Here is a 72089-nt window from a genome sequence, read left to right as displayed (position 1 = left end):
GCCTTATCTACCTCCTTGAGTCTGAAGTGAATGTTGCAAGGAAAATTTCCTGAGCTCTGATGTTAAAACTTACAATAAAACAAAATATTGTTCACTCAAATCTTTGTACCCTGTCTTTCATTTGAAGATGGAGGTTTGTGGTCGTTTTTCGCGGTCAGTTAGTATTACTGTATTTAGATTTACAGTAATATTTTCCCAGAATGCATTGAAAATCTACAGTAACATACTGTACACAGCTTAAACAGTAAGAAACTGTTGAGAATACAGTAATAATACTGTGAAAACAACAAAATCTACAGTAACATACTGTACACCGCTTATACAGTAAGAAACTGTTGAGAATACAGTAATAATACTGTGAAAACAACAAAAATCATTTACAGTGTAAGGTAGCGAGGTACCGAGCTATCAATAGTAGCTCTAGCTTGCTCTAAAAAGTAATGTGTCTTATAAAGGCTGGTTATTTACCAAAATTAGCACCCAAGAAAAGGAGTGAGAACATATTTTCATCGAAAATAATAATCACAATATTTTTATGTATGTTAAAGATCGTCACTACAAACGTCTTTAATAAAAAGTCAAATAATAAAATATGAATTAAAAAAGATTTATTGAAAACATACATTGTTTACTGGTTGCTATGCCAACCATCACTTCCGGTTGAAAACGACAGATTCTGATGGTCCGCTGCCAACATAAAGTTAGAATTTTTTCAAAGTATCCGTCACTCCATTGTGAACGGATCCATAAGGGGGCTTTGCGTTTCTACTCTGTTACGGAGGTCCGCCATTGACTTGAATGATTTCTGGCGGAGCCAGAAATCAGAACTAGCATACATCAATTGTGTACGAGGTGTTACGTATGCTGTGTAGTTTAGGTGTTAGAATGGAGCCTACTGTCACTCAATATAGTGTATGCTTAAGTGTTAGCATAAAGCACCGAGGCCAAAGATCTACTGGGTCCCAATGGATGATTACGTATTATGTTCTCATCACTTAATGAATAAGTTAACCAACAGGACATTCTACCAAAAATTCAGTGTATTCCTTGAGGAGTAGAACTAGGCTATGGCTTCATAACTTAACAAAAGAGATGTGTGTGTGTAGCTTCATATTGTATGTGTGTGTTGATGAATGACTATGCAAACAATAGATCTTGATGCTTGCATGCATACGTGCTGTTGCAGAGCCAGGGTGGGGGCGGGGGTGTGAACACCCCAGGGCCCTGGCCCACTAGAGGCCCCCCTGATCCCCTGATCTTGTCTGATCAACAGACTTGGGAACATGCGAGGAGGTGCAGAGAAGCATAAGCCCCTTTCACACATGAAACCCGTAAAATTGTCATTTACATTTTTCTGGTAAAGGTAGCAGTTTCTGGTGTTCACACAAGAAATGCCTTTATGCTTTTTTAACGTAATGCTACCATTCACACAATACTGGCAATACCGTTAAATTCCTCTGTTTTAATTTCCCGGAAATTACGTTTAACCAAGTCAGTGCAGTTTGAAAACACAGCAGGCTAATCTCTCTGTCCGCCCGGACTCCAAGGATCTCTATTTCCACGTCTGTCCAATTTGACATTTTGACAAAAAAATAAAAAAGGTACAGCCCGTTGTATAGTGGTTTGTATTCCTCCTACAGTTAGACAACAGAGCGTCCAAACGTTGTGCTGCTCATCCTGTTAATGTTACGCCATCGTTGACACATACGGTCGATACTGAACTTTACTAGTAACATCACAATGTCTTGAGTAGTGAAATTGGCAGAATTGATTTACTGGCAGTTCGACACTGGCTCCGGTTCACACATGACGGCATGCCATTACATTTACGGCTCACAGGTGTGAGACTAGCAAGACCGGGGGGAAAGCGTGAAGCGCAAATCTTGTGCAGGCTCGAGCCTGACAGCTGCTCCCGACTTGTTCTTGACATAACGTGAGTGACAGTTTATCTTTCGTTTTCATGTTTGGACCTTCGGGCCAATCACAAACCAAATCAACAACGGAACACTCCACCCAACTGGGAAGCCAGGCCCCATTAAACAAACGCACAATCAAATGACAGGAACAAACAGTTTAATCAGAGCATCAGAGCTGACAGGTTGTTTTGTGAAAATGTTGGGAAAGAAGAAACTAGGCAGTCTGGCTTGTTTTCAACCCAATGTGAGAAATTACTATAGTGTAAAGTTTACAGGGTCAGAAAAATATATTAATTTTAACCAAATTTCCGGCATTTCTACACCACCAAACCTCTTGGATTAAGTCAAGAAACAGCAACTCTGTATAATGTTAACCAAAAATGTAAAATTGTTAGATTTCAGCATTGAGGTGCTTACATTCATGATTTTGCATACTAACCTAAAAACCTATTCGCGAGAAAGTTTCAGAGCGACGGAGTGTCCCCGTAACCATAGTAACTCACTCTCACTCCTGCCTACGTGCGCACGGCGCGAGAGGAGAGGGAGAGACGCAAAAGAGCCGCTGACTGAGATTACTCTGACCACCATGCATGGGAATAAATTACAATATAATAGATTTGTGTATATTTCTTGCTATTCAGATGGTCTGAATAACTCTCTGCTGCACGGTGCTGCTCTGTCTCATCTGTCCGTGGCGCTGTCAGTGTCTCTTTTCGCACCGCGACGTTATCAGTTATGAATTTGTTTTTCACTGCGTGAGAAAATGGACTTGTGGCGTGAGAGCGTGTGAAAAATGTCAATTCCGTGAGTCTCACAGTCAGTGTGTGAGAGTTGGCAGCCCTGTGAACTCGCTTGACATTATAATGTATGAAACTGCCAATCAGATTTATTTACTTATTAATCGAAGGTGCCGGAACGCCGTTCCGGATCGTTCCGGCCCACTTTAACCCCTGGTTACGTTAGCTATATATGTTGCAGTGGTGTATCATATATTATCTTTGAGTTAATCTGAACAAGTAAATGCACTACTCTGTTCTAGTGCTGGTCCAAAAAGAACGAACGAATCATTTGAACCAAACCATTCTCGGGCTCGAAACATACCGAGTCTGTAGTGGTATGTACTAGTTCCTCCCACTTCGAGTTTCCATCAAAGCTTATTAAACGATTGAATGATTGCCATGTATCTTAAATTAAGACATCGCAATTTCAAACCCACTCTTTGTGGAAGTAGTATATTGTTGAGCGAGCCGTTCATTCAGGCTTTCTTTCATTTTCAAATCACTATCCAAGCTGTCCGAGACAAGCAGCATCGATGCTACTTCCATGTTGAGTCATTCGAGTATTCAGTATACGGGTTACGTACGTACTGAAACTCGAGAACCCGAATGAACGGCTCGCTCAACAATGTACTACTACTTCCTCATTGAGCGAGCCGATTTTCAGTACGTACGTAACCCGCATACTGAATGGCTGGAACTCGACACGGCAGTGGCACTGCACTGCTCATCGCCGACAGCCTGCAATTCACACTGTGCCTATGTGGAAGTTGTAGGTCTACTGCTTTGAACCTGCATTTATATGCTTAGTGTAATATTGCCTATATGTGCACTCACTTGACAATCGAAGTTACTGTATGTTGTAGGCTCTTTTAAATAGTTGCTATTTCATGACTATTCATGTTAAATATCATGTTTAATATCATATCATAATCGCTTTTGACATTATTATCCCTATTGTAAAATATAAAATATATTTTGTGGGGCCCCTTGAGTATTTTTCGCCCGCCCGAGACGAAACAATTGCTCCGCCACTGCATACGTGTTTATGCATACGTGTGTGCGTTTGTCTGTCACAGAGTATAACTAATCTTAGATACACTCTCTCTGTCACGTACAAAAGCAACAGCAACTGAGAGCTGGGTTAACATTGCTTTTACTCACCTTCCTCCTGGCTTAAGTCTGATAATCCTTCTGTGCTGTTACATTGATCAGATACTGGTTGATTTCAGATCAGCTGCTATTGACCAGTCGTTTCATTGACCCAGTGCTGACAGGTCTGAGATCAACGGTGAGCAGATTGCTGCTGCACAAGCCACAAATCCCTGTTTAGCCATGGTATGGATGTGTTGTAATCAAGACAACAATAACAATAAACACCTTGTGCACACACACAAAGGCTTGATGAAAGAGAATGTTTTTAAGATGGTGAGTGTGGATTCATGTCAAATTATAAATATTTGAAAGTTATCATGTAACCAAAGCAACCACCCAGTGCTGCAAAACAAACCTGTCAAAAACAGAAGTAACATTGTCCTCTGCATTCATACAGTTGGTTAATTGAGAGAGAGAAAAAAGGAGGGTGGAAAAGAGAGAAGAAAAGAATAACACAAGAAGGGCAAACAATCAATGGGAAAATTTAACAGGTTACCACAAGTAAAGTGGAGATGCTAAGAAGCTACAGGATACAAATTCAAAATGATCAAAATTCCTATTTCAAAACTTCCTTTGTATTGATTATTGTACAGTGTACAGTTTGAGTACCAACATCTCTAGTACCAACCACTTTAGAGTGAGAGTGTGAAGATTTGCATTTTCTGTTTAATATGCTTTGACAAAATGCTTATGGGTGTGAGTGTTAGTGACAAGTACCAGCAGAAATTTCAATTGAAGATAAGTGAGGTGAACAAATGACATTCCTGTTCCTCCAAGTCTGACTTCACGTTACCATGGGTGCCTGTACAGTTCAATGGTATAAGCAGTTCAATTCTGACCTAGAAAGAGTAGAGAGGGACTGCCACACTGTGGTCAGTAGGAATAACTACATCCAAAAAAGCTCACCCTTGTATTCCACATTCTGTCTTACAATAATAATACAGTGTCAAATATAATTGATATGTGCTACTTAACAAACTTCTAAATGAAAGTAATAGATCCCACAAAACTTGAACACAACAAAACTACTGAATATGAAATGTATATACAGGGTCCAAAAAGTAATCAGGATGGCTGAGTGGTCTGAGGCTCCAGGGTTTCTGGTCTCCAAACGAAGGTGTGTGTTCAAGTCGCACTTCTGACAAGCAGTTTTGATACTGGTTTAATTTAGATGATGGTTTCCCTATGATCCCAGTGTTTTCAGAGAACCTGTATTACGCTTTTACTCTCTTCTGCTTGTTTAACCTCACAGGAATGCAACAGAAATGCTGATGACTGAAATGCATTTATATATTTGTGTAAATCAATCTGAAAAATTATGATGTTATTGAGACTTAATGATTGGTAATGTGATAGAATAAGTATTGTGGAACTGGTACAAGTTAAGCAGCAGTTACTTTTCAACTCAGTGTTGAATGATCCTTATGTTAACCATAGGCACTAGGTTTCCCTTGTGTGCAGCAGACAGACATAGAGCATGTCAATAGGCTGACTCTCATCAGGTTGCCAGACTAATCGATTGGAATCAGGTCAGAGTACACCACTGGGGATTGGTTCAGCATTGTGTCAATCAGTAATCTCAGAAATGAGGAGGAAGTTGGCCTATTACCAATTATAATTCAGGCATTTAGCTGACACTCTTATCCAGAGCAACTTACAATAAATAGGCAAGTAGGGACCCCATTTACACCTGGTATTAAAATATGATCTGTATCTCGATACCTTATCTGGTGGAAATGCAATTGTACAGTGTGATCGCATTAGTGAGAAAGTATCCGCCCACGGGATAGAAATGTTGTCACTACAGGCAGAAATATCACCATGGGTAGAAACAATCGCAGCAGATAGAAATGTCATCAGAAAGATCATCACTGCCTGTAGGTAGAAACGTCATCACCACAGATCGAAACATCATCACTGCGGGTAGAAACGTCATAACCACAGATCAAAACATCATCACTGCAGGTAGGAACGTCATCACTATGGGTAAAAACATCATCACTGGGTAGAAACATTATCACCGTGGGTAGAAATGCCATTGCTGCCGGTAGTAATGTTATTGCCATGGGTAGAAATGTCTTCACCACAGGTAGAAACATTGTCACCATAATAAACATCATCACAGCGGGTAAAAACGGCATTGCAGCAGGTAACAACATCATCACTGCAAGTAGAACCATCACCACCATGGAAAATGTCATCACCATGGTTACAATCACCATCATGACAGGTAAGAACATAATCACCGCAGCTAAAAATTGACACCACAGGTGGAAACATCATCACCATGGGTCGAAAGATCATCACTGTGGGTAGGAGCGTCATCACCACAGCTAGAAACGTCATCACTGCTGGTAGAAATGTTATTGTGTACAAAACCCCATTGCTGCAGGTAGAAGCGTCATCGCCATGGGTAGAATAGTCATTGTAATGGGTAGAAACACCATCGTTCTGGGTACAGACATCGTTGCTGGGGGTAGAAAGGTCATCATCACAAGTAGAAACGTCATCACCGTGGGTAGAAACGTCATTACTGCAGGTAGAAATGTCATCACTGTGGGTAGAAATGGCATCCTGGCAGGTAGAAAGGTCATCATAGAAACATTGTCATCGCAGGTAGAAGCGTCATCACTACCTGTTGTACCTACAAGTAGAAATGTTGTTGTAGGTAGAAATGCCATCACTATGGGTAAAAACGTCATCACCGCAGGTACAGATGTTATCACAGTGGGTAGAAACTTCATTGCCATAGGTAGAAAGGTCAACACTGTGGGTAGAAGTGTCATTGACACGGGGAGAAACGTCATCACTGTGGGTAAAAACATCATCACACAGGTAAAAATGTAATCACCGTGTGTAGAAACAACATCACCACGCCTCCTACTAGAGAGTGGTAAAAGACAAAGGAAAAGTATGTCCATGGTGCCATGTTAGTTTTGTTGCCTCCTTCCCATCTGCTCGTCTGATGAAATTCGATCACAATGTGGACAGAATGCAGACAACCAGAACACATAAATACCAGGTGTAAATGCAAGGCCGTGATTGCATTGTTCATTTTCTGGAGAACATGTTCAGATGCACATCACATTTTATTACCTCCGCCAAGGAGGTTATGTTTTCGGTGCCGTTTGTTTGTTTGTCTGCTTGTTTGTCTGTTAGCAGGATTACGGAAAAACTACTGGCCCGATTTTCATGAAACTTCATGAAAGGGTGTAGCAAGGCCAAGGAAGAACCCATTAAATTTTGGAGTGGATCCGGATCCAACTCACAAACAAGCAATAATAGCACAAACCTTGGCGGAGGTCTGCACTCTCCGAGTGCCCTTCTAGTTACTAGATGTAAATGAGGTTTACGAGTCTTGCTCCAGGGCACTTCAACAGGACACATGGCTGTTGATGGATTCAACATTGTCTGCTGTGCAGACTGAACCAGTTACAGGAACTCTCTATCCATGAGACCACCCTTTCAACCAGTACCACAGATAGCAGGTCTGTTTTACATTTTCATTCATTTCCAAAGCAACAACTTTGGCCAATGTCATTAGGCATTTCTGATACAGGACTGGACAAGTTAAAGACTCGGAGTCCAACATGCCACATCGACCATTTGAAAAAACCTAATGAATGAAAAAAATATGACAAAAAGTTGCTGGCATGAAAAAACAGAAACTCAGTACAGTAACAAGTGTTCTTTTTGGTGTAGACTTTTTCATGCTTTGGGATAGGCTACCTTTGTACCATGCTGCTTTCAATTCCAGTATACCATGATACTGCACTTTGAGGGGCTTTGTTGAATACTTTGATGTACTCTGTGCTACTCTCTGGTGCTAAGGAATACTTTATGATTCTTGTAATATGCTTTGTGGCACATCATCATCATCTGTGGTACATCATGTGGTATTTTGTGGTACATATGAGATGCATTCCGATTGTATCGCATGAATAGTGTTTTGTTTTGTTTTTTTGGGCAATGCTTTAGTGTGAGTAGAAATAACTTACTTGATTAACTGGTATTCATATGATGTAATAAATGGTCAATAAAGTAATAACTTATTACATTAAAGGCAAAAATGCATTACGTTACAGGTTGAAGATTTTATTATGTTATTTGTATTAGGATTTGTATTACGTTATGGGATTTATTACATTTGATTTTATTACATTATTAGGCCTTTACATGCATACATGGAAAACTGTTCGATGAGAGGAAAGCCATTTAAAGGGGGAGACGTGCTGCTCTTTCTCTCCCATTAGATAAAAAGATTCAGTTTCAAGCAAATGATTAAATGACAGGTCATATCCTGAGAACTCGCTTTTGGGATGATGCTCAAATTAATTATGAAGGCAAAATCTGATTATAATTTTGTGGTTTAGAGTGACTTATACCTTAACATGTTCCTCATCCTTCGAACCTTACACTTACACTCACAAATCATAATCATAATGCTAATGCTAAATCTATAAACCTATAAACCTTTCTATGACCTTGGACATGAACTATCCTACTGCTACATTAAATTAAAAAGTCAAGTCAAGCTAAACCCTGTTGTAGTGGAAATTATATTATACCATTCTGTTTCTCTATGCATGAAGCACTGTCTTATTTCTATGTTGTCTGCTCTCAGTACATTTCCACTGGCTTGAGACAATGGCTACTGTGTGAAGATGACCCTGGGAACTCTAGCCCGTTTATCTTTGTTTTGCACAGATGCACCCTAATCGTTTATCTTTGTTTTGCACAGATGCACCCTAATCGTAGAATGTTTCAAGTATAAGAATGTGCCGGACTTCTCATGACTCAGCTGTTTCTACTACATGATTATAAGAAGGGTGGACAAAGCTCATTGCTTCGCTCTTTGTCTCACACACTCGTTGGGTGAGCATTGCGCCTTGCTTGCAAGCAATAAAGATAACAGAAGGACAACTTCTCATCTCCAAGTGTCTTTATTACAGAAAACTCCCGCCACAATTTGGCGTCACGAACAGGATTCCAACAGGAGTTGGTGAGTAGTTTCTCCGCTCTGACGGGATCCACAAACCTGTATTGGGAATTTAAGGATTTCTTGAAGTTTTAAATTGTAATTGCTTAGCTGATCTGTGTATTGTTCTGAGGGAACATTTGACAAGTCCTATAAGGGCTGTGGGGCCTGCCTACGCGGCGGGGTAAGACCACCGGAAAGAATCTATGCTCCTTCTAAGAATCCTTCATGATCGATCTCCATGTGAGGCAGCGGCGGCTCAGCGTTAAGGGTCAGGAGTCTGTGGCCACAGCCGGAGAGTAAAATCTCTGCGGATCCCATACCTCCCCACCAAGGGTGGAGAAGGGGAACCTCCCGATGCGCTGAGCCCGGTGCCGGTTCACTGCGAGAGTCCGAAAAGAACCAGGCTGACTGGAACATGAGACTTGTCTTTCTGGTGTGTAAAACTGTACAGTATCTGTAATTTCTAGAGTTGCAAATAATTGTCATAATTGTTGTGTGAATTCTGAGAAGATTGACAGATAAACAGGGATCCTTTAAGTACCGACGGGTCGCTAGGGCAGAGTGTTAACCGCTAGTGGGATCGCCTAAATAGTACTATAATGTAAAACTACGTAGTATCTGTCATTTCTGGAGTCGCGGGTAATTGTCATAATTGTTGAACAATTGTGACAATTATTTGTGAATTCTGAGAAGATTGACAGATAAATAGGGATCCTTGGGATCGCCTAAATAGGCCTAATGGTAAATGTTTGCCCCTCGTTGTAATACCGTATGGTTGGGGTCAACTAAGGTTTCGTTGCAACACAGGTGTCAAAAGGATCCTGATTGGAGAAAAGAACATGAAATTTTAAATGTAAAATATCCACAAGATATTCATCGTAAAACTGAATTTAAAGAAGAAGTAGCTACAACTAAATAAACCATTTAGTATATATGATATAGAATATATATATATTTAGAATATATGAGGAAGATTGGTTAAGAATAATTACCTATATTGTTCAAACAAGGAAACCACAAGTTCCCAGAGACGGGAACGGTAGAGAATTAAGTAATAAAGTCACTTATAGAATAGATGAAAAATTTAAAGTGACCAGACGATTTGATGTTATTTGTGTCGGAGGTCTAGAAGTAGGCAGAGGAAAATCTTATACTACTGATGTAGTGCAGGTTTCTCATCAGCCAACAAATAAATAAAACAAACAAAATGTTATACGTCTAGTTGGGTTACTTGGAAAGATAAATATAAAATTGACAACCATAAATTGCTGGGTTGAATTAACTAAATTGAGTTGAATTGAATTAAGTTTAAAAATTAAAGTGGAAACAGTATTAACTAAAACTAGATTTTTAATAGTGCATAAAAGGTTATACCATACTCCTCTAACAGTCACAAAAAAAAAAAAAAAAAAGGGGTGAAACCACCGACATAGTCTGTGTAGGAGGGTTAGAGGTATAGAGGTTCACAGCCTTATGTTATTTCCTCAGAATTGATTTCACCAAGATAAATAAAAAAAAAATAATAATAATAAAAAAAAAAAAAAAAAAAATATATATATATATATATATATATATATATATATATATAAAACAACTTGGGTTCAGGACAAAGTAAATCAAAGAAACAAAGTGGCCCCGGGAAACCAGATCCTCCAGATAAGAACTCGCCAAATGTGTTGTTTATGAAAACAAACTACGGAGAAGACAGTTGTGGCCAGTTTGATAAATTGGTGACAGAATGTGGTCTTCCTCCAAAGGGAAGTTTCAGCTTGAAACAAATACAGGCATTGAAAGTCAGACTAGAAGAGAAAGAGAGAGAATGTGAGAAAAAAGGGAGAAAGAAATTTAAGGCAGACTGGAAAGCATACAGTGAATGGCTAGATGAAGCCCGAGCGAGGGAAAGACAGACTAGGCAGGGAGTGTCCTCTATCACAAATGTGCAGTGTGTGAAATCTAGGTACGACCCAGACCTGGATCCGGCTCCCCCGCGCCGCCCTCAGCAACCAGAAGAAGATGTATGAGCCCAAATGGCAGGGCAGGAACAACGACAAGAAAGACCACCACCACCGTACCCCCAAGACAGACATGGGCCGGCCGGTGGGACCAGAGCAGCGGTAAAGGCAGCAGCAGTGGCTCAGACAGCGGGTGCGAGTGGAGGAGGCGCTAGCTATGCGGAACTGTTATAACAGGCAGTCGATGGCCTCGAGAGGCTTGGAGCGTCAGCATCCACCCCTACAACTCCACCTACACCCCTGCATGCATCAACACCTCAGAAGGGCTGGGGAGGACCACACGCAGACGCTATGACCAGTTACTATGGTGTGCAGGCCACAGTGGCTGGCCGGGAAATTTGATTTCTTTCGAAGGGGCCGGTTTCCAAGCCCCAATGGTAGAGGTCGCAGCCGGCGGCGGAGATATGCAGCTCGTGTACAGGCCATGGACTCTGACAGAAATAAAAGAAGCATGCGCTGAACTCCCCAAATGTTGATGACGTAGGGGGTGAAGAATACGCCAGATTGCTGCAAAAGTTAATTCATCAGTACAAACCAACTACTGGTGAAATAAGACGCTTACTGATGTGGCACATGAAGACAAGATGGCAGAGAGTGGAAGGGCAGTTTCCTCTGGCAGACAACCGCTACGTCTGGGACGATAGTGCCAGAGCAGGCGAATATGAAACTCCGGTAACACAGCTGGTGCAGAGAATTCGAGAGACTTTTCAACCAAGAATGGATTTAAAGAAAATCACCAACTGCACCCAAAACAAAGATGAGACTGTGACAGATTACCTGGTCCGCCTGACCAGGATATTTGACCTCAATTGCGGCATTGTCAAGCCACAAGGGGGGTAGATGCCCGAGACATGTCCCCATGGGAAAACCACCTGAGTGCTGCTCCCAGAAATACAAGACCATGTCAGAAAGAACTGTATTGACTGCAATTCAGGAAGACTGAATGCGGTTGAAAGATTTGCCATCCACTCAGAAAAGCAGATGCGTAAAAAGCAAAAGAAACAAGATGACCAGAGACGGTGAACGACTGATAAACTGCAGCTCGCTCAGCTGACCATGTTCCAAGGCCAGCAGTACAACCAAGGCAACAGAGGCCGTGGTCGGGGTCGCGGCAGAGGAGGAAGAGGCCGAGGCGCAGGCAGAGGTGGACGACGCCCCGGTCGCGACGAGTGTTTCAACTGCGGCAAAACAGGCCATTGGGCCAAAGACTGTCCAGAACCACCATCTGGGGGAAAAAGAGTGAATTCGGACTGACGGTGCGGGGAGCTGGTGACAGGCTGGGACCAAGATGTACAGAGTAACAGTAAGAACACCCAAACTCAAACACACAAAGTCTCAGACATAATTAGCTCAGAATTACAGATGGTTAGACATGCCATAGATCATTTAGAAAATCAGGAAAAGGCTCAAGAGCAACAAGTTACACCATGTTTCAGCATCCAGCCTATAAGGAAATGCCAACACACACATTGCAAATCTCAGGCCAACAGGTAACATTTTTAGTTGATTTAGGTGTGGGAGAATCTGTGATTAAGACTACAGACCTGACACCTAATCCTAAACTAAGTGGCAGATATTTGAGAACAATTGGTGCAACTGGAAATTCAATTAAAGAAAACTACACCGTGCCACTCAAAGTGTGCGATGAAGTTATAGGTAATTTCAATCATTCATTTTTGTTCTCAAGCTGCTGTCCAGTAAACCTGTTGGGAAGAGATCTTATGTGTGCGTTGGGCATAACCTTGGTGTGTACAGTGGAGGGAATACAGATTGTGAGGCAGGAAAAGACAGAAAAAGAAAAAAAAACAGAACAGTCAACCTCACAAATGGTGAAATTTGATCCACACACACACCGTTGAATGGCAGCAGAATCACACAGACCCAGAGCTAGAGGAGGGAATGAGAAACACTCAGACTGCTGACCAAAGACAGCTACTGAAATTATAGTTCATTCCGGACAGGAACACACACACACACACACACACACGCACAGCACATGTAAACTTAGGACCAGACATGGAATTTGAAAAGAAATGGTATCAGGTCATGAAAGTGATATGTTGAGAACAGATTGGTTGTATTGGAGTGAAGATAAATGCGCTGCAGGTGTGCAGCTGGACTTAAAGGTAAAGAAAAGAGTGTATTGGAACAGATGTATTGAACCACATATCTCACTAGAAAAAACACAAAAATGGAAATGGCGGAATCTGGGGACCTGGGTCACTGGTTGTGTTGAAAGTCTATGTTGGGAAGAAACACAAACACCCATGGTATTTTATAGTAAACAGATGAAATCCTACAAAACACCACTAGTGTATTACAACAAAGTACTAAAGGCCTATAAAAAACAATGTGCACTAACCTTCTATGCAAAAAGAAGTGTTGAATTGGTACCAGAGAAAAATTCACCCATGCATGGTTAAACTATGATACAAATAGGGTTAACGGCAGAATCTCCCAAGCTGTCACACAAGTCCCACCTACCTTGTGGGCGAGCAGCAAATATGACGTAGGGCTAATGAAGGGAGTGGCCCCAGTGGAGATAACATGATTTGTTCAAGACCTGCAGGCAGTAAATAAAGTAGCGTTTGCTCGAGCTCCTTAAATATGTCTAACCCCCATACTATTTTGTCACAAGTGCCGCCAGAGAGTAAATGGTTTTCAGTGGTCGACCTTGCAAATGCATTTTTAAAAAAATTTTTTTTTCAGTATTCCTGTGCACAAAGACTCCCAGTACTGGTTTGCATTTTCTTTTAAAGGTAAAACATACACTTGGACCCGATTGGCTCAGGGTTACACAGAATCGCCAGCCATATTTGCAGCAGCATTAAAGGATAACTTGGAAGGCCTCACTCTACCGGGTGGAAGCGCCCTGCTGCAATATGTAGATGATTTAATGATTTGCTCTCCATCAAAGGAAGCATGTGAGTTGGACACAAAGAAACTGTTGCAACATTTGGCTAACAACGGTCACAAAGCTAGTTTAAACAAATTGCAATGGGTGAAACGAGAAGTGACTTTCCTGGGACGTGATCACTGCAGAGGGCAAATCCCTCTCTCCCAAACGAGTAATAGCCATCCAAAATATTCCAAAACCATTAACAAAGAAACAGGTAATGTCCTTTTTAGGAATGACGTCATATTGCAGACAGTGGATTCCAAACTATGCAGAAATAGAAGCCCCACTGTCAGCAATAGTGTATGGTAAAGGACTGACTGCTTATCAAAAGGTGACTTGGACTGACGACGCTGAAGAGGCATTTGTGGAGTTGAAAAAGGCATTACAATCCACACCTACATTAGGCTTGCCAAACATGAACAGACCATTCACTCAAACTGTGGATGAGAAAAATGGCTATATGACATCTGTATTGTTGCAGGAACATGGTGGAAAAATGAGGCCTGTAGCATTCTTCTCTACTAAGCTAGACTCAGTGGCAGCAGGTTTGCCCAGGTGTTTGAGAGCAGTAGCTGCAGCAGAAAAGGCAGTCTTAGCCTCTAGGGACCTAGTAGGCTATCAGGATTTAACACTGTTGGTGCCACATGCAGTCTCAGTCATATTGTTGGAACAAAAGACAGCTCACCTGTCAGCAGCAAGGTGGTTGAGATATCACACTGTGTTATTAGACATGCCAAATATCACTGTAAAGCGTTGCTCTGTTCTTAACCCTGCGACTCTTCTCCCCACACCAGATGAGGGAGAACCACATGACTGCATAGCTGCTATAACGGAAGTTTGCTCCCCTAGGCCTGACCTGAAGGAAGTTCCACTAACCAACTCGGAGCAAGAACTTTTTGTGGATGGTTCCGCTTTCCAAAACCAGCTGACACACAAAAATCAAGCAGGTTTCGCTGTGGTTTCCCAACACGACACTATCATAGCAGAACCACTTCCAGCCCATTTCTCAGCACAAGCTGCAGAATTAAAGGCACTCACAGAAGCATGCAAATATGCACAGGACAAAACAGTCAATATCTACACAGATAGTACATGATTTTGGCGCAATCTGGAGACATAGGAAATTTCTAACATCTGCAGGGACAGGTATCAAACACCACACCCTGGTAGCTGATTTACTGGAAGCGGTGCTACTCCCAAAAGAAATTGCTGTTGTCAAATGTGAAGCTCATAGTAAAAGAACTGACCCCATTTCACAGGGAAATGCCAGAGCTGATGCAGCCGCAAAACATGCAGCCACATTACCTTTACCCTTACAGCTTACCAGTATCCCACAGGAGGTGACACCGGAAGCAGACCTGAAGGATCTGCAGAGCAGAGCAACACAAGCAGAAAAGACCATATGGAAGAATGCAGGTTCAAAGGTTGAAGGGGGGGTTTGGTACGGCCCTGATGGTAAACCATGCTTACCCAAATGTCTGTTTCCTTTCTATGCTAAATTGACACATGGTAAGGATCATGTGTCAAAAGGAGGAATGATGAAAGAAGTAAACAGACATTGGTTCACAAAGAGATTCTCAAATTACTCAAAAATGTTTTGTGAACAATGCTTAGTTTGTGCACAATACAACTCTGGGAGAGGTCAGCAGATGACGCCCAGTGCCCATCGGAACCATTTGAACATCTACAAATGGATTTCATTGAACTCTCACCAAGCGAAGGTAAGAAATACTGTCTGGTGATAGTTGACATGTTCTCCAAATGGGTGGAAGCCTTCCCCACATCAAAACAAGACGCCAGTGCAGTAGCTAAAGCTCTGGTAAGGGAAATCATTCCCAGATGGGGAATACCACACAAAATTGGCAGTGACAATGGCAGACATTTTATAAATGAAGCTCTACAGGCAGTAAGCAAATTCTTGGGAATTGACTTAAAATACCACTGTGCATATCATCCAGCTAGTGGAGGTGCTGTTGAAAGAGAAAATGGCATTCTAAAAAATAAATTGGCTAAATGTTGTGCTGAAACGGGACTAAGCTGGACAAAGGCACTACCTTTAGTCCTGACACAAATGAGGGCCAGAATCAGGAAGAGAAATGGCCTGAGTCCATTTGAGATTCTTTTTGGTAGACCTATGAACACGGGGATTGGGCCCCAGAAAAGACAGCTCCCCACAACAGAGGAATGTGATGATGAAATGTTGCGTTATTGTGCAAACTTGTCCTCTGTGTTGACTGACATCCACAGACAGGTGAAAGATGCCCTGCCCAGAGAGGTCGAGGGAAAGCTGCACAACCTGAACCCCGGAGAGTGGATCATGGTGAAAGACTCCAGGAGGAAAGGCTGGAAGGCGCCCAGGTGGACCGGACCATTCCAGATCCTCCTAACGACCGCCTCAGCAGTAAAGGTCGCAGAGAGAGCCACGTGGATCCACACCAGCCACTGCAAGAAGGCCCCTACGCCCACGGTGGCAGCTCCAAGTCAGACTAGCTCTCCCTGAGGTTTAAAAACCTACTGAGGGCCTCCGAGGGACGTTTGAGATGCAGCCAACGCCGAGGCCACGCCAGTGGCACCCCTTCAGGAACACCGGCTATGGCATGCGGGGCACACTGCTGTCTCCTAATAATAGCAGTTGTGATCGCAGTGCCCATCATCTACTTCCTTGAACCACCACACCACGACCCACACGAAGCGTAAAACAGCAGAAAAACTGCTCCGCCAGAAAAAATAAATGTTTGAAGACTCTGGCTGGAAACCATGGGGGTTCAGTGCTAACTCCCTATACAGGTACACTGACTTTGACTCAGAACGGGTCGACAGTGCTGACAGTCCTGACTTGTTTCCGCTCCCAGGCTGGATTCCTCCTTATGAGGATGATGATGACGAAGATGATGAAGATAAACTTTAAATTTTATTTCTATCAGTAGCTTGCTGAAACCATATGTTAGCATAATGACAGCATATTCTGCAATATGAAGTAACGGTAACATTTGATTTACGATTGTGAAGGAATTTTTGCCTAATAAACTGCCAAAGGGGGGTTTATTGAATTACAGAAGTATAACTATTGGTTTGATGTATGATACGTTGTGGTTAAACATAATTTTTTCATTTGACAGGTTTGTTTGTACTTGTGTTTACCACTTAAGATGATAATGTTTTATAACAACATTTGACTTTTGAATCCTACTGTTTTGATGATTTATATAATATCATAGCTGCATCTTGAGTTGCAGCCATGGATGTTCTTTATCTACAGTGTTTGCTTCGTAGGTACAGTATGGTTCTATTACTTACTTTTGGTACGTACACTAATGGCTCACCTCAAATTATCAGTGCAGATGGGTACATGAGGGTCATAAATGCATTTTTACCCTGTTTTGTAGCTGTACTAAAGGGTGTGTATTGACTTTTGATGTTGACTGCGAAACTTAAAGGTGAAGTGCTTCAGCGGATTATCAGGTTCATTGAAGGTTTAAGATGAGAGTCAAAAACAAACAAGGTATCATTCTTTTTTTGGAATTATATTTGGTGATTTATCATGTTGTTTGTTGTTTTATACTATGTTGCAGTTAAGGTGATGAGGGGTAAATCTTTTTGAGATGAGGGGTGAATCTTTTTTCTCTTCCATGGTCAGTCAAACAATAAAGCACCCGGAGGAGTTTTTGGTTCATTTCTCATTAGGAGCCCAAGCACAATTTCTTACAACTACGGCTCTGAGCGTTTGCTCCTAGTGTGGGTGATCAGCGTTTTGCTGGTGAGATCTTGTGCTCGGGATGACATGTGATACTCTTACCTGTATTGCCGACTAGAGGTTGGTATATTTTAAATGCAATAAGTTTTTTTTTGTATAATTTCTCATGATTTAAGTGAGCATGAAATGCTCAAAGGGGGGAATTGTAGTGGAAATTATATTATACCATTCTGTTTCTCTATGCATGAAGCACTGTCTTATTTCTATGTTGTCTGCTCTCAGTACATTTCCACTGGCTTGAGACAATGGCTACTGTGTGAAGATGACCCTGGGAACTCTATCTTTGTTTGTTTTATCTTTGTTTTGCACAGATGCACCCTAATCGTAGAATGTTTCAAGTATAAGAATGTGCCGGACTTCTCATGACTCAGCTGTTTCTACTACATGATTATAAGAAGGGTGGACAAAGCTCATTGCTTCGCTCTTTGTCTCACACACTCGTTGGGTAAGCAATAAAGATAACAGAAGGACAACTTCTCATCTCCAAGTCTCTTTATTACAGAAAACTCCCGCCACGCCTGTCTTGATTCTAATCACTCTACCCTTAACCCCTCACTATATCTAACCCCATACTACATCAAAAGAACCACAATACCTCATTCACAACATTACCAATCAGGGTTACACCTATGTATTGGTTTGCCGATGTATCGCGCCGATACTGGCCTTTTATTAACAATCAGATATCAGCCAGTCAGTGATGGTGATTCCTCCATTCTTCACTCAGCAGCTTCAGGGGTGTCAGTCTGTCAAACCTGTAATGAAACCTGCCTTAAGGAGCTGCTAACTCACCTAAAATAATTTCATGGGTCTGGTTTTCAGAGTTTTAGTGCCCATGATGGTCTAAATGTTATTTCGTAGACTTTTCCACCCTGGCAAATCCAGGGGACACACTGGATACTTATTTTTTGGGCATGAAAATGGTTGAATCTGTATTGAATATTGGCACAAAATATTGGCTTTCAACAGCTTCAATCAAACCTTCAAAAACCCTTATCAGTCTAACCCTATTACCAATCCTTTTTTAAGTCTGGTCTAATTGCAGACACAGCTGCAATATAGTAAAACATCAATGGTGTTTCTATTCTCTATTAATATTTATATCTTGTGAACCCTGGAGCATCGTGGCTGCCGGCTCTCAGCGGCCACCAACAGGCAGGCGCGGCAGGCAGACATAGGAATGGGCGAACAAGTTGATATCCAGTGGGTTGCCGTCCAGCCGGATGTCCTCCAGGTTACGGCGAATGTAGTTACGGTCATGGCGGTTACAGAAGGTGCCCTCATGGAGATGCTGGATGTTGTTATTCTGAATAGAGAGATGTGAGTGAGTGAAGTTACTGTTGATGTTTTAACACATTTAAAAGTGTTTGGAAAAAAAAATTAACACTACTCAATTCTAGCCTGTGTTGAGTCCTCTGAACACCACTATGAAATGTTTGAAAACTCTTTCACAGTTAAACTTAGTAACTCTATTGGGCGCCACAGTGGGTCAGTGTTTAGTACTGTCGCCTCACAACAAGAAGGTTGTGGGTTTGAATCTCCACCCCGATCTTTTGTGTTTGTGTGTAGTATGGTATATGATGTAGTACATGATGTAGTATATGATGTGTAGTAAGTATATGGGGTAGTAAACAATGTATATTAAGTATATGACCTAGTATAGGATGTATATGATGTGTATATACTGTATATGTAGTATGTATATGCATGATGTAGTATGGTAGATGATGGTATGTAAAGCCCTTTGAGACTGTGATAAACAGCTATATAAATTGTCTTCATATTCAAACTATAAGGTGTAAATGTAGTGATGCACTTTTAAGTCTCTTAACACTGTAGAGGCAGAATATATAAAATATTTGCATGACATCATGTAAATCGCTGTGGTCATGTTATCGTTGTTGTTGTCGCCAAAAATTATATTCTTGAAAAAATGTGTTTCGCCTGATGGTGTGTCCTTTATTTGTCCCTGGTGTGTGTTGTTTTCCCACTGCGCAAGGAAATTATCACAAAGGAAAATGCACTTAGTAAATGAGAAGGTATATGACTAATGTATAGCCTGACAACTTCATTTTAGAATCAATGGACATTTGTGGTTTGATAAGATCAGAAACAAGCGTTCCGTTCATTATGAGCCAACATTTGAAAAGCTAGCGATATGCAAACAATCCACAAAAAGATGTTATTTTCTTCCCTGGCAGAAAATCAAGGCAAGGGCACCGCCAGGGAAACATTTTTTTTTTAGGGAAAACAAATGTAGGCACAGTTTCTAATGGTAAAATTTCTATGGTTAAAAACATTTCACAGAATTACAAAGATTGAAAGAGGCCTACTGAAAGTAACCTACCTAGTTAACCCTACCCACAATAAATGGAGATAACGCTTGTTTGTGATTTTCCCAGCAAGCAGCACAGCATTGTTTCTGTGCTAGATGTAGGTAAGCTGTTTGGGCTTGGGCAGCCCACACTCAGCCATGTACTGGCCCCAAATGGGCAGCCCACTCAACCCCCATTGAGGGCAGCCCACAATTTGCAAGGCACTAGCCAAAATGGGAGTACACACAATACCCATAGTGGCATAGCTACAAAAAACATTTTTGTAACACCTGGCTTTGAAGAAATGACATACGTTTACCTTGCTTTCTACTCACATTTGGCTCAGACTACTAGCTAACAAAACATTAGCTAATTTAACTGACATGCTAACGCTACCTCACATACTTTTTGCTTAAAAAATGCACAATGTACCTGTGTAACCTTGACATCTGGATTAATACATCTATCGTTAGCTCAATTAATGTCAAGCCAACTGCGCAAGAGACCAAGACGCAAGTCGCTAGACAGATTTTTAAGTTTGGAACAATTTTATTAGTTTCTACCCTGTTACTTGACCAAAGTGCACCGAAAATGTGAATACTTCATTAAAAATAAATCTAAATTTTAATAAGCTATCACAGGGCTGGCTGGGGCCCTACATGTGCTCCCCGCAATGGACCCATGGGGGATTTGTGTGCCTAGAAAACTGTGGGCTGTCCTCAATGGGGGTTAAGTGAGCTGCCCATTTAGTAAGTGCATTTCCCTCGCAATAATTTCCTTGTGCAGTAGCAAAACAACAACACAGACAGGAAAAACAAGGACACACTACCAGGGAAACATATTATTTAGGGAACATACATTTTGGCAATGGTAATGTTGACCTGTCTTGACTTGCTCTATCATTCGTGTTCAATCTTTGTTCAGTGATCTCAGCTGCAGTGCTACCAAATGGATGTTACTGTCATGCATGTCAACAGCATGGTGGTGCTTTTGCAAATACTATAGATCTATACTATAGAATCAGAATCAGAATCAGAATCAGGTTTATTGCCAAGTAAAGTTCACAATACAAGTAATTTGCCTTGGTATGTAGGTGCATACAATAAACATGGAGAAAAATAAGAAAGTAGAAGTAAAAAGCACAACAAGTACTGCAAGTCAAAGTCAAGAACATAAATATAAAAAACAAAAAGAGATATTTACAATACAGAATATGAAAAAATATAATAAAAATTGTGCAATATATCTGCTATTAAAGTGAAATGGAAAAGCTGTACAGTTAGTGCAGGAATGAGCAAAATACTGACCAGAGGAATGTTCACTGTACAGAATGCATAAATGTAACGCATTGAGTCAGATGTGGAGACTGTACATTAATGTAGCGTGTAGTGCCTATGGGGGGAGGGATAAGGGTCCGTGTCAGTGGGATCCCGGGCCTTGTTGATGAGGCCAGCTGCAGATGGGAAGAAACTGTTCTTGTGGCGTGAGGTTTTGGTCCTGATGGACCGCAGCCTCCTGCCAGAGGGGAGTTTTTCAAAAAGTTTGTGTCCAGGGTGGGAGGGGTCATCCACAATCTTTCCTGCTCGCCTCAGGGTCCTGGAGGCGTACAGGTCCTGGAGAGGAGGCAGATTGCAGCCAATCACCTTCTCAGTGGAGTGAATGATACACTGCAGTCTGCTCTTGTCCTTGGCAGTAGCAGCAGCGTACCAGATGGTGATGGAGGAGGCGAGGATGGACTCAACAATGGAGGTGTAGAAGTGCACCATCATCGTCTTTGGCAGGTTGAACTTCCTCAGCTGCCGCAGGAAGTACATCCTCTGTTGTGCTTTTTTGGTGAGGGAGCTGATGTTCAGCTCGCACTTGAGATCCTGGGTGATGATGGTGCCCAGGAAGCGGACGGACTCCACAGTGTTGACTGGGGAGTCTCTCAGGGTGATGGGGGTGAGTGGGGCTGGGTTCTTCCTGAAGTCCACAACCATCTCCACTGTCTCTACAGCGTTGAGCTCTAGGTTGTTCAGTCCGCACCAGGACACCAGGCGGTCGATCTCCCACCTGTAGGCTGACTCATCCCCATCAGAGATGAGCCCAATGAGGGTGGTGTCATCCGTGAACTTCAAGAGCTTGACAGACTGATGACTGGAGGTGCAGCTGTTGGTGTACAGGGAGAAGAGTAGAGGGGAAAGAACGCAGCCTTGAGGGGAACCGGTGCTGATGGTCCGGGAGTCAGAGCAGGTGTGATCCACCTGCAGGTGGAGTCAGGCACACTCAGCTGGGAGAGCTTGTCCTGTAGCAGAGCCGGGAATGATCGTGTTAAAGGCAGAGCCGAAGTCTACAAACAGGGTCGGTTCCTGAGGAGTCCAGGTGCTGGAGGATGAAGTGGAGGGCCATGTTTACTGCATCGTCTACATACCTGTTGGCTCTGTAGGCGAACTGCAGGGGGTCCAGGAGTGGGTCAGTGATGTTTTTGAGGTGTGACAGCACAAGGCGCTCAAATGACTTCATCATCACAGACGTCAGGGCAATGGGTCTGTAGTCATTAAGTCCTGTGGTCCTTGGCTTTTTGGGGATGGGGATGATGGTGGAGGTCTTGAAGCAGGCTGGTACGTGGCATGTCTCCAGTGAGGTGTTGAAAATGTCTGTGAACACCGGAGACAGCTGATCAGCACAGTGCTTCAGGGTGGATAGAGAGACAGAGTCTGGCCCGGCTGCTTTGCGGGGGTTCTGTCTCTTGAAAAGCCTGTTAACGTCCCTCTCCAGGATGGAGAGAGTCGTCACTGTGGTAGGGGGGGAGGGGGGCTCTGAGGTGGGCAGCTGTGGAGAGGTGTCAGGACTGTCCCATTGTCTTTCTAAGCGGCAGTAAAACTCATTCAAGTTGTTGGCCAGGCGCAAGTCGTTAGCAGAGTGGGAGGCTCTAGGTTTGTAGTTGGTGATCTGTCTGAGCCCTTTACAGACAGAAGCAGAGTCGTTGGCTGAGAACTGGTGTTGGAGTTTCTCAGAGTACAGTCATTTAGCTTCTCTCACCGCCTTGCTAAACCTGTACTTTGACTCTTTAAAACTGTCTCTGTCCCCACTCCTAAACGCTTCTTCCTTCTCTGACCTTAGTTGTCCGAGTTTGGCTGTGAACCAGGGTTTGTCATTGTTGTACCTCACCGTGGTGCGTGATGGTACACAGCTGTCCTCACAGAAGCTAATGTATGACGTCACAGCCTCTGTGTACTCGTCCAGACTGTTGGTAGCAGTCCTGAAAACCTCCCAGTCAGTGCAGTCCAAGCACGCCTGAAGATCCTCCACAGCTTCACTGGTCCACTTTTTTGATGTCCTCACCACAGGTTTGCAGAGCATTCATTTCTGCCTGTATGCAGGAATCAGGTGGATCATGACGTGGTCAGAGTGTCTCAGTGCAGCGCGGGGGACGGCGTGATAGGCACTGCTTACTGTGGTGTAACAGTGATCCAGAATGTTCTCCTCTCTGGTCGGGCATTTAATAAACTGTCTGTATTTGGGGAGATCATGGGTGAGATTTCCTTTGTTAAAGTCACCGATGACAATAACTAAGGAATCCGGGTTTGTCCGCTCCACACACAGTATGGTCGGCGAGTGTGCGCTGTGCCTCCTGCACGTTGGCCTGCGGTGGAATGTAAACACCGACCAAAATGAATGAAACAAACTCACGAGGGGAGTAGAAGGGTTTACAGTTTATGAAAAATGATTCCAGATCAGGAGAACAGTGCTGTAGAATCACTGACACATCCTTACACCAACCACTGTTAGTATAAAAACAGATACCTCCACCTTTCGTCTTGCCGGAAAGTTCTGTGTGGCGATCCGTTCTGAAGAGTTGGAATCCTGCCAGCTGCAGCGTAGAGTCCGGTATCGATCCACACAGCCACGTCTCCGTGAAGCACAGAATGGAAGATGAAGAAAAGTCTCTGTTCTTCCCCAACAGTAGCTGAAGAACTTTATTACTCCAAAAGTAAAAAGGTATGGCTCTTGTTGCTACCCATGTATTTCTGAATATACATTTCTTCTTCACTCTTCGTGTGTGTGTGTGCGTGTGTGTGTGTGTGTGTGTGTGTGTGTGTGTGAAAGTGCATGACATGCATGTGCTCATACCTGCAGGTGTAACACTCTCAGGCTCTCAGGCAGTGGTGTAGGAATATAATCCAGTTTATTGTTGGACAGATAGAGGAATTCCAGCTGGCTCATATCCTGTACGTAAGTTAAAAGAAAAGATAAAAGGGAATTAGCAATACATAGATTGGTCAGAAGGGGGGGCTCCACCCCCACCGAATGTCAACTCTACAGTGTCGTGAATGAGCAAATTTAACAGCAATGAAGGTAAAGTCCTTACATTTCCTGTCCTCTTTTCAACATTATACCCTCCCTCTTTTCCATGTTTTCTTGTGGTGTCACTTCAGCCCCATCTGTATTCTCCTTCAGCCCCCCTAAAACATCCATGCTCTTGGCCATTTTCTATGATGTTTGAATGATTGTATGTGATCATATCTATGTATCCACAGATGCCAAGATGTATTATTTGGTAAGAATGGAAGAAGGGTCTTTTCTTGCCTGTTACTGCCAGATAAAACATTCTTTCAGTGCCTCCCCTGCTTTCCCAGACTATAAGTCATCCATATCACTAGGATATAGATTCAACAAACCATATAAACTGTTTTTATTCAACTTTTGGGGCCTTGAAGTGATTCTTTTGATTCTTTACTTAGTTTTAAGTGTAAGATGTGTATAAAATATGCTTACAAAAGCAGCTACATATCTCTTGAAATTTTAGGAGAAAAAGCACTCAAGCACATAAACACTTCTGGGCCCACAATAATTGAGTCTCAATTTGCTTTTGTCAGAATGATGTTGAATATGAACACAAATACAAACGTTTTCATATTATGACTATTATTTTGTTATTTATGAGTGAATTACAGCATGTATTTTTTGTTTTATAAATTATTTACAATACTATGTATACTGTGAAAATCGGATGCAGCTGGTATAAAAACATATAAATTGACCATTTTTGATTATTGTTGTGTATATATTATGAAACTACAGTTCACATCCAAACCATACAGTGGCTGTATGGTTTGGATGTGAACATAATATCATTATTATGTTATCTGATATTAGAAAAAAAGCATATTGAGTAAAAAGAAGAATGAAGATATGAATTTACAGCAGATGAAAATATGAAAAGTTGTGAATGTTATATATTTATATTATTATATTATATACAGTATATATATATATATATATACATATATATTTACCTTGAATCCCTCAGGGTGTACACCACCACTGATCAGCCTATTGTTGCGTATATCAATGCGCCTCATAGTGATTGGCAGCTCAGGCAGGGCCTGCAAGTTGTTGTCAGCCAATAGTAACTCCTGGAGCTGCGGCAGAGGGCGAAACGCATCCTCATCCATCCCTGAGATCTGGTTCCCTGTGAGATCAATGGACTTGAGCTTATCTGAAAAAAAATAAAAAAGATATTAATGTTGATCAAACTTTTCAACAACACTTTCTATGACACAACATGTATGGTGCATTAAAATAAGGAATATAATACACTCAGAATTCCTTTTGAGCCTGCTTGTATCAGCTAATAACACATTATAGACATAACTTGGAATGAAAACAAAACAATGGAAAAAATATGCCTCTAGTGACAAGAAAGTAAGCTGTTAGCTAAATATAAAATGCCTTTTTTTTTGGAGGGCAAAGATATATAAAAAAACACCACCTATGCGTTTCAGCTTACGCCTTCCTAAGGGTGTACAAACATTATATTTAGCTCACAGTTGTGCGTGGGTCTTTATATACTTTCTTGACACTTGAAGTATAGTTTTTTCCATTGTTTCGTGTTCTATTCAATTCCTTCCATGAGCATCCATGACCAAGTGTAATTCTTCACCAGGATAACTTATAATGAATCACACATTGTAGATGTAAAAATTGATATTTGTATATTAGAGGACGTCAGACAACCTTTTAATCTCAATCTCAATGAGACAACTTCTAATACATAACTAGTCATAAACATTCATAAGATGCTTTTACTGATAATTCATTGGAAGTATAAGTTATGCAAATCATATTGGATGGACTTGTTCTAAAGGAATCCCATAGACGTAGATGGTCGAATCTGTAAATTTTTTTTGAGTTTTATTTCCTTTGTGAAAATTATCTTTTGCTCATTTATATGTTCTGCCTGTCCATCAAGGTTATCAGTTAAGGCTGAAGACACACTAGAGGATAATGGGGCCGATATACACCATTTTTGCAACCAGACAAGCAGAGGTCAGGACAGAGATCAGTCAGAGGTTATGTTGATTAGGACCGATGGTCACCAAAGGCAAGTTTGAGGCGCTGGCACAGGGGTGGGCCACTGGTGGCACAGTTGTAAAAGGGGTTGGATTAGAAGGAATCAATGAACAGGTGTGGTAGGGGCTAGCCAATCATGGCCAATCAAATCAACTCCTCTTATCCCCTTGTTGTGCGCTCTCCAAAACGATTCACATGGGAGTGGGAATGTAAGTTCCAGCTGGGAAACTCACCTGGCACACCAGTTCTCAATTGCCATCCAGCTGCAACCAATTAGTCCACTCAGCTTAAAAGCATACCTCTTGCTGTTCACAGTCTGTGACAGACCTTCGCCCGCATCCATGTTTAACGACCTCCAGCAGCACATTGCCTTGAAGGGAACGCTGTGCCTTCCCAGCCATGGCTACCCAGGCTCCAGCTCATCTTTAGGTGTTCACCCCAGAATATCCTATTTCCTTTTCCTAAGGCACCGTGGTTGTATGTCAGTCTTTGTTCTGGTCCCACTTTTGAACAGTTCCTCGCCACATTTGTCCTGCCCTAATCTCACATAGCCACACCTCCGGAAGAGCTAAAGGCATCATTGATTGAGTGTGAAATAGGATTCTCACACAACCTCCTAGAAACAGTACATCTGGTTGGTTTTTCACAGATTAAATTAGTTAAGTTAATATACAAACTTGTTTTGCCAGAAGTGTGTTCATTACACCAGATGGAGTTGATGAAGCCTTTACAGCTTCTCAGCTTGACAACTCTGCAGAACAACAGGGATGTAATGGCAAGTTTACCAACAGGCTATGGTAAAAGTTTGATTTATCAAACTTGCACAGCCTGTGATGCATTAGGCCTATATGAAGGAGAGAAATTTGTTTCTATATCTATATATCGAACTCATTGATGGCAAAACCACAAGCACTGGATACAATGGAAACAAATTTTCCCTCAAAACAAAGTCATAACCAAGCAGAGCCTACCTCAATCATTCATGAGTAATATATAGTTATCGTAGCAATCTCACTATTAGGAAAGCAACTGTCCACACCAGGGATTAATTAAGGCAACCGTTTTCATTGAGAAGCCAGAAGCACATCCATAGCTCATGCCACTATCACATAAATTTTGTTTTGCTAGCTAGCTAACAATAGCAACTTCCTTGTTTTTTATATAACAGTAAACAAATGCGAAACCATCAACTCTTGTATACCTGTTTGTTGTTGTTATGTTTATATTTTCCTTCTAAAACAATACAAATATAAAATATTACAAATATAAATTTCTCCAGCCCCAACATCCCCTTTCAACTGGAAATACAATGAATTACAGAAGCAAGACACTGTTAAAATGCTGTTTCCTTGTGACTTCAAGCAAAATTGTTTTACGTGCCTAAGCTTAATTGTTAGTTAACCTTTTCATGTGACAAACACATGAAATGGTGTGTCCAATTCATGCTATTGTCACATAATTCTTCCTTGCAGGAGGGATGTAATCTTTAAATTATTCATGTCCACAACACCTAATCTGCGTTTGTGCTCATTTCACAAAATGTTGTGAGACTGTGTTGTGTAGTGTGTCATGCAATACGTTCCAAAATTTGTTCAGATTTTAAGTCTTCTTGTGTTTCCCTAGCATAACTGAAGTCTTACTGAGGTTGATGAAGTCTGTGTTCTTGACGTGTCGGATCTTGTTGAAGCGTCCATAGAAGTGGGTGGTGTCTTTAGGCAGCGGTGGGATCTGCTCCAGGCTGGTGTCATCACAGTACACACTGCCTGCTATACACACACACAGCAGGCATGTAGGCATACCTGCACATAGACAGAGGGCAGGGTGATAAGACACACACACACACACACACACACACACACACACACACACACAGCATCCTGCATTATCAGTATACTTTCTCTTCTCTAGTTTTACTTACTTTATTTTGGACAGAAACTAAACTACTGAAAAGTGCACATTCTGTATATACCTTCCTGGCAAGAAAGGTAAAATTAGAGCAATTTTGAGAAAAAAAAATATATTGAGAAGTGTGATACCCCAGTAGTTGGAACACATCCTCCTTTCCCCTTATTTCCCACGGCGCAGCCAAAGGCATCACGAGGCAAATTCAGGTCATGCAGTCAGTCAGTCAGTCAGTCAGTCAGTCAGGTAACACTTAGTGAGATGTCGCTTCATGAGATGGCCTCTAGAGGGTGTCTTTGACTAAGAGATGGCCTCTCGCCTATGGGCTAAATGCCAAATTGAGTCCCATACACTAATAATGCCATATTGGATCTCATACACTGAGCCACACTCTTTGCCATCAATTTACAGACATCCACATCTTCTGCTGTCCTGCAAACCTTAACGGTAGGTAACGTTATTACCTGTGGTATGTGACGTTGGTGGAATAGGTAATTTAACCGATAAACGTGGAATAGGTAATTTAATGCGCTAGCCGAGCATTGCTCCCACACACAGTGAGCCCCACTCTCTGGCATTAATTTACATAAATCCACATCTTCAGTTGCCCTATAAACTTTAACGTTAGGTAACGTTATTACCTGTGGTATCTAAGTGACGTTAGTGGAATGATTTAATCGATAGCCGTGTCTAGGGCTGTCGCGGTGAAGGAATTTCCCCTGCGGTGATTTAGGGTGGCTCAACAGCGCGGTATGCGGTGTATGCGATAAGAAGTCGCCGGATGACGTCACATGCTAATTTGCATATCAATATATATAACCTACAGTCTCCGCTCGCAGTGGAGGGAGGGGGGCTACGCTGTGTGTGGGAAGCGCTGTGATCATTAGACCTCTCTGGATGACAAGCAAGTAGAGCAAACCGGCATCAGCCGTACCAATTTACTGGCAAATGCTTTGGGATTCAACACTTTACCATTGTTCCCCATGGTCAGAAAAAGTCGCCAGATTTGTCGCTAGTCGCTTTTCAGAAATAAAGTCGCCAGGGGGTTCTGAAAAGTCTCTAAATCAAGTGTTTACATGAGCGCTAAATATAACGATTGCATTAAGATGTGTGTTTACATGCTCCACAGTATGTAATCAGAATAAAAGTTTCTGACATGTGCAAAACACCGAATCCAGCACTCTAACATGGGCTTACGTTTTTAAAAGATGGACCTGCGTCGGTTATTTCTTTACTGCTGTTCTTTCTGATGAAGCAACAGTCTTATCAAAACATACGACTCCATAAGTGTCAGAAAAAGACGTTTTGTTTTGCCCCCGCAATAATTGGGTCCATTTGTAATTTTCACTGCTGTAAACCGAAAGAGTCAGGACTTGATATAAAAACGGGTTGCACCGCCTACATCAAGCCCGAGCGCCCCGGGATTAATAACAAGCACATCCATTCGAATCCTCCCGGAAAAAAATTGTAACGTAATTGACATGACTTGCGTTAAATGCGCGAGCATGTGCAGAAAGAGGCGAGATAAAGAAAGTGATCAGAATGAGTGTTTACATGATGAAATTTAAACCACCCCTCCCAAACGCAATGAAATTTCATTCAGATTGGCCAGTTTATTCTGATTGAGGCGTTTATATGAGGCATTTTTATTTTGATTGGGCTACTATTCTGATTATAAGGCTCCATGTAAACGCTGTTGGCGGGAAACAATACACTCTTATTGTTTTCATTATGAATTTATTTAACATTCAATACACACGCATTGAAGTGTAAAACAAGAAGTGCCTAGCCTCATGAAAAAAAGAAAAAACGTGAACATAGCGCAGTTGTGGCGGTTGCTTGCCATCCACCGCGGTTGGCTTGTCTATAGCACGGTATTGCAATATTGCGGTTATTGCAACAGCCCTACCTGTGTCGTAATGCTTCAGTGTATTGAATTAAATTGAACACATGCGCCGTGGGTCTGTACAGGATCTGTGCTTGTTAAATATGGGGACCACCACACATGTCTGCTGATCCCGAGACACTGTCCTGGACATCCATGCAACATTGACGAGGCATGTCAGCCATGACAGCCCAACAATATCTACTGCCTTCAGCATTTCTGGATGAATCTCACCCACCCCTGCAGCCTTGCCACTGGGGAACCTTCTGACTACCTCAGTGACTTAGCCAAAAGATTGATTCCAACCCCCCGGGACACAGGAAATGCTCTTTCGGAGGTGGGAGTTGAAATCAGATCAGAGTTGTTGGGCCAGGCCATGTGGTCAAACAAAGGAAAGGCCTACATGTAAGATTGAAAGCTTAAAACACCGGCCTAACAAGGGAATCAGAAACCTGAACTCTAGCCCACCCGCTGGGCTGGGACCTTAAACAAAGGAAAGCAGCGCCAAAATTCCAACAGGCCCTGAAGTTCACACCTAGGTGCGAACTGGCTGAAACCCAACCTCTGGTCTCTCATTGGACGAGACTCGGGAGAACCCCGGGATGTCCCCATGACGTCACCAAGAGTATAAATTCCAGAGATACCTTTCCTCATCGCCCCTTATTGCGACCCCGTTGCTGAACAAGGTGGTACCTGAAACGTTCGAACTATTCTTTTGTTTAGCCGAGGCGCAGTCTTCAACTCGCGGGACGAGACCAGACTGTTTAGTGTTAACCATAACACTGTTGGATCCAGAAGGATTAGATTAGCTATTTGTGCATCCGGCATTCTAACTCCTTACACGCACTGCCGTGAGTAGCAGACCTGCAGAAGTGGACTGGAAGAGAATACAGCTAAGGACACTCCTTCCCTCCAAGAAGACAACGTAAGGATACGTTTCTTCAACGAAGTCGATTCCTGGCTGACATCTTCGCTGCCTACGAGGAAAGCCAGCTGGCCGTTGTTCCGTGCACGGAGAGATAACGGTCCCGCAGATATCCTGGGAAAACCCCGGATCGATAAGACGCACTCCACCACACACCAATCACTCGAGAGTGACTCCCAAGTAAGAGGCTTTGGATACTAGAATAGGTGTGTTAATTAAGCTTACTGATCAGAAGCTGTATTTGTGCGTATTGGGAAGCGCATCGGACCGCTGCGTCCATATTATGCTGTATGAATAATACCTCAATCATTATGCTTGCTGCTTAATTTGATTGTGTTAATGTGAAGCTGATTTGTGTTCAATTGCATGCCGCTGAGCTTGCATCCATGTTAGTAGCCACCGTATAAAGCCAATATACTGCCTTTTACCAGTTCAAAGACCAGTAACCCGGCGTACTATTTCCAAGTCGTACCCCGAGTTCCTGTGTGGTAAAAGGCTATTGTTGTGTCTCTAGACGGCGAGTAGAACCTCTAGGTTTACCCTGAGTGTTTCCCCCTTTCTCTCTCTCTCTCTCTCTCCCTTACTAACCCCCACACACACACACACACACACCCACATCTCATTACACATTCATTGCTACTTTAGAATTAGATGGTGTTGGTTTAGCTGCCTAACTCCAACTCCATCTTGGTTCCAAAACCCCCTTTGTTCAAACTACGCGGTCACAGCCGCCATCTTGAACTCTTGCGAGACGTCCCACTCACGTGGTCACGTCCGCCATCTTGCTCTCTCTCTCCCTCTCTCTCTCTCACACACACACACACACACACGCACACACGCACGCACCCATACGTGCCATATGCTGTTTGTGCCTTTATGCTTGGTAGTTAGACTGATAGTTATAGTTGTATAATAAGTTGTTGATTAACTGCAGTGTTATTGATTATTGATTGATATTGCTAAAGTTAAATAAACTCCATTATACTTTTAAAGAGGAGTTGTCTGTGATTCCTTGTGCATATGTGTTGCAATAACTGCTGGTTGTGAGGGCCTGTGTACGAATTCACCCTTCACTGTTCACTCATAAATGCACAGTGGTACTCAACCACTGTCATTTGGGGGTGAACAGCCATTCTGAGACTGTATTGAAGGTTCGGTTATTGGTCCCTGATTCCAGGGTGGTGCCCCGTTTATATTGACTCCCGTCAATAATTTTATGAATATTAATAATTTCACAATTATTCATTATTAATTGCTAATAACCAAACCTGCCCCTATCAAAGCCCAACAAATGGTGCCCCGTGTGAGGTCTTCTAATACCAGCAACAAATAGTGCCCCCGTGTGAGGCCTTCTAATACCGGCATTATTGCAATATTTATGCATAATAATCCAGAATTTTGAATTTTGAAATTTTAAATTTTTTTAAATTTTAAAATTTTTGAAATTTTTATTTTTGGAAATTAACATTTTTTGTGACTTGCCAAGCATATAGCCAGTTGTGGTTTGTGGATTGCTTCAGTGTGTACCAGTGGTTGGTAATTGATAAATTACTTGATAATTATTGAGTTGTCAGATTGAGCTTGAGTTGGACATACTCTAACACTAACATAGCTGTTACTTATCAGAGCTACTGAGATCACCTCATTAACGTCCTAATAGGATAGACAGCAAGAGAGTAACTAGCTGTAACACTTCAGCTTACAAACCACAGGTCTAAAGCCTCTCCCCTGTGCGTTTGTTTGGTATCACAGCAACACTCCTTGTCATAACAAGGGAGTGGGCTACTAAACGTGTTGATCAGGAAAGATAACAATGAGTAGCCAAGACCCCTCCGCGTCTGGAGCTGCAGCTCCCTGGGAGGTAGACAATCCAGAACTGCTGGATGTGGTCGCCGGTCTTATTTCCCTCACCCTTGAGGAAAGGAACAACCTCAAGAGCTATACGCTTAACGAGTGTGAGGAGGAGCTAAAGGAGCTCATAGGTTATGTTAACCACCCAACAGCGAGGTCACCTCCGCTCACCAAGCAGGAAGTGCTTGGGCGGATAAACCTCCTTCACCAGCGTAAGGTACAGCTACAGGCTGTAGCGCGTGAAGAGATGTTTGCCCTCATAAGGCAAGACTATCATCACCTGCGTCAACGATTAGAAAACGCAAAATCAGATAACTCTCGGATGAGGAGGCACAGTGAGGATCTGGTCAAGCAGCTCCAGGCTGCCCTACGGCCAGCAGAGACCAGAAGCGAAGAACCTCAGGTCGGTCAAGTAAGTACATTTGCCGACGCCCCTGGTCAGGAAACACCTGTCGCCACCTCTGGTTCCCCAACGGGTTCTCTCTTCGACCCACCTGGTCCAAACCCGGTCAGAGGAAACCCAGACGACCCGGCTGAGACCAGCCGGCTGCGTCAAGAACTTCAGGCCGCTCAAAAACGAGAAATGGTTCTTACCCAACGGCTTGAAAGTGGCCAACCAAGCAACCAGGCCACCCCCGCCAGTCCGGAGACCATGCCCAAGAGCCTGGGAGCTCCTGAAAGCGCAGTCTCTGAGTTCATCACATTGGATAACTATAGAGCACCTCCACCGGCAAGCCGCCAGGTGGAGCTAAGCGCCATACCCCCCTGGGACGTACCCCGGCCCAGCCTCTGCCGCGCCGTTCCGCGCCTTGACCGGACTCCTTCCCCACCGTGAAGGGGGGAGGAAAACACTCAACTCCTGAGTGGACAAAGTGGTTTCGAGCCCTTGCCCACTAGTGAGCCCTACGTGTCACGCAGTTTGCGACTGCGCCGTGATCAAACTCCATCCCCCCCGCGGAGGGAGGAGGAAGAGTACATGCGACTACCGAGTGGTCGAAGGGACTTGGAGTCCCCGACAACCGGTGAGCCTTACGCGTCGCGCCTTTCACGCCCACACCGTGACCGAGCTCCCTCCCCACCAAGAAGGGGAAGAGTTAGTCCTCATCACTATGGCGACCTGAGCGACTCGGGAGCTCCGGATGACTCGGACGGCCAACGGCCGCCCCGAGAACCAGAACCAAAGCCCAGGGCTCTCCCCAGTGCAATCACTCCAAACGTCCCTCATCCACCTTTCTTAACCTTCTTGGGCGACCTTGTCCGCAAGGGCAACGCCTGATGCATATACACCTCCGTGGAAATAGAAAGGTGTGTAAGCACCCTCGCCTTGCTTGATTCCGGTTCCGAGATCAGCTTGATGTGTTCCAACACCTTTGCAGAGGTCGCCAGAGTGATGCTTTCCCTCGGTAAACCACTCCAAGTCGAGTCCTGCAACGTTAGCATCATCAGCTACACTCAGAACAAGTCGCCCATCACCAAATGCTTGCCGATGCTTATGCCTCTTTCGGAGCCTGATCCTGGCTCCGAGTCTTCTAGGCCGCCCGTGAGCCCACGTCCGCCGCAGGCTGGCAGCCTGAACCTGTTTCACAATCACAGGTCTTTCTTGTGCTCGTTGAAGAACACTAACGCAGCACTGTACAGCCCCCGTGTGGTCGAAGGTGTACACCTCAACGGTCTCACGACCCCGGACGCGCTCCTAGCGCCCTGGTCCAAGAAATCCGCCATCAGTCAGGACCTGCACAACGACCTGTGCCGACCGAACCCTCCGCCAGCCTTCGCACAGCGAAGCCACCGCCTCCTTTCAGCAGAGTCACCACAGACTCTCTGTAAGGCGATTGGAGTATGCGCCCTCTCTATCCAGATTGGGAGAAAACAGGTCGAATGCTTTGTGAGCATGGTTCCTCAGCTCTGTCCCCCATTCTTCTTAGGGGCAGACCCTCTTGTCAGGTTCGGCGCCCAGCTGGACACAGTCAACCAGGTCCTGTGGTCCCAAGCTGACGCTGTAAGCTATCCCCTGACCGCTGAACCAGAACATATAACATCAGGGCAGACCATTCCCCAGGCGTGTCAAGTTGCCAGCGAGCTTGATGTGACAATCCCCGCACGAACAGCAGGTGTCCCCATCCGCCTCGCGACTCTTAAAGGGCAGAAGATGCCTGGCACACAGGCATTCTTTCAACCTTTGCCCCATTTCTGGGGACTCCACTTGACAGTCTGCGGCATGCCCCTTCTTGAGTTGAACAGTCGTTCAACCTACCTTCTGGTCCAGATCCTGATCAAATCCTACAAGCCGTTCTTACTCCCAGGAGGAGGGGCAGGCTCTACACCCGAAAGGGGGGAGCTGGCTCCACTCCAATAGGAGGAAGACGCACCCCAGTAGGACCACAAGGGGAGTCGCATGCCCCAACTCACTCCGCCGGCATGCACTTACTCCTAACCGTATCCCCTCCCCCTGGTAATAATCTTTGGTAAAACCCTGTAGGGTACCATAGTCGCGGTGAACCTCCACTCCGCTCTCCTCAACAACACCTTGCATGCCTTAGAGACTCTGTCAAAAGTTGTCCAGGAAGACATAACCTATGGGTAGTTAGAGATTTGATGCAGGACCTCACTAGGGAAGTAAGCTCCTCAGTCAGCAGTCTGAGTGGTGGAAAAAATTCCATCCTATCTGGTCTCCCTAGACCTTGTTGAACAAATCTTAAAATCAGCTACTACCACTGTTGTGCAACCCTCACAGGTACATCTGGCATATAGTCTTGGCAGTGCAATTTCCTATTTTCATAGGCCCTAGGAACTCCAACGACAATCAACAGTGCCCTTCAGCAGCAGCTTCTGGCTGAAGGGACTAAATTGGTGCAGTTCAGTCTCAAACCGACTGGACTCACTACCACATCCTCCTTAGTGGTTGAATCATCACTGCTATTGTCGCACACTTCATGTATAAATACATCCGGAAGCTACAAGCCAGACTGGACTGTTCGTGTCACCACGATTCGCACACCAGTCTGAGACCATCACACTGGCCAGCTCCAATCCTTTCAAGGAGTAAGCCTACTAACCACTAACCACTTTTCCTTTTTCCTTTTCCTCCCTTTTCTTAGAATTCTTTATAGGGATCAAAAGCAGCAAAGGATTGTGTTGGGGTTAATATATATTGCTTACTTAGGATGTGGATGCCTGTGTTTGATGTGTTTGTTCATTGTAGTTAGAAAAGTAAAAACTCTGCCCAGACCTTGCCTCACTGTCTGCCCAGACACCAGAGCCCTCTGTGAACTTGTGAACTCTATGAACTGTATGAACTGTTCCCATTCTCTCCTATCCTCAGGAACATATGGATTGCGTAACCCTCAGGATTACACCTATATGAACTGTCCGGCCCTTGAGTTGCTCTAAAGACTGCGGCCAGCACCCCACTCTTCAGACCAAAGGGGGGATGTTGGGCCAGGCCATGTGGTCAAACAAAGGAAAGGCCTACATGTAAGATTGAAAGCCTAAAACACCGGCCTAACAAGGGAATCAGAAACCTGAACTCTAGCCCACCCGCTGGGCTGGGACCTTAAACAAAGGAAAGCAGCGCCAAAATTCCAACAGGCCCTGAAGTTCACACCTAGGTGCGAACTGGCTGAAACCCAACCTTTGGTCTCTCATTGGACGAGACTCGGGAGAACCCCGGGATGTCCCCATGACGTCACCAAGAGTATAAATTCCAGAGATACCTTTCCTCATCGCCCCTTATTGCGACCCCGTTGCTGAACAAGGTGGTACCTGAAACGTTCGAACTATTCTTTTGTTTAGCCGAGGCGCAGTCTTCAACTCGCGGGACGAGACCAGACTGTTTAGTGTTAACCATAACACTGTTGGATCCAGAAGGATTAGATTAGCTGTTTGTGCATCCGGCATTCTAACTCCTTACACGCACTGCCGTGAGTAGCAGACCTGCAGAAGTGGACTGGAAGAGAATACAGCTAAGGACACTCCTTCCCTCCAAGAAGACAACGTAAGGATACGTTTCTTCAACGAAGTCGATTCCTGGCTGACATCTTCGCTGCCTACGAGGAAAGCCAGCTGGCCGTTGTTCCGTGCACGGAGAGATAACGGTCCCGCAGATATCCTGGGAAAACCCCGGATCGATAAGATGCACTCCACCACACACCAATCACTCGAGAGTGACTCCCAAGTAAGAGGCTTTGGATACTAGAATAGGTGTGTTAATTAAGCTTACTGATCAGAAGCTGTATTTGTGCGTATTGGGAAGCGCATCGGACCGCTGCGTCCATATTATGCTGTATGAATAATACCTCAATCATTATGCTTGCTGCTTAATTTGATTGTGTTAATGTGAAGCTGATTTGTGTTCAATTGCATGCCGCTGAGCTTGCATCCATGTTAGTAGCCACCGTATAAAGCCAATATACTGTCTTTTACCAGTTCAAAGACCAGTAACCCGGCGTACTATTTCCAAGTCGTACCCCGAGTTCCTGTGTGGTAAAAGGCTATTGTTGTGTCTCTAGACGGCGAGTAGACCCTCTAGGTTTACCCTGAGTGTTTCCCCCTTTCTCTCTCTCTCTCTCCCTTACTAATCCCCACACACACACACACACACACCCACATCTCATTAAACATTCATTGCTACTTTAGAATTAGATGGTGTTGGTTTAGCTGCCTAACTCCAACTCCATCTTGGTTCCAAAACCCCCTTTGTTCAAACTACGCGGTCACAGCCGCCATCTTGAACTCTTGCGAGACGTCCCACTCACGTGGTCACGTCCGCCATCTTGCTCTCTCTCTCTCTCTCTCTCTCTCACACACACACACACACACACACACACACACACACGCACGCACCCATACATGCCATATGCTGTTTGTGCCTTTATGCTTGGTAGTTAGACTGATAGTTATAGTTGTATAATAAGTTGTTGATTAACTGCAGTGTTATTGATTATTGATTGATATTGCTAAAGTTAAATAAACTCCATTATACTTTTAAAGAGGAGTTGTCTGTGATTCCTTGTGCATATGTGTTGCAATAACTGCTGGTTGTGAGGGCCTGTGTACGAATTCACCCTTCACTGTTCACTCATAAATGCACAGTGGTACTCAACCACTGTCATTTGGGGGTGAACAGCCATTCTGAGACTGTATTGAAGGTTCGGTTATTGGTCCCTGATTCCAGGGTGGTGCCCCGTTTATATTGACTCCCGTCAATAATTTTATGAATATTAATAATTTCACAATTATTCATTATTAATTGCTAATAACCAAACCTGCCCCTATCAAAGCCCAACAGAGTCCTCAGCTAAACATTCCCAGCACACCCTTACAACCTTTTTGGGCTTGCCAGGTCTGTTTGGCAGCTAAATCCGTCATTTGATCCAACAGTCAAAGTCCTCCCCACTGCAACTTGAAGTCACATTGAGGTGAGCCTCTCTTTCACTGGGGTAAACTCTGTGCAGCAACCAGCCAGGGGCTTGTGAGTATCCCCAAACCCACCTGGCACCTCCTGCACAACAAGGTGACATTCTGCATCCTAAGAGCCAATTTTGGTCATCAGGGTCCAAGAAGCCTGGACCTACCTTGCTCTTACCCTTTACCTGATCAACAAGGAACCTGACGTCTATTCTTTTTTAGGCATTTGGTGGGCCCACAAGGCAGCGGCCTCCCTTGACCGCTTTGGGCTGAACCTGGCCAAGCTATGGGGGTCACCTGGCCACCAGGCACTCGACTACGAGCACCACCCCCAGGTCTGACCAGAGTGGGCCCTGGTATCCTTTATCCGACCCAGGTACTCTTATTATTATCCCTGTTCATCATAGGGGTCTTTCTGAACAGCTATTTGTCTGACCCCTCCCCTGAAACCAATTTGTCATGGTTGACCCTACCAGGAGCCAGATACTCCAGACCAGCTCTCAGGATCCCATCCAGTCAAGTCCAGTCAGACAATACAGGCCAGCTGCTAAATAGATTTTTGTCTTATTGCAATTTTATACTTTCACATTAATTTCTTGAATTTTCATTCCAATTTGTAAGGAAATACACCTTTTTGTAGATTTTAGATGGAAATCTCAAATAAATGTATTTTGAATACATTTTGTAGCACACGAAAATGTGTAAAAAGTCAAAGAACTTGAATACTGTTATAGCCAAGGTACATGCACACACATTCAGTCCTTCCTTTGACCTACCCAGGCCAGTCTCAGGACCAAAGAGGCCTGGTCCCTTGAAGTCCATTGTAACGGGGGCCGGAGGCAGGGTGGGCTCAGTGGGCAGGGTCACCTTGTCCTCCTGGTACTCGCCAGAGGGCTCATTGGCCGGTGGGGGGGTCTCTGGCGCCACAGTGCCCACCTCAATCTGCCCCCCAAGGTAGCAAGACAGGGATATTACAGTTCAAAACAGATTTTTTTTATTTATGAGGACATTTTTAATTACGCTGTAAAAAAAAATAGGCAAAATTTCAATTTTTCATGATTTAATAGCAATTTAAAAATCCCATCCACATTGCAGAGGAAAAACAATCAATTGTTAGATGAGAAATTTGGCCATACACAGATGAACACAAGGACAACATTCAAAAAGAAATTAAAAAAGAAAATACTAAAAAAAAAAAAAAATAATAAAGAATCAAACAAAATCTGACTAACAAATTTTTATCAAACTACTTAGTTATTAGCTGAAGTTATATGAAAATGGGGCCTTTCAAAGGAAAAACATTAATGCTTTTCTGAAAATATAATTGATTTGTCTTTATATCGGTTGTTTGCCTTATGAAGATCGTCAACTGGAGGTCATAGTTTACCCACCTTTTTATTTACTGCTACATCACTGATCACTTTCCAGGAGGGATACATTTCATGTAGGTGCTCAGGTAGCCATTAACATTACGTAGACCTCCCCTGGTAATAGTATTGCTGATACTTAGAGTGTTAAAGCCTATTCACATCTAGAACGATAACCATAGAGATAACTGTAACTATAAAAAGATTTAAATTGTTCTAAGTAAATAGAAAGTTTGTGTTCCTACTACGATAACTATAAAAACATCCAAAACGATAACTCTATTCGATCTCAGAGTGATTTTTTGGATGCAGACAAAATGATAAAACATTTTCAATCAATCAAAGTTGTATGACAGTAGGGGGCAGAGAATTCGGTAGCTCACTGCAGTGATGCTTTGTTTGCTGATGAACTTATCACCAATATCATTGTAGTGTGAATGCTTCAGCAACAATGTATCCTAGTGTAGTGTAATGTATAGTTTATAGTTATCTTTATAGTTAGGGATGCACCGATCCGATACTGATATCGGATATCGGTCCGATACTGACTCAAATAGCTGGATCGGGTATCGGTGACAATGGGGCCGATCTATTCAATTCAATTCTATGTTTATGTCTACGTGCGCATACTACGTCATGCGTCAGCAGCGCGCCGGTAGACCCGGCCATTTGCCTTCGGTCCGTCCGGTGGCTCCTCCGGTCCAGTAGCTCCGGAGGATCCCGCCTGCCGCGCGCAGCGTCTCACGCACTGAATTCTCGCTCATGGGGCGCGAGCCTCCCGCAGCTAGCATCCAGGCTAACAAGCTAACCTGGCGCCCAACCCTCATAACAGAGCCGGGGTCGGGGTGAGCTGACCGGGGGTCGGGGTGAGCTGACCGGGGGTCGGGGTGAGCTGACCGGGGGTCGGTGCTGATGCTCGGTAGTTAAAAACACACCTGCATGAATACTTTGTCTCGGTTATATGTTTAAACTCTCCCGGGTCACCGCGCGGCCGAGCAGGCTGCCATTTAACCTGCGAGGTAAAGTAGTTTTCCACCAATTATACAATCGGCGCGTCCAGCCAGACTCCATTCATAAATCCAAGGTTTACGGGGACTCGGCTGTAGGTCAACGTTGTTTCCTGCCACAACATGATTTAAAGTGTTTTCCCTGTTCGTCAGGTACTGCTGCTCCATTCGGCCGACACATAGTCAGACTAACATACCTTGATGTTTTTTCTGAGGGCTGTTTCATAAAGCAAGATTACCAGTTAAGCCAGAGTTATTTCAGTAATTTAGACTTATTCTGCATATTTTGAATGTTTTGTTTTTACCAAGTTACTTGTTTATACTACTTGTGTGAATTGTGATTTAATTTATCAAGTTTGTTTGCACTAGTTTGTGACTTAATTGTGATTTAATGTTTACATTTTGTTCTCATTTGATGCAGTTGTATTGTTTTATACTGGAATTTTAATTCCTGACCAATTTGTTGCTGCATTTAAAAGGTTTACACTTGAATTGTAATTCCTGTTAATTTTGAAGATGTTTTACCAAGTTGCTGGAGCACAATTATTTATTATTTTAATAATAAATAACAATTGAGTACATTTATATCTATGTATTTATTTGTTACATTTTGTTTTACAAAGTTAGGAAAGCAATGTTAAAGTCAAGCCTGATGTTGCTTTATACATAAAAGAATGATCCCAGTCTCTTCCACACAGTGAGGCATAGCCTACAGTTTATTAATTAAACACTGGTATCGGATCGGTACTCGGTATCGGCCGATACCCAAAGCCCAGTTATCGGTATCTGGACTGAAAAAGTCGGATCGGTGCATCCCTATTTATAGTTATTATTACCTCCGCCAAGGAGGTAATGTTTATACCCGCATCTGTGTGTTCACAGTAAAGACAGTCCAACTACAGTTTTTTTTACAATTGCCTCTACTCAATTTTCATAATATAGTTTCAAAATCCAAAATTCTTAATGCAAAATTTGATCACGTATAAAAAAGTATCAAATGAGGCAGTACATCATGCAAAAGGTTCATCTTAACATCAGCCCTTGCTGCATTATCATTACAGTACACAATCCATTAAAGTGATCATCAAAATAAAGAGGATCAACACTGATAGCTATTTTTTTTAATTTACTTATTACAATGATTTATTGTTTGGTATGAATTCTCACAGGAGAAAAAGATCAGTTGAAAATGTGGCTGAAGCTACATGCAGAGTGGGGGGCTGATTTCCCATCAAGTGACAATGTCAGAGTTGATATGATGACAATTAGTTTAACTACTATGACACCAGCATGATCTCATAAAATGTAATCATATGAGCACGTCTGAAATGCAGATTATTTGCTGTGGACATAAATTTGAAGATTTATTTGGAGATTACATTCCTCCACCATGAATTGGATTCTGTGACAATAACACAAATTGGATTCTGTGACAACAGCACGAATTGGAGTAAGTAAAATAACTTTTGTTAAAGTTAAGGTTATGGTTAAGATTTGGCAACTAAGGGTTAGGGTTAGTTGGTTAAGGTTAGGGAAAGGCTTTGGTCATGGTTAAATTAGAATTGTTTTTGCTAAAAATTAAAACTTTTTAGACTCACAGTAGAAATCTTCTTTGTACAAACTGGGAATTGAACCCGGGTCATTGGGACTGAAGGCAAACGCATATGTCCATCCACCACCCCAACCACAATGCTCTTACTCAACACTGCACTAGTTCTATGTCAGAGTACTTCTTGTTTGTAGTCATGTCCCTTTCAAGTAACCCTTTTGTGCTGGGAACAAATCATTTTTTGTGCATGGAGTATATTTTAAGGTACTTATTTCATGAAATATCAGGAGATCAGGCTGTAGACACCCTCTCTTTTTTCTGTTCCAACTGTGGGAGTGTTACGTCAGGTAAAACCAGAGTTGAACTATCTCTAGAATTTAACATAATTCCATCCCTTCCTCCCCCTCACCTCTTGATCCAGGTCATCATAGTCATAGCTCTCTCCATAATTGTTGAGGTCCAGGTTCTCCCAATCCGTCTCACCGTTCAGATCGTAGTTCTCCAAGTCAAAAGCTCCATCATCGGGCCCCGGGTCACCTTGAGGGGCCCCCATGCCAGGACAAGGGCTCAGGAACACCAGGGCCAAGGCCAGAGTAATCGCCAAAGACTGCAGTGACATCCTCAGCTCACACATGGGAATGACCTGCTAGCATGGAGAATGGAGAATGAGGAGTTTTGTTCGCTGTTCCTGAGGGTTTTTTTTTTTTCTGTTTAGAGACTCGGTTTTCTAATATGGATTGTGTGGATTTAGTTGGCTACTGTGCGTTTTGATACTTTCACAACGTTTAGATAGCACATCCAACACCTTTATAATCAAAGAGGCAAGGGAAATCCCATTTTACACGATATGGGATCTTTAATGATTCTTCAATGGCGCTCAGGTTCACAAGTCGTCAACTGTATAAACAGATGCTTCTATAAAGATCATCAAATGGTTCTCCACGATTTAGGTTCCCACAGTAATCCTTGTCTCCCTAATGCACTGATTCTTGCTTTTCAGACTAAGCTGACCATTGTTGGGAACACATCACAACCACTTTGAACCTGCACTGTTGAGTCCATACATTATAAATAGTAATTATGTTAGTAATGTTTTTCAATTAACAGAAACATTTTCATTATATTCTCAAAATATAATGAAAACATTTTTTCTTGCCTGGCCCTAATACTCCTTCATATAGATGTAGACGAGAAAACGCTTAGTACAGCATTTCTATTGTTTTCCTCGTGATGAAGCCTTATGCAGGTTATGGCTTCTTGCATTGAGGCATCCAGAGAGATACCAACCATACTGACCAATTCACACAGGAAAACAAATTACAAGTGAAAACTTTTTGCTAGTGATTATAACCAATTACCATCCAAAACTGAATTCTGGAGCTGTTCCATCAGTATTTCCTTGGTCCAGCAAGACAAGCTCCGTGGAGCCGGCGGAGATAACATCACACACACAAGTAAGAATATTGCCACAATCGGCGAATGCGTGGTTCAAGCACTCGTGGTATTTTACACCAATTTCAGCTATGTTTTGTAGGGCCTGGATTTGAGCTCACAATCTTCCACATGAGAGGCTGCTGCTTTACCTACTGAGCCAAAACCCTATTATGGTTTTACTGAGGTGCTAAATAAATCAATACTAAATCACATGGGCCAGAAATCTGCTGCTGAACTGCTTTCTATGGGTTGAAACTTCTGGGCACACCCCAATCAGTGATGCCAAATCAGGTATTTTGCCATGGACAGATGATGTCAAACACCTGCTTTGAGTTTTCTGCACTATGTGTTTTAGTGGATTTACTTTTAATGAAACTTCAAAATGATCACAGAACTCCTGATCCTGATCTTCAGGATTTTGCCGAACAGACAAACAAGAGACAGACAGTCAGGATAGACTAGTTGTTTGTGTTGAAGGATTAACATTTGCATCTAGTACTTCCTTAGTTTGATTTACATTGTAAATTCACAGTTAGATTTGTTGTTGAAACAAAACTATGATGAAAGGCATAAGATGAAGCTATGATGAAGTATGTTGACCTTGAATGAAGCTACATTAGGTGGCCTCATGGTTATTTGTTTCATTAAGATGTTGCCATTGCATTTCTTTCAGCATCAATGCAAATGGTCACTCAACTCAATGCCCTTAATGACGATCACCATGAAAACATCAACTACATGGTTGCAACAGTCCTGAAGAAGGAGCAATACCTTTATGCTGAAGCCACTAGTTTCTCTGGAGTGACAGCTGAGCTCAACTGTGCCCTGTCACCTAATATATGGGAGCCAATAGCCAGCGCAGCTTCATCAGCATGCATACTTCCAAAATGGACAAAGGAGACCTTCCTCCCTCAAAGAAAGAGCCTCCTCTCATGACCGAGGACACAGCGTTAGGTAATGCTGGAGCATCCATCCACCCAGCTCCGCCTTGTTGAGGCTCCATCCCACAAGGCTCCAATGACTGATGACACATCTGGATTTGTGGCTGACTGCTGCTCACCCTGTGGATCTAATCTGGGCTGCCTGAATGAGTGGGAGCCACTGGTCAAATCCCACTTTGACTTGGAGAAGGAGGGATTGGGTAAGAAGCACCTCTACGCTTCATCACATCTCTCTAGATTTGTGCTTGACTGCTCCCCACAGCATGGGCCAACTTTGGACCATCTTGACAAATGGGAACCTGTTGTCAGCACTGATTCTCAACTAATGCAGTTCCTCTCAGTCCTCCTGGAGGAGGAGGAACTTGGTGAAAAGCACATGAATGCTTCCTCATCAGCGAGTTCTACATTTTATCAAGTGACCAAAATGGCGGCGCGTGCACAACACGAGGCTCAGCGTCGGACTAGATTCTGCGATTTAGTTATTATTTCATTACTACTGTCTACTCTGTTTACTCGGTACAGTCTTGCGAACACCTCATACAGCCGACGAGCACTCCTGGATATTGGATTATTATGCACAGACGGTTTACTGGACATCACATTTGATCACCGCCAGCTACCACCGGAGATTGCTAAGACCCCGCGATCGAGTGCATTAGCTCCTCCAACAGGAAGTGCCCAGCCCCGGCGCAGAAACCGTAAACAAAGGCGAGGGAGGTGGGGAGGCCTTCAAGCTAAGCTAAAGCTAAATCCCCATCGGCTATCGCTACCTAGCATCTTCCTCGCCAATGTTCGGTCCCTGTTGAACAAAATGGACGAGCTACGGCTCCGAATCACCTCACAGAAAAGGTTTATGGACTGCACCATCATGATTTTCACGGAAACATGGCTCAACAACAGTATTCCCAGCAGCATGATCGAGCTAGAGGGGCACTACATCTTCAGGGCCGACAGAACAGCTGAGGACTACCACCTTTGGTAAAACCAAAGGTGGAGGACTATGCATCTATGTAAACAAAGCTTGGTGTATGGACTCTACTATTACTGGGAGTTACTGCTCTGCTGATCTCGAGTACCTGATAATCAAGTGTAGGCCTTTTTACCTGCCTCGGGAGTTTACAGTTTCTACTGTTATAGCCGCAGTCTACATCCCTCCGGATGCTAATGCTAAAGCAGCGCTGAAAGAGCTCCATGCTGCTATTAGTAAACTACAAACAGCACACCCGGACGGTGCCTTCATTGTTGCTGGGGATTTCAACCATTCCAACCTGAGAACAGTGCTCCCCAAATTCTATCAAAATGTCTGCTGTGCCACGAGAGGACACAATACATTGGACCATGTTTATACGAACATTGCTGAGGCTTTCAAAGCCATTCCTCTCCCCCACCTGGGACAGTCGGATCACCTGTCATTGTTCCTACTCGCCACATACACACCTCTCATCAAACATGTGAAACCATCAGTGAGGACAGTAAAAGTGTGGCCAGAGGGAGCTGACTCTTCCCTTCAGCACCAGTTCCAGCACACTGACTGGAGTATGTTTGCTATCCAGGCCACCCAGGACTTCCACACGGACATTGATCTATATACTGGTTCTGTTCTGGACTACATCAACAGATGTGTTGACAATGTCACCTCCCACAACAAATAAAAACATTCCCCAATCAGAAGCCTTGAATGAATGGTGAGGTCCGCCTACTACTGAAGGCACGCAACGCTGCTTTCAGGACCGGTGATGCGGAGACCTACAGCTCATCCAGGGCTAACCTGAAGAAGGGCATCAAGAGAGCCAAATATGCATACAAACTGCAGATTGAGGAGCACTTTAACAACTCGGACCCTCAACGCATTTGGCAAGGCATCCAGGCACTCACAGACTACAAACACCCAAACACCAGTGGTACCTCCCTCCCCGACGAGCTCAACAGCTTCTATGCTCGCTTTGATCGGGACAACAAGGAACCAGCCACCAAAGTTGAGCTCCCTCCAGGTGACCAGCCTCTCACACTCTCCACCACCGATGTGTGTTCCACACTGAGCAGGGTGAATGCACGGAAGGCTGCTGGCCCTGATGGCATCCCTGGCCGTGTGCTAAGGGCATGCGCTGGGCAGCTGGCCGGGGTTTTCACGGACATCTTCAATCTGTCCCAGGCAGCTGTCCCCACGCGCCTCAAAACAGCCACCATCGTGCCAGTGCCGAAGCATTCTGCTGCAGCTTGCCTGAATGACTTCCGCCCTGTTGCACTCACCCCCATCATCACAAAGTGCTTCGAGAGGTTGGTACTAGCCCATCTGAAAACCTGCCTACCCCCAACCCTGGACCCTCACCAATTTGCCTACACCCCAACAGGTCAACAGAGGATGCCATCTCCATGGCACTATACTCTGCTCTGACTCACCTGAACAAAAGCAACACCTACGTTAGGATGCTGTTCATTGACTTCAGTTCAGCATTCAACACTATTATCCCTTCCAAGCTGGTCACCAAACTCCATGACCTGGGTATCAGCACCTCACTCTGTAACTGGACCCTGGACTTCCTAACCAACAGACCACAGTCTGTCAGATTAGACAACCTCACCTAATCCACCCTGAGGGCAGTGTGCTGAGCCCTCTCCTCTACTCCCTCTTCACCTATGCCTGTGTTCCTGTGCATGGCTCCAACACCATAATCAAGTTCGCAGACGACACCACGGTGGTAGGCCTACAGGGAGGAGGTCCAGCACCTGACGGCGTGGTGCACCGATAACAACCTGGCCCTCAACACCAAGAAGACCAAGGAGCTCATTGTGGACTACAGGAGAGCCAAAGGCCACACCCCCATTTACATCAGTGGGACTGAGGTGAAGCGTGTGTCCAGCTTCAAGTTCCTGGGTGTCCACATCTCTGAGGACCTCTCTTGGACCCTTAACTCCTCCACCCTGGTCAAAAAGGCGCAGCAGCGTCTTTACTTCCTGAGGAGGCTGAAGACGGCTCACTTGTCTCTCCGGATCCTGGTGAACTTTTACCGCTATACCATTGAGAGCATCCTGACGAACTGTATCTCAGTGTGGTACAGCAGCTGCTCTGTCTCCGACCGGAAGGCCCTGCAACGGGTGGTGAAAACTGCCCAGCACATTACCAGTACCCAGCTCCCCTCCATCGAGGACCTCCAGCGCAAGCGTTATCTGCGGAGGGCACGAGGCATCATTAAGGACACCTCTCACCCAAACCACAGACTGTTTGCCCTCCTTCCATCCGGGAGGTGCTACAGGAGCCTCCGTTCCCGCACCAACAGTCTCAAGAATAGCTTCTTCCCTGTAGTTGTCACCCTGCTGAACTCTGGTCCACGGCGTTAACCCCCACACACCACCCCCCCTTCACCCAGGACATTATGACATTAACCCCCCCCTCCCCTCTCTCCCGCCAAGAAGAATACCTGACTCACCATCCATCCACACATGAACCACTACTGGACACTAAATACCTCAGTAATATATTTATTTATATTTATATTGATATATATATGTATATATATATATATAGATTATATATACAGTATATATATACTATATTATATATATCTTTTGCACCATCTGTACATACTATACATACTCTGTACATATTATATATACCCTTGTTTATTTTTAGTCATTCCCACACCCATACCTTATATCCCATACTTATATTTTTTACAATAATTGCACTATTGTACATACATTCCACTGTACATACTGTATATTAATATTTATTTACACTTTGCACTTTATAGTACTATTTTGCACTTTCTGGTTAGATGCCAAACTGCATTTCATTGTCTAAGTACTTGTACTCTGTGCAGTGACAATAAAGTTGAATCTAATCTAATTTAATTTATAGCTACCTGCACTCCACACCATGGCCGTAATCAAGATCATCTTGATGAATGGGAGCCAATCGTCAAAGCTGATTCTAAACTGATGCTGTTCCTCTAGGAGTTGGAGGAGGAAGAACAATGACCTTTTATCGTCAAGACAGAAACGTTCAGCTCTTGAGCACAAATTGAGGCCGTCAACGCCCTGCATCAACCTGAATGTTGTGAGAGAACAAAAGTCACTGTTCTCTCTGCTGTACATGATAATATTTCCACCTCAGAGGAGGTTCTCCCTGTCTCTCTCGCTGAGTACACCCTGATTCACCTGCTTAACAACCTGCTTCAGGAGTCAGAGGCTCCAGCCATCCAGGTTGAAGTCAAGGCTCCACCAAGCTTGATCCAGGAGGTTGAAACTATGAAGGTGACAGACAACAAGGTAGCAGCCATCCTGAACCAGCAGGATATCAGTGTATCAAGCGCAGTCCATGAGGCCAAAGACAACCAGGTTGACCACCCTCCACCCATTCAGGAGGCTGAAGCTTCATGTTCATCTACTCTTCTCCGTGTGTGAGGCTGTTGTTCACATCAAGGCATCTAGCAGATTGTTCCATGAGACCAAGGACACCAAGGATCTGTCCTGTCTGACCCTGGAAAAGACACTTCCACCCATCCAGCTGGTGGAACCTACAGGGTCTCAGAGTTCCAGTGCCAAAGACAGCCTGTCAACAAAACCAAAGAAGAAGAAGCGTGGCTTCTTTTCATGGCTCTCCCGCATATTCCAGAGGAAGAACAAGAAATCTGCTGATGTAAGTTGCAGTTTCAGTCTTCATGCTTGTTTTCACAGTTCAGTCAATTCAGTTAACCTACAATCGTATTGTACCCAGTGCAAAATCATTTTGTAACCAAAACTATAAATTAAAATGTCACTTCTTATTTAGGCTGACAACATGCCAGACCTGCCAAATAGAAGGAGATGAGCCAAAGCCTTGCTTGAACCCTCTCATCTGCAATCCACTTCTGAACTCCTGTCATCTTCCTATCCACTTTACATTATACATACATTATACATTATTATTATTATACATTATACTATTAAATGAACAACTGAATCATATTATTTGAATACATTTATTTGCACACTACTGTTACAGTGTCTTTGCACATTTCAACACACCTTTATTCATGCAGTTATGGGTAACCTGTAGCCTAAAGTAGTTAAAGTGTAATGGCATTAGTAAATATATGTTGGCCATTAACATTTACTTTACCTCTATTACTAACAATATATCAATATTTATTCTAAATGTGGCTGTTTTTCCAAAAAAACCATACCAAACCATACCAAATATGCCACAAAAACAAGCAAAAAAACATTATTATTATTCACTATGATGAAGGCTGACATTTGGCAAGTATGAAACAATAGTTTTCTCAAAAAAATTGTTGTTTTTTTTTGTTTTGACTTTCCATGATTTAGATTTTTCTTCGGTTATGTCAAAATAGCACATGTAGGCCAATGGAAATAAAGCATAAATTGATAGACTACAGAATACAGAAATAATGAACTACAAATCCCAGAATGGACTACGAGCAAGAATCTTCTGCTATAGAGCTGGCTAGTCACAAGGTAATCCTGAGATCATCAAGGTTCCAGAAATGTTTTGGCCATTCATTTGCAGCGCTCAGATTTCAAAATAGCTGGATCCACATGATTCCACTCATTCAATTGATCAGAGAATTTACAGTACAAGAGTATTGGATAACTAAATTTGATTTGCATTTTGAAATTTGAGAAAAGCAAAAACAAAATCATATCATGGGTACAAGGCTGTGTACATAACAGCCTTAGCTCAGTAAAGGACTGCAATTTACCGTACCGTAGTAGGCATTATGGAAACGCATGTGTCTGATGATAAAGAAGCTGATTTTTCAGCACAGTTTGAAACATGTTGAAACATTCACGATCACTGATGATAGCAATTACATAATGGAGGGATGGGAGGTGGTGGGTAGGGTGTGTGTGTGTGTGTGTGTGTGCATGTGTGTGTGTGTGTGGTGACAGATTTAGTTGAAGAAATACTGAGGGAGGAAGTGGGCAATCAACTTTATCTCTATTTGCAAAGACCTAATAGGTTTTGGCCTAATTTTGACCCTTTTACTCCTATTTAGTCTCCATACACTTAACAGGGTCAAGTTGATCCAAACATTATCTGTGAGACATAAAGATGTTGGGGCGGCTTGCCTATGCTCAAAATGAGATTTTTTTTTTCCTTTTTACATGTTCATTACAGTAATTGAGGCAAGCAGAGACAGTATTAAACTGAAAGAAATATCTACTTTTCCAGTTTGTTAGAAAATTGAAACAGGTCAATTTGACCCGCAACAATACAGGGCATCTCATTACAAATGTAAAAAATCCTATCATGTTTATCTTAAAAATCATGTTTCATTGAGCTTAACCAGTCTGCCAACTTCCACTTTGGTGTTCCAGAGTGGGGAACACCAAATAACACCAAATACCAAATGTCAGGCCTGTCATGACTTTTCTTAAACAGCTTGGGCCTAAATGCTAGTGTGTAGTGAAGTGTAAGTGTAAGTACAGGTCTGCAGGAGTGTTTTGACATATAACTTGTGCTTTTACAATGAAAGGTAAACTGTACAGTGTCCAATTTAGTCAGAAAGTGTAATATATGCAGCATTTGTAGTTTAAAATGGCACATCTTCTGGCATTTTTCATTATTATTATGACATCAAACATTAATATGGGTGCTCACTTATTGAATTTGATGATTAAATACAAAGTAATTGGTTTAAAACAGTATTTCTACAGTATTTCTACATGTTTAAAATCTCCCGCTTTTATTTTGAAGGCTAAACGTCCAGACTGGAAGTCTTATTTTCTGGTAATTCGAGCTAGCTTAACACATCTAAAGAAAAAAATTTAATCGGAGATGGTTTCTCGTAATTATGGCTTCCATATCTCAGAATTACGAGATAAAGATGTCATAATTACGAAATAGTTTTCTCATAATTATGACTTAGTATCTAATAATTATGAGTTAATATGGAAGTCATAATTACGAGAAACCATCTCCAATTGTTTTCTTTGGTGAATGCAATGCACTTCCGTAACCTTGAACATATCACATTGTCAATTTAGCAAACTACCATAAACTCTGTGTTCAAGATATCATTACAATTTTTTGACTGTTTACTAATTAAGGTATGACAATTTCAAAAATCGGGTTAACTTTTTGCATTTGTAACGCCCCCTAGTGGTACAAGTCAAAATGCTTTTGAGGGCAAGCTCAAGCAACACCTCTCTGTGTTTCAAATTTTGGCTTGATTAGATGAATGGTGTTAGGACATGCATGTTTTGTTGAAAGTTTATTGGTCAATAAAAGCCAAACCATTTGGCCTATCAATAACCTTTATACAACTTTGAAAGAGGTCCCAAGATTGTCCACACCAAGTTTTGTGTGAATCAGATGAACGGCCTAGGAGAAGTTGCAAAAAAAGTGTGGACATTGAAAGTGATACATGGATGGACTCAGCACCTTCCAAAGAATATATGGACACAAGGATTTTCTCTGTACGACACACGGTTCAGAAGTTATTGGCCAAAATGTGAAGTTGCTTGTTATAGCGCCACCATCTAGCCAATATGAGTGGGCTGCCTTGCCTGAGTAGTGAGGGGCCATAGGAGCCCACCTGCCAAATGCAGTTTCCCCAGCTGCAGACACTTTTAGTGGAAAGAAAGAAAGAAAGAAAGAAAGAAAGAAAGAATTCCAGCAAATACATACATGCTTGGACCTCTAACATAGTGGGTCAGCACTACATGCTTGAACCACTAAAAATTTGCTTTAGCTAGCAAGCTAACAAGAGAGACTGCTGTTGGCCCAAGTTACTACAAAAAACTCCCTCCACCACCCCAACCTCCTCCTGCTGTTATCTGCACACAGGATGCTTGTGCAAGCTATCTCTGAATTATGTCTGGTTTTATGTTACAGTTTTCATATTTTTGAATGATATGTATCTACTGTGCCTTGGGGGGTTTTATTGTGCTGCCTGCAGAATCTCTCACATGCTGCTTGGATTCATTTGGAGACCATAGCCTACTCAAGAGCAGAGCCTTTTCTGCCAAATTCAACTGTATAACCATTTGTTGCTATAAATGGTCCAAACTCCTTTGACATAAGTGTTTCTGACTGAAGTGAGGGTTATGCAATTTCGTAACCAGGGGAAATTTTACCTTTTGTTCTGCATAGAAAGGGTTGAAAAGTGGGCACATGAAAGCAAGGGAAATTTACACATACAATTGGTATGAGCAAAAATGTGAGCTGATTGTGAAAGCAAACATTGAAAATATGCCCACACCTTAGGAACCTCACAAAGGACCTCTCTGGCTGAGTTTGATTGGAAAAATTCTCCTACAAAAAGTTTCTCTCACGCATGTGTCAGTGCTCTTACAAATGTTTTCAAATTTACTACGGCTCGCTGCTATGTAACAGGCACACACACAAAATAGCAAATAGGTTTATTGCTCGTCAGCAACAGACTCAGGTTAAGTGCATTAACTAAATATGGGTGTGAAATAAGACCAACTTGGTTGATGTGGTTGGGCTGTGTGGCGGTTGGGCTGATTCAGGCTTGTTTCCTCTCCCCATTTACAAGCACCATAAGTGCATAAGTGTGGCCCTAAAGGTCGTCTTTAGCAAATAGCTTCCACCCTGTCTGACTCGAGTGTCTCATAAAAACTGAACACAGCTGCATTGGCTTTATATGAACAGATGGACAAATGCATGCACACGCGCACACATACACACACACACACACACACACACACAAACCTGGTATTACTCTCACACATCCATCCTGGCCAACAGATAAAGCCTACATCAGCAATGTGCAGACACCTCAGGCTGTTGACAGTCTATAGTTTCAACCAATTTCAATGCACAGTAATGAGCAGTGGCAATGTCTGGTTACACATATGAGAGGTGCTAAGGGGGAATGCCAATGAAATATCATCTTTGAAATATGCTACTCCTATGGTTTGGTCTGTATTAATGAACATTCACTAGCATACAGCCAGGGATCCTCAGACAGGGACCTTGTGACCATCCCATGGTCTAGGCCTGTGGCAGGAAAACTGGGTTTTGAGATATACCATACATTCACACTGTGCCTACCAGGTGACTGCAAGCTTCATTTTGAATAAAATGAAGAATAATTTGTGAAACAAATTTAACAAATACTTTAAAAATGTTCCCATCGCCTTCAATTCCTGGCCATTCCTCCATGGGAATTGATGTGAACTTTTTACATTGTCATTTAAATTGGCTATACAATCCAACCTACAATGCCTTACTGTTTGAGTACTTGTAGTGAACAGAAAAGCTAGCATAAAGGAAATTAGTGAACTTTTAGATTAAACATCACATGCTTGGTTGCTTGTGAATTCATAAATATCAAGCAATTCACTTGGATTTAAATTGTTTCCTTAAACTTACAAGCACAGATATGACACATACAATGTGTCATACCTTCATTGTTTTCAATGGCTGAATTCATGAGATCCTAGAGTGCTGCATTTGGAGCATTTCAGCATAGTTCTTCAGTGGCGAGGTGACCCTATGGGCTACTTGTCATGTTTGCTTAGTTCCTCAGATCATTTGGGAGTTTGCAAAGAGGTCATGTCTAGGGTCCCTGGCCCTGTTTGTGAACCAAAGGAGCATTGTTGGCTTTTTGGTAAGAATGCCAATGGAATGTTTGCTCTAAAAGCTGACGTGACTGTGTGAGTTTTGGTCTACTAGGATATTTCTAGAAGTCAGTGCTGTTGAGAAAAAAGAGAGTTTTAAGATATCATGTTATAGATGTAAATAGGCCTTCTCATGCCAATGATAAGAGCATACAGGGTACATGTTAGCCATCTGTGAACTGTGAATGGACCATAGGCACAAACCTAGGCTCCTAGATAGCTACAATATTACATGCCAACATTGCATTACACCACTGAAGCAAAGCATGCAATACAAGAGTAAAAATATGCCAGACAAGTGTAATGGCTGTGCTCAGATTGTGCAAATAGTTCTTAATCTTGCAATGTAAGCTGTTTGCAGACAGAAAGATTTTGGAATTCCAATAGTGATTACCAGCCACTGGAATTGAAACAAGGTGTTATACTACAAGCAGTGTCAATTGTATATAATACTGTCCACTGTATTCATTTAGCAGGTAGTCATCAAGGCACAGAGATATAACCCCAAAACATTTTTTTTCGCCCAAATATGCAAATCATCATCCCTGCGTGATCCTAGTCTTTTCAGTGTGACCAAGTAGGCCTAACCTGCGATTCATTCAGTGAAATGGGATGTTTAACTGCCTGAAGAGCATAAGCAAAATTCAACAATGTGAATGACACAGTACTTACTGCTTAGTTACGTCTCTTAAGTGTCCAGAACCCTCAGCTCTTCTCAGTTCGTTCCTCTTTGCGCCTTTGTCCCTGGGGCTCTCAGACTGGACCCAGTGTCCTAATGCGCCCCTGTTGTTCACTTGGCTGCAGCATTTACATGGTTCGTGGAGAACTGGTCATTGTGGGGGGAGTTAAGGGGGATGAAGGGGAAAGGAAGAGGGGGGGCTGTATAGGTCATTTCAGTCAACGTGTACTCAGCTGTCACCAATGCCCCCTTCAAGACACACACACACACACAAACACACATTCAGAATATTCACCTTTCGCTGCTGGAAACAGGGTATGGAATAGTTTCAGAATTGTTTCAACAGCAAAAGTAGAGAGGCACTGGAGTGAAAATTGCTTCTTTCTTTTGCAATCCACTTCACATCAATTTAATTCACTTTGAAGAGAGAAAACGTTTTGGGCGAGGCTAAGAAACCTCATGAGGCTTGTAAAATGTCAAAAGAATGTCAAAAGAAGGCAAGAAAAAAAAAGGGAATTGGGCATCAGAAACCAAATTCAGTCCAGTTCAGCTCAGTTCAATTCAATACAATTCAGCTCAGCTCAGCTCAGTTCAGTTCAGTTCAGTTCAGTTTAGTTTAGTTTAGTTCAGTATAGCAAAATAAGAAATCCTAGGTGAGTTATGTAAAGGTTTTTGTACTGTGAGTGCTGTTAATTTTTGTTTTACTTGCCTAAACTTAACTGTTAGCTAACATCGTCACATGAGGAACAGATGAAAATGGCGTGTCCAATTCATTATATTGTCACATAATCCAATTTGTGGTGGAGGAGCATAATCATCACATTATTTATGTCCACAGCACATAATCTGAATTTCAGCGTCCATGCTCCGTCTTGGTCTCAACCCCATTTGGACCTGGTCTTGACTTGAACTAGACTGCACCTGGTCTTGAAACTGAATTGGACTCGACTAAGGTGGTCTTAGGACTATAGCCCTGTTTGGACATTATTCTATCTATTACATCTTTCAATTGAGGTTTTATTTCATGACTTTGTAGCAGAAAGAGGCAGTTTAACTCTACTGTCAAAAAACTTTTGCCACTAACTATAATTCATTGAAATGGTCTGTTTAAACTGTTGCACATTTACATGTAAGACTCAAAACCCTTGAGAGCAAATCCATAAGGATGATATTAGCCTATAGTACAGGGCAATACTTTCCCAAGGACATCTCCCTGCACTGAAACATTGGAATAGCTTTGATAACACTTGACTTTTGCTTACATCAACACAGCCCAGAACATTCAACAGCAGTGGGAAGGGAACAATGTTCCCTTTGAGACAACTTGTTAAGAGCCAGGCCACAGGGCCTGTATGTCATGCTGTTTCCTAATCAAGGCAATTTAATTCAAACAAATTACTTGCTCTAAAAATATTTCTATGGGAATCTAGATATTATTTACCCATGATTTCAACTGGAATAAATGTACTGTACGAAAGCATAAGACTAGATTTCTCACATTTGCCTATGGTATTACACATCAAATTCCACCAAGACCTTCTCACTTGCATTCCCCTTACTCTCTAGCCCTTACTACAAGATGGCTTCACAAAACAGCACTAAAAAGCATGAACTATATACTGCTTTTAAAGCGAGTGAATCAATTAAAGGATTTTGCATTCTAGCGATAAGGTCAAGAGTTAATTATTACAGAGTTAATGGTTATTAACAACTGACTTTCTGCACTCATCAAACCTGCAAAGTTGTATTTTATATTTATTTATCTTGGTTGAAGTACATCTGTCATGATTCAGCATAGCCTGACAGTGTATTTCCCACACAATACTTTTTCCTTGAGTCGCTGTTTGTGAGCTTCAGAGATTACGGAAATGACCCCAGGCACTCACCACTGGAACCATATGTTCCTGTGGTTGCTAGGCATTATTTTATTTATTTAAAGGACAGTCAACAATAATTGTTGTAGTATTTTTTTTTTTTTTTTTTTTTACAGCCAGTGATTCCTATACAGAAACAGGCTGCAGCCAAGAATCAAACCCTCGGCCACATGGGGAGATTGGCATTCATATGGCTTTGAGAAGTGGTTGTACTATGCTGCACCAAATGGTCTCACACCCTCTCTAGAGGAAAGAGTTGTGTGTGCGTGTGCGTGTGCGTGTGTGTGTGCGTCCGTGTGTGTGTGTGGATAAATGAATGGTTGAATGATTTGTAGATGTTGATATTCCATTTTATTGTTGTGGTTATTCAGTGTTTCCACTGACTCTCTTGTAATTACCTCACATATATTTAGAGACCAATAATAACTCAAGACAGTCAAAATGGTTCTAAACATCATATCTGGCCATCTCACGATGAAGTTTACAAAACAAGACCAAGGTGGTCATTAGGCATATCTAGTCAAGATATCAGCAAACAAACAAATTCAAACAAACAAATCTTGAGACATTATTAAAAAAATTACTTTAATCTATGATGCATGTAAAATTATTGGTGTGCGAGACAGTAAAAAAAGTGACAGAATGTCACTGGAAAGTAGAAGACAAAAAAGAAACATTTCAAAGCTCCAAACAGAGCTCAGCATGGAGAATCAATCTGGCGACATGGTGGTGATTTTGAAAGAAATCAGAGAATTCTGTGCAGAGACTACAGCACACTTTGATGCAGTGAAAGACAAGTGAGTTATGTGATGTTTTTTTTTTAAAGATTATTTTTTGGGCATTTTCACCTTTATTTGACAGTTAAGTCAAGTCAAGTCAAGTCAAGTTTATTTATATAGCCCTTTATCATAAGCATGTCTCAGAGGACTTTACAGAGAATGTGTCTAGCTAGATCTAACTAAACACAATCAGTGGTGAACAAAATTATGTAGGACAAACATAGCGAAAAACACAAGGTAGGCAGGAGCAGATTTAGCAAGACAAACAATCTACCTATTCTACATAGCCTAACCTACCCGGCACCCCAGCCTTAGACCCTAAATGCACACAAGGAAAAACTCCCAGGAAAAACCTTAGTAGGAAAACTTGGAAGAAACCTTGGGCGGGCTGAGGCAGAGAGGGATCCCCCCCGGGACGGCTTAGCGTGCAATAGGTGCCGGGCAAAACATTGACAGAGTCATGGGCAACAATGATGACAGGAGAAAACAGAGAGAGACAAAAAGGGTGGAGAAGCTGCATGCGGCGATGAGAGGGGGCTGAGGCCAGCACTAAAGGAGCGAGGACAGCAGTCGTAATTCAGCATCCAGGTGGGAACAGCGGAAAGGAAGAGCAAGGCCAGCATTGACGGTGAAGAGCCAGGGCAGCACCCATCAACTGCCAGGTAGAACACTGACCTGGAGTCAGAGAAGAGGAGAGAGAGGAAGCAGCGTACACACACACACACAACACACCCAGACACACACACACACATACAGACGAAGGGGAGAGAACAGCTGCACACAAAAACACACAGGGTCAGAGACACGATGGGAGGGAGCAGCATCAGGGACGGGACCGAGGCCGGCGCCGACGACCACTGCACTGCACCGAAGTCTGAAAGGGGAGAGAGGAGGGGGAGAAAACAGCAGCAACAGAACACACAGGAGACGCGTAGGGTGGGAGCAGGACCAAGGCCAGCGCCGACGACCGCCAGGCCGGAGCAACACCTGTCCACTGGCAGGTGGAACACTGGACCGGAGTCTGGGGAAGGGGAGAGAAGACAGACGGAGAGAGAGAGATCCAGGTGGGAGCAGCGTCAGGGATGGGACTAAGGCCAGCCTCGAAGACCATCAGGGTCTGAGGAATCTAAGAAAGGGTGGAGAAACCAGCTGCACACACACACACACACACACACACAGAGCTGTGCAGAAGCAGCACAAAACCCAGACGTATTTGGGCACAGACACGCTCATACAGACAGCAGATAGAAAGTGATTAGACACAGTGTAACCAGGAGGCGGCGCTATGCTATGTTCCCAACGGCAAATTTCTATATAAATACTGTCTATGCTAGGGTAAGAGAATAGACTGTGTCGAGTCAGGCCAATGGTGCTAAGGTAGGTCGTATGATTGCGAGAAAAGATAGGTTTTGAGTCTAGATTTGAAGATTTCGACAGAATTTGCTTCCCTGACCGTAAGAGGTAGCTGGTTCCAGAGATAGGGAGCTCGGTAGGAGAACGCTCTAGTTGAAAGTAGAGCCACCCGGATGCCCCCATAGTCCATTTTCAAAACTACAGTACAAAGCAACAACTCCTGCATGTTGCCTGGGCACATTTGTGTGAACGATCGGAGGATTTACTTTGATGAAGATTTTACAACCATGTACTCAAGGAGCGAGCAAAGTACAAGCAAGTAAGGAAACAACTTAAAAACAAACAAATCAAGTCCCACATTAATTTCTCTGCCAAGCTGAAAGTATTTGGGAAAGACGGCAAGATCAAGGTGTTTGACAGCCCACAAGCCACGGTGAGTGGACTATGTGAGTTTGGTATCAACCAAGCGGCCAAAACCACGGGTGAATTTTGAAGCCATTAAGGAAGTGGGTGAAAGCTGCTATTCCTCTAGATGCTGGCTCCAAAAAGACTCCAAACCCGGCCCAACTCCATGGAAATCAATGGGACCACGACCCAACTTCTCACTCAATTTTTTCGACAGGAGGTTATGGTCTCAGTAGCTAATTTCACTTCTTCTAATGTGTGTCCATATGGCAATTTTCAAAATAATTGCGTCATTAAACAGGGTTGTTTCCTAGTGACTGACAGGTCGCCTGTCCAGTGATCGACAGGTCGCCTATTACAGGCCAATAGCAGGGGGCGCTGCAGCTCTGTGGACGACCCTCTGGCTGCGCTGGCTCCAAGAAATTTCTACATGGCGGGGATCGTAAACCCGATCTTTTGGCTTCAAAACGGCCCTTCAGAAACCTATGGGTGATGTCACTCTCACTACGTCCATCTTTTTTTTACACTCTATGGTATCAACATGGAAATACTGGAGGAACCAGATCTGGAGCCACTGCTGCAGGCAGCGGGCTGGGAGATGGCCTGTCTGAGGAGGCGGGAGAATGCCCAACTACAAAGAAATTAAGGAATACTAAGGTACCGTCTCTAAGTGAAAATGCTTGAATAAATTAGCAGGAAAATGTACAGACAAGGGATCTTTCCTTTCAAAAATATCGAGGATGAAGAATTTCTGCACTTAAACTTGCATTTTGGGGAGTGTAAATCACAGGTCATTTATGAAAAGTATAGGCTGCAATTTAAAATTTCAACTATACAGAGCATAATATGTATGAATTTGAACTGAAATTAATTTGATGTCGATTCTGAAAGCAAAGTAAAAAAGGTGTGTGTGTGTGTGTGTGTTGGTGTGTGTGTATATCACAAGTGAACATCACAAGTGCATATCACAGTGATGTTCACTTGTGATATGCACATGTTCACTTGTGATGTTCACTTGTGCATATCACAAGTGAACATCATTTATCCCCTGGCCCACTAATCATAGCCCTAACTCTGAATCATCAGTCATAATCATAATTTCCATTGTCAATAGGGCATTAAAGCAATATTCCACTTTGTTTTAACATGGGGGTTATTTGGCACTTGACCGCCATGAAAACCAGAATAAACCAGAATATACTATAATATAATATACCAGAACTACTTACCAAGATCAGATGCGAAAATAGCCTGAAAACGTTTTATTTTTAACTATTTTTAACGTTTTGTATTTCTATGCTTGGTAAAACTAGTATTTAAAAAAAAAGTAGATCCGGTCTCCCAAACAGGAACTATCTCTCCTAAATGGTATCCTTCCGCTGTGCTCCTGTCTATCAATAAAAATGCTGTTTGGCAAAATGACATTCTAAAAAGTTTGACCAAAAGTCAATTGAAAAACACAGTAGCGGGATCTGTTGTTGAATCTGTTCAAGAACATGTTAAATGTAGCTTTTTTCGTGGCCTCAATCAAATGAATGGGAAGTAAAAATCCGAACGCTACCAACTGTAGCGTTCTGAAACTCCAATGGATGGGAAGTTTTTGTTCCAAAACAGGTCAGAGTACAGGCCAGATGCCCAGATGGTATGGAGGGCCAGGCCTATCATATTAAGGAATCAATGAATGAATGAATCAATAAATAAATGCAATAACAAATATTGATAATAAATTGATTTATTTTTGAAATTATTTCTTAATATACGGGTTTCTATAAATATTCCCATATTTATTTGACCATTTATTAATTCATTTATTTATTGATTGATTTATTCCTTTATTTGTTATTGTATTTATTTATTCATTCATTGATTCCTTAATATGATAGTCCTGGCCCTCCATAAGATGGTGAGTTTTTAAAGCCAGAAATCTCAGCAGCTGGCCAAGTAATCATTGTGTATTTGGTATTGATCTACAACGCTATCCCTAACCATATAAATTTGAGTGTCAGCTGGGCAACCATGATAATAGTCTCAGAATTCACAAACAATTGACATGCTTGGAATGGAACTGAATGATTGCGGTGTTGTTTTCCTACTTGCACATGAAAACAGCATAAGCTCTTACACAATTCCTTTGGTCACATATTACATTAGCATAAACAGGCAGCAGATTCGCAAAATGTTTGGAGTGTCTTTATTCTGTCTGAGTGCTTGATCAGTGTCTCCATCAGAATGGTGGCTAGCCAGCCTTGCCACAGCTCTTTACCCCCAGACACACACACACACACACACACACACACACACACCACTGCTTTCTCACTCCCTCACATTCATTCACACAACAACACTCCCAGATGGAGGCATACACACACACACACACACACACACACACACACACGCACACACACCTAAATCCAAGCACCAATTAAGCTGTTATCCGCCTGTCAAACATTCCTGCACTAAGACGTTAGTACAGGCAAGCTCAGGCAGACGGAGGATTAATAAAAGCCAACAGTCACATTTGTTTACACTAAAGCTATTGAGTTTTGGTTAAGGCAGTAGATGGGGGTTAATGATTTTGATTTAGTGTGCCTGAAGTATGTATGTGTGTAAGTGTGTGTGTTGCACGCATGCTGTGTCCACAATCCTACAAAGGCTTTGGTCAGCTATTACTATAACTGCAAGTCCTGATGTTAGGAGCCTGTGCAGCAATAATACAGTATAGCGCAGCATCATGATCACAACAGATGATTGATTTGCCTTCCTTTCCTTGTGAACCATGATTCCTTGAGTGTTGTACCTGTATATTGCCCAAAATGTCACCCAAATGTCGCAAATAATTTCACAAGGGCATTCAATTTTTTTTTTTCAAAGTTTTTATTGAATTCTTTTTTTTTTTTTTTAAAGGAACATTAATACAAATAAACAAGTACAAAAGACAAAAAATAAACACATAAACAAGAACCAAAGCAGCACAGACTAAACAAAAACACAGCATAATCTCTGCAGCGTTCATAAGTAAGATTCAAAAGTCCGTCAGCACAGCATCAGTCCTTGAAGAAGTCGCCAAGTGACCCAATCCACAGATCAAACCTGGAAAACAACCAAAACAAAAACAAAAACAAGAGCCCACTTCTTCCACCTGTACGCTAATTCAGTGAAAAAGAAATATTCATAATATTAATGAAACATGAGACATACATTCAAAAAGCAAATAAATTCCTCAAAAGTATAGTGTCTGACTCCTATGACATGTTTTCTTCTTTTATGAAAGACAAAAACTGATTCCAGACAAGCAAATACGATTCTTTGCAGTTATGCAGGTTGGCTATCATTAACTCAAATGACGCGTTCTCTGTCATTAACTTAACCCACTCTCTATATTCAGGTCTAACTTGGCTTTTCCAGTTACGGAGGATAACCCTAGCAGCTGAGATAAAGCCTGTTAGGGCTAGAGCAAATGCTGGTTTGGAAATCTTGGGTAAACACGACCTGTCCCCCAAGAGGCAAAGTTGAATTGATTCAGGCACAGGTAGACCAAGCCACTCCTGTATTATTTTGATTATCTCTCTCCAGAAAGGCAGAACCAGAGGGCAGGCCCACATTGCATGGAGAAAAGTGCCTTCATACCTTTTACATTTCCAGCACAAATTATTTTCTAGTAAACCCATTTTATGAAGACGGACAGGTGTAAAATAATATCGATGAAGTATCTTATAGTGTGTACATTTTCCCCGAGCTTCTCTTGTAAACCAGCCTGCACTGGAAATTATCTTTGCCCAAGACTCCTTATCAATATTCAAATTCAAATCCTTCTGCCAGATAAGCCTAAGGTTCTCACAGTTGCCATATATTGCAGTTACCTTATAAAGGGTGGAAGCTGAATGATTATTTTTAGGTAATTTAAAATAGAGCTGTACCATATTATCCTCCCCATGCAACTGCTTAACTACACTCCCCAAACTACTTCTTATTTGCAAATATCTCCAGAAGTCAGATTTATCTTTTAGGTTGAACTGTGCACAGAGTTCTTGATAAGATTTGAATGTATTATCAGTAACCAGGTCAGCTATATTTCTTATACCACTAGACAACCAGGAATGCCAAAAAATTACCTTTTTCCCCACTCTTATCGCTGGGTTATTCTAAAGTGAAGAATATACCTGCTTATAATGTGAAATCTTTAACAATTTGTGAAGTGTTGTAAAATTGGATTAGTCTCTTTGCTCCCAGGCTTATTCAGAGATGGGGTATTTTGTGATAGAGCCTCAATTGGACTGAAGGGGGCAGTAAATTCTTGTTCTATTCCCGTCCAACCTAGGTGATTACTCTCATTAATCCACTGTCTTGCCAATTTAGCCAGCTCGAAGGCAATACTGTACAGCTCTACATTGGGCACGGAAAGCCCACCATTACTTCTTGTTGTATAAAGTTTTTGTAAGTTTATCGGCTTCTTCCCATTCCATAGATAATCCTTTATAATTTGGTTGTATTGTTTGAAAAATTCTCCAGGTATTGTTATCGGTAGGATCATTAACAGGTAGTTAAACTGTGGGGCAATCACCATTTTAATGGTGTTAATCTTGCCCCAAAGGGTTAGATTGAGTGCCTTCCACTTCTCTAGACTGTGCTTTATCTTTGTAAGGAGGGGAGTCACATTAATATGTATTATATCTGCAACATCAGCACACAATTTGACCCCTAAATACTTCATACCAGATGAGATCCACTTAAATCGGCCAGCTCTAACCATAGCTGGATGACATACCTTGGATACAGGCATAGCCTCTGATTTGTACCAATTTACTTTGTAGCCAGAAATCTGAGAAAATGTTTCAATTATATCAAGAAGAGCCTGGGTAGAGGATGCTGGATCTGAAACCAGGCAAAGAATGTCATCAGCATACAGAAAAAGTTTATGTTCTCTTCCACCCGCCTGTACTCCCTTAATTCTTGCCTCTTTTCTTATAGATATCACTAACGGTTCGATAAATAATGTAAACAGAAGAGGGGAAAGAGGATCCCCCTGCTTTGTGCCTCTGGACAGCCCAAAAAAAGGGGAAATCAGACCATTTGTGACAACAGCTGCACTAGGTTTCGCATAAATTACCTTAACCCAATTAAGAAACTCCCTCCCAAACCCAAACTTTTCCAAGACACTGAATAAAAAACTCCACTCAACCCGATCAAATGCCTTCTCGGCATCAAGTGAGAAGGCAGCAACCGGTATATCATTATTATGATTTAACCACATCAAGTGAAGTAGCTGTCTAAGATTGTCAGAGGAAGACCTCCCCTTAATAAAACCCACTTGATCTGAATGGATAATTGTCGATAAATTATTCTCTAGCCTCATAGACAGAACTTTAGTAAGGACCTTACAGTCAACATTCACTAAACTAATCGGTCTGAAGCTACCAGGGTCCAGTGGATCCTTGTCTTTTTTAAGGATCAGTGAAATGAGAGCTTCACTGAAAGTGTCAGGGAGGCAACCCAAAGTGCTTACTTCACTGTAAACCTCTGTTAAGATAGGCACTAATACATCTATGTTATTTCTATAATATTCTATAGGCAAGTCGTCTATTCCTGGAGATTTACCTGTTTTCATAGACTGAATGGCAGTCCTAACCTCTGACTCAGTGATTGGTGCATCAATCTCCTGTGCCTGGTCTGAAGAAAGCTGAGGAAATTCAATCTTAGAGACAAATGCTTTCATTTTGCCTGTGTCTATCTCTGTATCCGAAGAGTAGAGATTTGAATAAAACCTTTGAAATGTCTGATTAATCTCACGTGCCTTAATGAGTACTTCTCCCTGTTCATTTCTAATTCCCGGGATGATATGATTAGCATCTCGTTGTTTTAGTTGCCTGGCCAATAACTTACTAGCTTTATCCCCATTCTCAAAGAAATTTGCCTGTGCCCTAAAGAGGGCATATTCCACCTTTTTATTATAAATCTCATTTATATCTAATTTCAATTTACAAACTTACTTTAACAACATGTCACTATAGTTAAGTGACAGCTCTTTTTCTTTTCTTTTGAGTTGGGATTCTAACATTATCACTTTTGCGCTATTATCTTTTTTCTTTTTGCTCAAATATGCAATGATTTTACCTCTGATAAAAGCTTTAGATGCATCCCAGACAGTGCTGAATTTCTCAGTGGACCCAGTGTTCATCTGGAAGAAGAACTTAATGTTTTCATCTAACATTTCTTTAAACACTGGATCTTGGAATAAAGAGGTATTACACCTCCATCTGCTACTCTTAACTGACTCCTCCCCAACTAACATATCAAGCATCACCGTCGCATGGTCAGTAAGTGCAATAATCCCAATTTTACAGTCGATGCAGGAGTCAATCATAGTTTTAGAGACTAGAAAATAATCGATTCTTGAAGCAGATTTATGTTTATGAGAGAAAAAAGTAAACTCTCTTTCCCTGGGGTTAATCAGCCTCCATATATCCACCAGGCCAAGATCTTCCACTAGCTGGTGTATTGCCTGTCGATCCTTCGGAATTCTTTTGCTGTAGGTTGATCTATCTAGTATGCCATCTTGAACCTGATTAAAATCCCCCCCTAGTACTATTTGTCCATCACCAATATCACCTAAAAGTTTATTAATTTTGTAGAAGAAATTAGGATCTTCTATATTTGGGGCATATATATTGCACAAATTTACCTTGCTTCCATTGATTTTAGCTTCCACACATATGAATCTCCCTTCCTCATCCTTATGTTGGTTCAACAATACAAAGTTCAGCTTCTCATGGATTAAAATTGCAACTCCACGTTTCTGACCAGTAAAACAGCTGTAAAACGCCTGACCTACCCAATTGCTTTTAAGTTTAACAGCTTCCTTATCTATCAAATGTACTTCATCTGCATTTTGAGATTTAAGGTAACATAGACATTTCTTTCTTTTAACAGGGTTTAACAGACCATTCACATTCCAAGTAATTATCTTCATACTGTTAGCCATTCTTATTCCTTTACTTATCTTATTTTGCTTTCCACATGAGGATATTGCATGAGCAGGCTAATCCAAGAAATACATAAAATCCTGTGCTGTCAAACCTAAAACACAATACCTGTATGCTGTTATGGAACTCAAGTCTGTGCAAAACACCAAAACAGAACTTAACCAAACTTTCCAGAAGAAACACAGATAAAAAAAAACCGAACAATATGAAAACTTTGAGACGTCACCTCCCCGTCTCCAACCCAAAACCACAGTGCCCATCTTAGGCACTCCCTGTCACTACTGGTCCGTGAGGCGCTACCAGTGGTCATCCCCACAAACCTCCCAAATCCCCACACAAAAAAATTTTACTTTCTACTACCTTTATATATTATCGCTCTGCAATATTAATCATAGATTACTACTGAAACCTGGATGGTTTTTGTACCATCTTTAAGTCCAAAAAAGGGCAAGAAAGAAATAGAAGGATAGACCAACCTACACACAGAGGGCCGTGATCCTGTTTATCACAGTTTGTCTGTTTTTGAGCCTGCTAACTCAGTTCCAGTGACTGCATAATTCCCAGTGTTCATCATAGAAGTCAGAGCTCCAGTTGTTTAAGCTAAGCAGCACAGGGAGTTATAATCCCCCTAAAGAACAAATCCAGTTGTAGGTGGTCATATCCCAGCCGTAGCCGCTAGTGATGGACATATCAGACATACCTGTTCATGACATAACATGCTTGTGTTATCCAGATGTATATACTCATTCTTGTGGCTTCTGTGTAATAAGCTCCATCGCTTTACGGGGGTCCTCAAAGCTTTTCCTCTCTCCCCTCCACGTGAAACGAAGAGTCGCAGGGTAAGCCAATGTGAATCTGATGTCGAGGTCATGAAGTTTCTTCCTGACGTCGTCAAACCTCCTCCTCTTCTCAACCACTTCTTTGGTCATGTCAGGAAAGAAGGAGATCTTACAGTCGTTCCAAACAATTCCCCCCTTGTCTCGATATCTTTGTCTTGCGGCCGCGAGCACCCTCTCCCAAATAACTATGAAAACGCATAATGATCGGCCTCGGTGGTCGACCCACGTCGGGTACCGGAGCCAGGGAGCGGTGTGCCCGCTGCAACTCGATTTCCGACAGGTCTACGCCCAGTGCTTCGGATATGATGGTTCTCACAAATTCCCTTGGGTTGCCAAGCTCCTCATATTGTCTTGCTCTCTTCTTAGCTTCTTTATCAAGCCGTGCATTCTCCACTTCCAAATCCATAATTTGCGCATCTGCTTGTTCGAGCCTATCGTTGATATCAGTAACTTCTGTCTCCATTTTGGCCTGTGAGGTTTTCACCACTGAGACATCCGCTTGTAGATCCTGCAGAATACTGCTAACCTGAGCCATTTCATGCATAGCCTTCTCTAAGGTGGCTTGTAAATCTGTTAGGACGTTCATTGCTACAGGGTTAGGCGTGCCCGCTTCTGGAGTCTCTGTGGTGTTAGCTAGCTTGTTGCCGCTAGCCATGCTAGCATTACTAGCAGCCTGTTTCGCCATTCTCGTTTTGGAGTTTGAGGTTGCCATTCTCCAGTCTTGTTGTTGAATTCAGTGACGAAAACGTACAGGTCTTGTTAGACAACTACTATGTAGTAGAAATAAAGGTCTTACTCAAACGACTAAGAGGGAAAGTGAGCGATTTGACAGGAGGCTTGTTCTAGGCGGCCATCATGGTCAACGGTCCCACGTGACTCAAGGGCATTCAAATTTTGAAATCACTCAATAAGGAATAGGTTACAGCCCATGGAAAGGTAATTCTGTGGCTGCCCTGTAATTATGTAATTTGTGGTCTTGTGGGTGCATAGAAACATATACAACCAAAATAACTTGACTGACTTTTCTCATTGAACTTGTTTGTGCTCCACAGTCAGCCCACAGCACAGTCACACACACAGAGAGAGAGAGAGAGAGAGATTATGTTTGTAAAAGCTTATGTTTAACATCTAGATTGTTGTTTGTTAAAGGCAGCTAAAAGCAAATTATCTGTTTTATTATTCATTAATATTGATAGGTCATCATCAAACCATGAGTTTAATGTTTTAATATCTCAACAATACCAATGATTATAAGAAAATAAAACAACTACGATTTAAGGGGATTTTTAACAGTTTACCCCCCGCACACTTCTGGATTTATCCAACACAGATACAAATACAACATATAGCTGCAAGCGGCGATTCTGTGGTTCAAGCACTAATGACAGTTAAGACCAACTTCAGCCATTGGCATTAATAGTAAACAAGTTATACTAATTGTAAATAGAACTGCCACCGGTATATTTAAGTTGTATGTAGGGTCTGCGGTTTTCTTTTGAGAATGGTGGTCCCGCCGCCTGAACACCATCGATGTGCAAATCGAACACACCATAATTGGAGAGAAGGAAGTAACATCATCATTACATTGAATTGATTGAATCCAGGCCTCACTAACGTTCATGTTAGGGTCATTAAACCATTATAGCATAATTGAAGTCTTGTAAAGGCAGTGCTATACCATGCACCCTTTAAAAAATGAAATGGGAGTCGACAATAAGGAAATAGTTAAGATTGAGAAATACAGAAAAAAGCTTATTAAGCACAATAAGTCGTAAAATGTTATTGAAATTTTCTCAGAACTACTATAAACTTGTAAAGCATAGCAGCTGCAGGTTTCATAAATAATAATGTCCAAAAGCCATTGGTTTGTAATTTTAAAAGCTTTAAAATGGTATTATGATTTTGTGCTTTTTATTACAGTCCTGTAATAGCTATCTTCTACGCTATAATATATGACTGCTGTTTTCATTGGATTGTTAAATTTATTCCCACTGCGGTCATGCTGCAAATGGCCGAAAACTTGCAATCAATGAAACAATCTCAAAATAAACCAAAGCTCAGTAAAAGGGGCCACATTACATTTGTTGGATTTACAAAAATATACCGTAAAGAGAAACGGAAAACAGCAGAAAGGACAACAAACACATGCATCCATTTAACTACCCTGGTGTCCTTGTGGTCCTCACTATTTCATTGCTGTCTCGCATTAAGGAGAATTTTAATTTTCACCTTATGTTCTTATTAGGTTACGTTTTAACCTGTTTTGCAGCAGTGTTCACATGCAGAATCTCCCCACCACCACCACCCTCCTGATCTGTCTAGCACAATTTTCCACTCTGCTTGCATCTGTAATTGAAACACTATGAACATTTCATTAACAATTTCCACGGTAGGAGTATTTTGGGCTGGTTGGCTGGCGTTTTGACAGGATGCTGGCTACAACATTATAGCTCATGAGTGCAGAAGCTGTTGTGTGTGGCTACTCCTGCCAATGCAATTCGTTTGAGAGAACAGGTTGATCTTGGCTGGTCACTTTCATTGAGGCTGACTTTGTTGAACAAGAGTAATTTATACAAGATGGCAGTGTATGTGAGGCCAGGACAAACAATATTATCAAACCTGTACAATATGCCAAAACCACATCAGCAAGGCCTGTCCATCAGGTGTTTGCTGTTGCTTCATTGCCTATCCCACCTCTGTCCTTTAGAGGGGAGCAGAGTCATAACATGACACTCTCGTCTCTCCCAGTCTAATTTGTAAATCCTGCCATATCCAACTTGTAATTCAAGCTCACTATCCTTACCCAATGATTTCCAAAAATGTACTTTGTGTGAATGAAATTAGATTCCATTCCCTCCACTTGCATATCATCTTTGTCCCCACTGACCCAGTGAAACAGCATTCCAGGGATTCTTTACCTCAAATGCACCTGCAGGAGCCTAATGGACTCTTTAAATTAGTAGTTCTTTAATGTGAAGGGCAGCACAAGAGTCTATAAATGCCAGAGTAACCTGGCTATTTGCTATACTCTGGTTAAAGTCTTATTTAGGTTAATCTTTTTCCAATCTCCTTTGAGCTACAATCTGGGTTAGGGTTAGAAGTATAAGTACAAGTAAATTATCTACTTACATTGTGTTTACTCCGCAAACACAATGATGATTTTATGGCTGTCAGTCTTTCCCACTCCCAGTGTAAATCAGGCTTCGGCAAGCAGCAGCAGCACTTCATTGCCCTGGGGCCTCTTCTCACTTGAAGTTTTTCACCCAGTCCTCTCTTTGTTTTTTGCATGCTCTGAATTGCCTGATGGAAAGAATCCCAGTCCGTTTCCCATCTCTGTTTGTACCCCCACAACACATTTTTTAGTAATTGTGCTCCAGTGTAGACTTACAATAGTTTCAAGTTAACAGTCAAAAAGAACCTGGTACACTACATGAATATCATGTATAGTAAGTACTGCTCACTGCCATGTTTTTGTTGACATCAATATGTACCCATATGCTGTGTGATTCTGAATTTGACAGACAGTGAAAATCATAAGTAAAACCAGTAAGATGTTTCCATGCCACAGTAATCCATTTAATATGGGAGTAAAGCATGATGAGCAGTCTGAGCTCCGCTCACTGCTAGGTTAGGCACAGGGAGGCTTGATGATACGTCATCATGGAAGCATTCATATCAGGAAGGGGGGGCATACAAATCATCTCTACTATTACTAAATCCAAAATGTATTTTTAACTGAGGTTGTGGTAACATTTTAATGTTGTATTGCACAACTCAGGAAACTCGGACACAACTTCTCCATCTTTCAGCTCTTTGCACGCCACACAATGCTGTAATGCTGTGATTGGGCGCACTTTGAAAGGTCAGCAGTTGAAAAAGTTGAAAAAAAAGCATCGGTGAAGTTTGCATGTCCACATGACATAGTGAGTTAACAAGCTCCATGTCAGCGTTCTCCAAAACAGCTGGCCAGGAACTGGTTCTTTAGGGCTCCAAAAAGGGTAAAAAATGACCCAAAAATGACTCCAAATAGCAGCATAGTTTTATAGCCAACCAATTACACTGTGGGTCCAAAATTCCAACATGCACCCTACAAAAGGAAACAGATGTTACCTTCCAATGCTGTGAGAAATATTGTAATTATGGGTAGAGCGTGCTTGACCGGTGTTTTGACTGACATGAGGGTGAGGAAATAATGATATCCAATATGCTAATAATGCTAATAATTTGTTTATTTGTTTATTTGTTAGGATCCCCATTAGCTTTGCCCTAAAGCACAGCTAGTCTTCCTGGGGTCCACATTTAAAAACATACATTAAACATTACAGTCAACACAAATGGCAAACATAAACATAAGACATATATTTAAAAAAGACAAAAACAAAACAAAACCAAACCAAACCAAACCAAAACAAACCAAAACAAAACCAAACCAAACCAGAACAAAATAAAACAAGACAAAACAAAACAAAACAAAACAAAACAAAACAAAACAAAACAAAACAAAACAAAAACAAAAAAACAAAAAAACATTAATCTGTATTAGTAAAACTTACACTGATGACTCTCTCAACAGTTACCGGCAAACACTACAAATCTGCATATGCATAGCATCCTACAAATATGATGTTCCTAGGTGTTTCCTTATTTGCTTTTTAAACATTGATTTCTGTGTTAATTTAGTCAGGAACAGTGGTAAAGTATTCCATGTTTTCATTGCTCTATATACTACTGTGCTTTTAAGGAAATTAGTGTTTGCCTTGGGAAGTGAAGACCGGCCTTCTGTTGCCTGTCTGGTGGCATATGTATATGACTCTAAATTGTGTTTTAATTGACTGTACTGATATGATGGAGTTTTTGATTGCAAAACTTTCCATGTTGAGAATAGAAGCGCAGCGATCAGCCTGTCTTCAACTCTTAGCCAGTTGAGACGGAAGTGCATTCTATTGATGCCGCCTTGTTCTGTACTAGCTGGAGTTTGCTTAGATCTTTTTTTGTGGCATTCGCCCATATTATCTGGCAGTAATCAAGCTGCGAAAGAATAAGAGTACTTAATACAAGTTTAGTTAAATCAGGTGTTAGATATTTTCTGCATCGCCTTACTACAGCTAATGCCTTGCCCATTCTACTGACAATAGTGTCGATGTGTTTTGACCAGGACAATTTGTTGTCAAGGGT

General features: G+C 42.4%; 1 protein-coding gene across 1 annotated transcript; it reads right to left on the bottom strand.

The window, feature by feature from the left end:
- Window positions 1-18631: 18631 nt before the first annotated feature.
- Window positions 18632-42655, bottom strand: optc (opticin). Its single transcript, XM_078283374.1, has 6 exons — window positions 42446-42655; window positions 38890-39055; window positions 27785-27943; window positions 25088-25290; window positions 23922-24017; window positions 18632-18799 (listed from the first exon to the last, which is right to left on the bottom strand). Exons 1-6 carry the CDS (start codon window positions 42653-42655, stop codon window positions 18632-18634), a joined length of 1002 nt encoding a protein of 333 aa, XP_078139500.1.
- Window positions 42656-72089: the final 29434 nt, after the last annotated feature.

Source organism: Centroberyx gerrardi, chromosome 5, assembly GCF_048128805.1.
Source record: "Centroberyx gerrardi isolate f3 chromosome 5, fCenGer3.hap1.cur.20231027, whole genome shotgun sequence".
Classification (NCBI taxonomy): domain Eukaryota; kingdom Metazoa; phylum Chordata; class Actinopteri; order Beryciformes; family Berycidae; genus Centroberyx; species Centroberyx gerrardi.
The sequence above is the reverse complement of the archived record's forward strand: the minus strand, read 5'-3'. Positions and strand labels throughout refer to the sequence as shown.

Excerpts from the sequence above, each read along its gene's own strand:
- optc (XM_078283374.1), bottom strand. The coding sequence starts at position 42,655 with ATGTCACTGCAGTCTTTGGCGATTACTCTGGCCTTGGCCCTGGTGTTC. Across the intron at positions 27,944-38,889 it reads TGGTCCTGAGACTGGCCTGG|GTATGCCTACATGCCTGCTG; the intron begins GTAGGTCAAAGG and ends GTCTATGTGCAG. Across the intron at positions 18,800-23,921 it reads TGAGAGTGTTACACCTGCAG|AATAACAACATCCAGCATCT; the intron begins GTATGAGCACAT and ends CTCTCTATTCAG.